Below are 72089 nucleotides of genomic sequence, written 5' to 3'. Positions count from 1 at the left end.
CTGAATGTAAATCATATTTTCAGATTTTATTTTAATATGTATCTAGAATTCCTATTGTACACCCTTAGGTCTTTCAGTTTATTCTTAGAAGTCACTGGAACTGTCTAAGAGGAGAAAATTAATTATCCATTCAGGTGATGATTCTTTGTTGCCCCACAGTTGTTAGATATTCCAGGATTGTTGACATATTAAATGTAAGAGCTTTGGATATACGAATGTACAAATGTACGAACTTATTTGGGAGTACAATACTCCTGTTACATTTCCTGAAGAAAAAAGCATATGATAGGTCAATAGGTTTCCTACTCTTCTTTTTGCCAAAAAAAAAAAATAATAATAATAATAATAATAATAACATCAAAAAAAAACCAAAAACTTGGATACATTTGTTTATTTTGAATAACATTTTTGCCAGGACTAGTGGAAGATGGATGAACTGAAACCAACTTTGGTTTGTAGTTAATGGCCTATATCAATCACTGCAAAAGGCCACTGCATTAGCTCAAGTATAGGCATGACCTGACCTTGTTAATTGAAAGTTTTACGTTTGCTAATGTGTTTATTTTCATCATAAATAAGCTTTAATAAATTATCTTGATGGTGGCTAGATTACCAATAAATTTTTATTAGTGCAGTGACATAGAAGCAATTCATTGTACAGGATAAGTAATTTTTAACCCCTTGAAAGTAAACCTACAAGCCATGAAATTGAAGGGGGTGTATATGGGAAACAAAGAGATGTAACAAACAAGGATTTATATTACTTGCCAGATTTTAAAAGAAGGCTGATTACTACCTCTTTGGATTCTAGTGAATATGCTGGAGGTAGAGTGAGGTAGTTGGAGCTGCTCCAAGAGAGTACATTCATAGCTCTGAAGGGATTCTGTGTGAAAAGATTTTCTTTTGCACTTCTCTGTGCTGAAAGTAGGTAAAAAAAAGCTCCCTTAGGATGGAATGAACAGAAATCGACTAAGTATTAGTTGTCTCCTTGGTCTTTGGGGCCTGAGGCCATTTTCTGACCAGATTACAGGGTCCCATTAGATATTGTGGTTGAAGTAGATCTTTGCTCTCAACTGAGATTAATAAAATATCTATTCTTTCATTTACAGATTATATGGAAGGGACATGTTGAGAAGATATTTTCTGACCTTGGGGAAAATTATCTCTCTGGGTCTTAAACAGTCTTATTCCCTAAGAAAAAATCAAGGAGATATTAAAAAGATTGCCACTAAGCACTTTAAAAGGAAAGTATTAGTCAATCAATTCCATGTCCTGTGGCATCCTGATTCCCTCATTCTGTAGTATTATTTTTCACTTGGGGTGATATTTTTCTTGTGTTGTTTTTGTTGTTGCTGTTGTTGCTGTTGTGGCTGTTGTTGTGTTATTTTTTTCCTAAAATGAATTCTGAAATGAAACTTCCTGAAAATGAAATAAATTCACACAAAAATTGGAACAAAGCTAGATTTCCTCCCTAAATAAGCAATGGAGCCTGGAAAAACTATGGGATTTATGTCATTTCAGACAAAATTGGTGTTACCTCAGATAATTTAGCACTAATATTCTCAAAACTACATATATGTGTCTATGTGTCTATGTATATGTGTTTATAAACATGCAACATAGAAATAGAAAAATATTCTAAAATTAGAAAGAGATTTTTCAAAAGATAAGAAAAGAAAAGAAATAGAAAAATAGCGTGAGAAAATGAAAATAATGTTGGACTTAAATCTGAATGCCTGTTCTTCTACTTACAAGCTGTGCAACTTGCATAATCATTTAATTTTCTGTGTCTTAGTTTCCACATCTGTAAAATTGAGGGTTTCAGAATCAATGACTTCCGTAATCCTATGAATTATTATCCTCCTATCTTTAAAATTAAAAAAAAAAAAGAATCAAATGTTAACTTCTGAAAATCCAGATCATTATTGTAATGCAAAAACTTCTCTAATTCATTAGTAACTCAGTTAATCTTGCATCCTCTTTACATTATCACTTTGTCATAATGGTGAGATTCAAAAAGAGACTCCAAAAGGTTTGGGTCACAGACCAGGGGCAAAGTTTATTGTAATCATAATGCCACATGAAGCAGGCTAAGTTCCAAAGAATTTAGTAAAGAACCAGGATCAAGGAGATTTATAGGAAAAAATAGAAAAATCAGATGCTTCAAGTCACTGATATGCTAATTTTATGGCTGAGAGTTAGAATGTAAGAGTGGTCTTAAAGGTGAAGTTGAAGAGTGGTTTGGTATGCACCTCACTAATGACAATGCTTTTAAAACAAACTTCACCCTATCCTACTTATATCCTGTAGTGGCTTTGAATTTTACTAGTTTCCACATTCTAGCTTTTGTTTCTCAAGATTAAAGAAGCCTGGACAAGTCTCAGCCATTTATTTTGTCCTATAGAAGAATCATTTTGACAAAAAATCGTCACAACTTTTTCAGTCTCAGAAATAGGAAGAAGCAATGTGCCAATCCAACAGTTCTATCTCAAAAGACTAAAGATTTACTGATAACTAGACCAATTCCACTTTTAAGCAAATCTTCAGAGAAAATCTAAAGGACACAATTCCCATTGTATTTTGTTGAAAGATGTGCTTGAAACTGAAGGGATGCTATATACACATAAGGATGTATCCATGAATGTAGGTATATTTTTTCCTTTAAAAATACCATTTACTCTCACAGTTCCAACAATTTAAAATAAATGACATGTATGTGTATATTTCCAAACTAGTCTTTGAAGATCCCCCGTCCATTTCTAACTGACTACAAGAAATGTCTTAATGAATGTCTTATCAATTCAGTATACCCCACCCTGAGCTTATGCTAAATATTCTGGATTCCCATTTTCCACCAGTGGCAGTATTACTGATCAATTAAAAAAAAAATGCTATGTTTGTTTTTACTCTCTCATTCAAATCTTTTCTCTAATATATCTAATAAATAATTGTTTACTATTTAATTTATTAATCAAGTTCCATTAATTCCTATTCCACATGATTTTGCCCATCCATTTTACCTTGCAATGTAATACAATACAAATCAGGACATGGTGGTGCATACCTATGATCCCTTCTACTGGGAGTAGTTGATGATGTTGAATCCCTGTAGTTCAGCAATTCTGAACTGCAACATAGCTCAAGTTGATGTGGTATCTTCACTAAATGTAGCACTAACTAGAAAAATCACAAAATTGCCTAAGGAAAGATAAACCCAGATGGGCTGAAAAAAATAAGTTCAAAATATCAATCTACAAAGGGATAAAAAGTCTTTGCGAGATTGCTGAATTTTTAACCCTGAAAGAAAAAAAAAAAAAAGAAGAAGAAGGAAGGGAGGGAGAAAAGGATAGAGTGAGGAAGAAAAGAATGAAGTAAGAAAAAAGGGAGAAAGGAAGGCAAGAAGGAAGGCAGGAAGGCAGGAAGGCAGGAAGGCAGAAAGGAAGGAAGGAAGGAAGGAAGGAAGGAAAAAAGGAAGGAAGGAAGGAAGGAAGGAAGGAAAAAAGGAAGAAAGGAAGAAAAGAATGAAGTAAGAAAAAAGGGAGAAAGGAAGGCAAGAAGGAAGGCAGGAAGGCAGAAAGGAAGGAAGAAAGGAAGAAAAGAAGGGAAACAAGTATAATGTGATAGGATGCTGAAGTAGGTCTGTTTCCAAATGCCACTCTAGATACCTATTACCTATGTTTTGGGGCAACTAACAACTTTTTTCTGAATTTGGGTTTCCTTGTATGTAAACCAGGGTAATAATAGCACCTATTTCACATCATAGTGATCACGAGGATCAAATGAATAATGTATGCTTTATAAATCTTAAAGCATAATATGAATGTCATTGTGACAGAGCTGATAAGGCTGAATGTACAGCCCAGAGGACCTATCTTCCCATCAAAGGGCTTTAGCCCTGAATTCAAACAGATTAAATTAATGTGCAGAAGAAGGTAAATCTTAAGGAGGCAAAACTAGGATGAGGATGAGAAAGAGAATTAGTATTTCTATAACTTTAAGATTTGTACAGCACTATACAAAATGATCTCATCTTGTCCTCACAACAACTTTGGAGGAGGTAGTGATGTAATGTGATTTGTGCTTCCCTAATTTTGGGAGGCTTCTGTTCTAATGGGTGTCCTGGGTCTTCTGTCTCAGGAAACTTGCTTACCCAATCTATCTGAATCTGACCACTCCTTAGCCAGATAGCTTCTGGCTTCAGGAAACTCCCATAAATCACACTTCTGAGACAATATGTGAATAAGACCACTCCAATTCATTGCTGACTGGTAATTTTGTTTGTAATAATCTAATCAATCGATAATCACTTCTTCTGGAGATCACTTCTTCCTACTATGAGCCATAGAATTAACACATCTGTGATTGAAAGCTATATAAAAATATCTCCTTTGCTTCTGTTTCTTTACTAGATTCCTTAGAATTCAGTCTACTTTGTAATGGTATACCACTACTTTCTTTCTTTCTTTCTTTCTTTTTTAATTGTAGTGAGCTTTTTCTTCTCAAAAAGCAGCCAGGTGATAAAAGTTCAGATCTTTTATTATCCCAATATAGCCCGGTTAGCTTAGAGGCCTATCTCTCTGCTTGGTTCCAAGAGCTCTCTCCAAATGTCTTTAAATCCAAAGGTCTGGTCCTTCAGCCTCTGCCTCTGCTTTCTTCAGCCTCCAGCCAGCTCCAGTCTTCATGTCATTCCGGTGAAATCTCGACTTGTAGCGTCTTCCTCTGAAGAACTCTCCGACTGGCCCATTGGCCTTCCATATGCTCCTTCCAGAGAGAGGGATTATGGGTAGTTCTACTTAGTACCTTGTTTCAGGTTCTGCCCAAAACATCTTCTTGTAAGATTAGATCAACTCTAATTAGTTAGCAGTTAGTAAGGATTCCAACATCTCCCCCTTTCTTTTGTTTTAAAACATAGGGGGTTTCTGAGGGGGTACACATAAATCCATCAATATGGGCCAGAACTTTGTAACAGATATACATGGTATACATAAATCCATCAATATGGGAGGCATTATACATAATTTACATAAGTACATAGCAATATAACACAGGTTAGTAGTAATGTAACAACATGAATCAACCTGAAAATTTACACATGTCCATAAGTCCTAGAAATAGTCCATAAGCAATCCATTGTCCATGAGTTCATGTGCCAGGAATCTAATCTCAGGGAACCCAATGATTTCTGAAGATTTTAAGAATCCTTTTGACAGTCTCATTGTCAGCTATCTGATTCTTTCTTCATCTGTGGAAATATAAGCAGATCCTCTTCCCCAAGCAGTTAATTCTATTTACCAAGTTTGGGATTTCTCCTCATCATCTGGTAATTACATTGGAGTTGTTTGCATTGGATATTGTCTTGTTGTCTTAAAAGGCCTGTATTCTTCCCAACTGTAATCCTGATTGCTTTTCTGTTGGTTGATGACATCAGAGTTCTGAATTTAAAGTCTCTCTGGGTGTAACCTCAGCTGCTATCATGCCCCACCTGTAATTCCTTTGCCAAGAAGGACCTTGTCCTTTGATTGATACTTTGGAGCTGGGCCTTGCCTCTCATTCTTCTGGGTCAATATACATTTAGAAGCCCAGTGAAAGCCTTGATTACATTTTGGACATGGGGTTTTGGGTTTTCTCTCACCCTGTCTTCTCTTTCCATGTTCATCCTTAGCCAAATGTCTAGTCATTATTTCTGTGGCTGTATTATTTCCAATGGTTCTTATTACAGCTGTTTGTAAACGTCCCACAAAATCTGCAAAAGGTTCATTGGGACCTTGCTCTATTTTTGTGAAAACATTATTTCCATCTTTCTGTCCAGGGAGAGAATTCCAAGCTTTTATTGCAGGCTTAGAAATTTGCTCATACACTGTTATGGGATAATAAATCTGTTCTGAACTCTCTGCATACTGACCTTCACCAGCTAGTTGGTCAAAAGCAACTTGTACAATAGCTCCTGTTTGCCTATTGTGTTGGGCTTGAATCCTACATAATTCATGAAACTCTGAAAGCCACAATAAATTTTGTCCCGGTTCAAGACATGTTTTAGTGATGGATTTCCAGTCATTCGGGGTTAAGATTTCATAAGACAAATTATCTAGTAACATCTTCACATAAGATGATGTAGCCCCATAAAGAGTGCAACCCTTTTTCAAATCTTTAATTTTTCCCAAATTAAAAGCAGTGTATTTTCTCTCTTTTTGACCTGAGGAGTTGAGCTCTTCAATCACAGGATATGCATTTATAAAATCAGATATATCTTCTCCTTCATTTTTTGCTTTAATTAATGCTTTTTCTAATCTTGTCAAATTCTGCTTTACAGGAGAAGCTGACTGTGTTTCTGTCTCTCTCCCTCCCCCTTGTTCCACCCATGAATGGTTAATTGCGGGGGGAGGGTCATGAGATGTGGAATCACTTAATTCCTCCTGCTGTGAAGTATCATACTCAGAATTGTAATTAACTCCATTCTCATCTGATTCGTCCTCCTTTTCACCTAGTAAAGTTGGCAATTCTTCCTCCTGTACTTTCCTTTTCATCATTCTATCACTTAAATAACTTCTTATAGCCAATTGTATTACATTATATGTATTAATTATTGAGTTAGGCCCATTTTTATCATAGAATTGACAAAGATCCTCTCCAACCAATTTCCATTCATTTAGATCTAATTCCTTATCAAGAGAGAAACAAGGACATATGTCCTTTACAGTTTGTAAAAATTCAGTGATTTGCTGTAAACTTATAATTAAACCTTGGCTTTTCATAATTTTGACAATGCTCTCTAAACATTTTCCTTGAACAGAAACAGGCTGTTTTCTAAATATCTGTCCCATCTTAGCTGAAATTCTACTTTAACTCTTTTAACAAAATTTCTTTGTTGTACTCACTCTAATTTCTGGGTTGAAGAGTCTTTTCCACTGGATCAGGATCAGAGGCTTTTCCACTTGAATCAGGATCGTAGCTTTTCCACTGAAATCCACTGAGGGGTCTGTTTGTCCCTGTTCGGGCGCCAAAATGTAGTGACCTTTTTCTTCTCAAAAAGCAGCCAGGTGATAAAAGTTCAGATCTTTTATTATCCCAATATAGCCCGGTTAGCTTAGAGGCCTATCTCTCTGCTTGGTTCCAAGAGCTCTCTCCAAATGTCTTTAAATCCAAAGGTCTGGTCCTTCAGCCTCTGCCTCTGCTTTCTTCAGCCTCCAGCCAGCTCCAGTCTTCATGTCATTCCGGTGAAATCTCGACTTGTAGCGTCTTCCTCTGAAGAACTCTCCGACTGGCCCATTGGCCTATTTATGCTCCTTCCAGAGAGAGGGATTATGGGTAGTTCTACTTAGTACCTTGTTTCAGGTTCTGCCCAAAACATCTTCTTGTAAGATTAGATCAACTCTAATTAGTTAGCAGTTAGTAAGGATTCCAACATTTAATTATAGCTTTTTATTGACAAAACATATGCATGGGTAATTTTTCAACATTGACCCTTGCAAAACCTTCTGTTCCAACTTTTCCCCTCCTTCCCTCCACCCTCTTCCCTGGATGGCAGGTAGTCCTATACATGTTAAATATGTTAAAGTATATGTTAAATACAATATATGTATACATATTTATTCAGTTGTCTTGCTACACAAGAAAAAATCAGATTTAGAAAGAAGATATGAAAAACAAAAATGCAAGCAAACAATAACAGAAAGAGTGTAAATGCTATATTGTGGTCCACACTCAGTTCTCATTGTTCTTTTGCTGGATGTAAGTGGTTCTGTTCATTACTGATCATTTGGAACTGATTTGGATTATCTCATTGTTGAAGACAGCCACTTCCATCAGAATTGATCCTCGTCTAGTATTGTTGTTGAAGGGTATAATGATCTCCTGGTTCTGCTCATTTCACTCAGCATTAGTTTAAGTCTCTCCAGGCCTTTCTGAAATCATCCTGCTGTCGTTTCTTACAGAACTATAGTATGCTATGGAAATAACATTTATATACCATAATTTATTCAGTTATTCTCCAATTGATGGTATGAAATTAGGGTCTTACCCCTAAAGCTACTCCAAATGACTACTCAGAGATCATTCAGTAGAAGGCAGAAAAGTTGTTTATTGAAAACCTCCAGAGGATGAGCCTTCCCATCACATATAAGAAAGAGAAAGCTCCGGGTAGGAGGGCTGAAGAAGTAGTAAAGATACATAGCTTTTATACAAGAAATTACATCACAAGTAAGAGAGCATTGAGAAGGGGAAGGGGAGGCATCTAATTGGTTGTTGCTATTTGGGGAAATTGGAATGGAAGGTTTCTGTTTCCCTGAAATCTCCTGATTTCTAGGAAACAGAAAGTCAGGCCGTCAGACTTAATCAAGCAGGCAGTGGTCCAGCTAATAGACTAAATATCAATAAATGTCAAATACTAATAAATGTCATCAGCCCAATTTAAGTAAATATGTTTCTAACTGGCCAAGCCTCAAGTAAATATGAGCCTGCACATATTATGCAGGTCATAGGGAAAACACAGAAATAATGAAAATAAGATACAGAAAAAGAATTCATACATTCCTGTAAGTTCTTCATCTTATCTCTCTCTATTCCATACAATGGGCATCCACTCAGTTTCCAGTTTCTGGCCACTACAAACAGGGCTACCACAAACATTTTGGCACATACAGGTCCCTTTCCCTTCTTTAGTATTTCTTCGGGATATAAGCCCAGTAGTAGCACTGCTGGATCAAAGGGTATGCACAGTTTGATAACTTTTGGGGCATAATTCCAAATTGTTCTCCAGAATGGTTGGATTTGTTCACAACTCCACCAATCATGCATCAGTGTCCCAGTTTTTCCACATCTATACCATTACTTTCAACAAAACTTTGTCCCTTGACTAGGAGATGGGTTTAAGCCTGAAAATTCTTCTTGTAGACCTTGTAACACTAATCACAGACTTTTGAGGTCCCCCCTTCCCAACCTTAACAGTAGGAACTTACTATCATGTATGTTATATGTCATATAATATATATACACACATATATATAACATAATATCCAGTCTAGATATTTTATTTACATGTTCTAATTACATGAGTACATATGTATATAATAGAGATTAAATATGCATATCTTCAGTTTACCTTTGACACGTCTACTATGAAGAGATGTCATTTCAACCTTGACTTAATTTTTAGCCTCTCCCAATTTTCTAGTAGACTAATAAGGAATTAATTAAATCTATGAAATTATGGAAATGTGTCAACAGTTTTCACAAATGTCCTAGAAGAATTATGTATTCATATGTACAGTTTGGGTCACTAAGATAGCTTTGAAGCAAGTATTAGTTTGAACTCAATGGACCCGATTCCATTCTTAAATACTGATGCAATTTCTATTGATGTCCATGACATTCAGATGTCAGATGACGGAGCTGATTTAACATAGGCAGAAAATCTAGATACATCAAATCTCTCCATATCTCCAAAATTAAATGATAGTTGCTTTTGTGAGGAAATAAGAAGGGATTTAGCAGTTGCTTAGATCTGCTTGAGGTCAATCCTTGTGCTGCAAGCAAATAACTGGGTGTGAGCATGTCAAGAAAATTCCATTTCAATAAGATGTTCATCTAAGGACAGAAGTTGACAAACATGGTCAGCAACTGGTCCCTATAGGCTCAGTCATACATTCTCTGCATTCTTTATTTACATTTGGCTGCATGTTGTAAATCAAGTCAAAACAATGTTCTAGACTGTCTTTCCAGCTTATGCTAGATGTCATAGGATTGTGAATGTTTAGGAATATGCTACAAAATACATAGTAGCCATCTGCTTTGCATGCTTTGTTTTTGCTTTGGAATGTCAAGCTGAAAATGAAATAAAACAGCTGTCATGAGAAATTTTGTACTGTCTTCATATTTTTTCATTCAGGCTACTCTACATTATCATACAGTACACACATTTTTTTTTTTTTTTCTTTTAGTGGATAGATTAGTCTATCCAATAAAGTGAATGACTTGTTTATTGTGGTCTTTTCAATTGATTTCCGAGCTCTTGATTTTATTATATAAACATAGCCAAAACTTTAATAATGGAAAAATAAATAACAGAAAATACCCAAATTTAAGACTATAGTTAGAAGTTGTATATGGGGTGAAACTCCAAAAAGGTATGCTTGAATCAGACAACTGAGCACTTAAAGCTAATTACCTATTCGATGTGAGATAATGACTCTATTAGCATATATTTGTATAATGGCTCTTCTCACCATTGGTGCTTGCTGAATGTTTGGTGTTAAGATAATCTTAAGTAAGGATTAGAGGGCAGGGAGAGAGGCCAGAGAGACTTGGTGGCAGGATGAGAAGGAGAGGGGTTGGTGACTCCAGACTCCAGAATCCAGGATTCTGCTTGCCTGCTTCCTTCACTTCTCCCCTAAAGACCAAGGACTTTAATTTATCCTGACTCTGGTTGACTCTGAGGCCCTCCAGGGAGCTAGCCCGTACTTTACATTTGGTACCCACCATGGACCAAAGACCCTAATTTCACTGAAGAAGTCCCTGTGACCAGGAAATAGGGTGAGTATTTTAACAGACAAACAAGGAACTTACTTTGTTAAGAGCTAAATTAATAACTTTCCTTTCCTAGCTGAAATGGGGCAGATATTAGGAAAAGATTCTCCCCCACCCCCATCCTTAGGGAGCCCTACAGAAAGCATACTTAGACTAATAAAGAGGCAAGGTTTGCTTGTAACTTGGGAGGAGACTGGTGGCCTCATGGATACATTAGAATGCCTATCCCCTTGATTCTTCAAGGAAGAAGAAATAGAGGTAGACAATTGGCCTTAAAGAATCCCAAAAGTTCTTGGGGAAAAAAAAACACAAAAGTTTTAAGAACAGCCAGATAAGCAAGTGTGAGGAGAAAAAGGAAGACAAGGGAGAGGTTAATGAAAATATTAACAAAAGGCACAGGGAACTTGAAGAGCTTGGTGATTCTCACTCTCACAGCTCAGCTTCAACTCCACTTTTGACCCTCTCCCATCAACTTCACCTTTCTGGATGGAGAGAGGAGGAGGAGTGGGAGGAGCAGTGATATCACTAGCACTTACACCCCAGCAATCACCCCCCTCCATAACTCCATTGCAAAAGGCACACAACTTAAAGCCAAAGAGGAAGGGCAGAATACAGCTGATTTGAGAATAGAAATGTATCCTGTGATTGAACAGCTTAACTCTTCAAGTTAAGAAAGGAGAAGAATACACTCCTTTTAATTTAGAAATTATCAAAGATCTGAAAAAGGCTTGCACTCTTTATGGCGCTTATGTTAAGATGTTATTTCAGAATTTTTCTTATGAAATGTTAACCCCTAGTGACTGGAAATCTATAGCAAGGACATGCTTAGAACCTGGACAAAACTTCACCTGTGACCAACTAACAGGTATAGGTTCTTATGCAGACACTTCAGCAGAGATTAATTATCCCATGGCAGCATATGATCAAATTGCTTCTGCTGCTATCAAAGCATGAGGCTTTATCCCAGGTAAACAAGACAGATGAGAAACCTTCATCAAAATAGCATAAGATTCAAAGGAACCCTTTGCTGATTTTGTGGGACTTCTGCAGACAGCTGTCATATGAACTATTGATGAAAAGGCAACACAAATTATGATAAGGCAACTTGCTAAAGAAAATGCTAATGAAGTGTGTAAAATAATTATACTAGGACTACACAAGAATGCTCCTTTAGAGAAGATCATAAGATGCTGTGCCACAGTGGGCACAAATAGCTTTTATATTCAAGCTATGATGCAGACTTTCCAGGATCTGAATGTGGGAAGATAGAGTCCCTTTTGGCAAGGGACTTCTAGAAGGAGACTCATCAATGCTTTCAATGTGGTAAAGTAGGGCATTTGAAAGCTCAATGTTGACATAGAGACAAAGTGAGAAAACAGAATGGGAGAAAAAGACCCAAAGCCCCATGTCCAAAATGCAACAGAGACTTCCAGTAGGCATCAGAATGTAGATTGATTCAGTGAAACGGGATGAAGGGCCCAGCCCCAGGGGCCAAAACAAAAAATACTTGGGGCATGCTGCTATACCCAGAGTATCTTTATAAGTTTAGTATTCAAACATGACCAATCAGCCAAGAAGTAATCTGATAGAAGAAAAGGATTACATAATCAATCAGAGAGGAAACAACCTGATGGGAGAAAGGGATTACATTGAGAAGAATAGAGTTGTATGCAGCTGGGACAACTGAGATACCTCCCTGGAGAAGTGAAATCTGTTCCTCTCAAGCCTATGGATCCCTTGCCTCCAGGCACAGTAGGTTTGACCATTTCACCTCCAGAGAGTACATACAAAACAGTGTCCATCCATACAGTGATGTTGGAAACTGGGGAATGTGTACAAGATATCCCAGTCACTAGTACAGGTAGACAATGTGTGACTTATCAACCAAGAGAAGTAGTAGCATCAAGTTTACTGATACAGACTCCTAATAGGCAATCTGATTGATAGTTGCTCAGATTCTGACTCCAAGCAACATAAACCAGAAATATTCTGGACTACAGCAATTACAGCTGACCAACCTGTGCTAATTATCTACATAAATGGCATACCATTAGAAGGACTGGTAGACACAGGTGCAGATCGTACAGTCATTAGAGGTACCAACTGGCCCAGTCACTGGCCAAAAATTAAGGCAGACACCTACATGTCTGGTGTAGGAGGATCAATAGCAGCTGAAGTTAGTGTTACCCCTTTGAAATGGACATTTGAAGGCGAAATAAGAGTTTTTACTTCCTTTTATAGTTGAAAAAATCCCCATCAATCTGTGGGAAGAGACATTTTACAACAGTTAGGATTACAAATGAGTACTTCAGTTTTTTAGCTGCTATTGAAAGCCTGCCAACACTCTCACCTGTTCCTTTTTAATGGAAAACTGATACACCAGTGTGGATAAAACAGTGGTCCTTAGCTAGCAATAAAATCCAGGCTTTATTCGATATAATATAGGAGCAACTTGACCAAGGACATTTATAACCTTCTCTAAGTCCTTAGAATTCTCCTGTATTTGTCATAAAAAAGAAATCTGGAAAATGGAGGATGATGATTGAGTTAAGAAAAGTAAATGAACAGATGGAAACTATGGGAACTCTTCAGCCTGGACTTCCATCTCCTACTCAATTGCCTAGAGAATGGCCTCTTTGGGTTATAGACATTAAGGATTGTTTCTATTTTATCCCTCTAGATAAGGAGGACATGAAAAAATGTGCCTTTTCAGTGTTCAGCATAACTTAGCTGAGCCTTATAAAAGATATAAATGGACAGTTTTGCCACAGGGAATGAAAAATATCCCTACTATATGTCAAATGTATGTTGCTGCTATTCTTACTGCTGTAAGAAAAGCATTTCCAAAACTAATCTTATTAGATTACATGGATGATATATTATTGGGATGTGCACCAAAGAGCAAATGTTAGAAGTATGTCTACAAAAGACCATAAAAACCCTAAGGAATTACAAGTTGCATGTAGCTCCAGAAAAAATTCAAAGATATGCTCCTTTTCCATATTTAGGATTTGAAGTATACCCTAAGGTGCTTACAGTACAAAAACTTTCCTTAAGAACAGAAAAGCTAAACACCTTAAATGACATTGATAGGAGATATCCCATGGATGCATCCAGTGTTAGGCTTGACTACCTATAAATTACAACCATTACATGACATTTTAAGGGGAGACAGTGCTTTAAACTCACCATGCCAGCTTACAAAAGAAGCTCAAGAGGCTTTAAGAGAGTTTGAACTGGCTTTATCCAATGTGGTTGAAAGAGTTACTCAAAAATACTTGGAAATATCAGTTTTTGCTACAAAAGAGGCACCCACAGCAGTCCATCAAGAAGACAGTGTGATAGAGTGGATGACCCTCCCAGCACAACCAGACCAAAGCCTTACTCCTTACCCAGTGCTTGTGGCTAGAATTTTATTAAAGGCCAATAAGCAAATACTAAAATTATCTGGGATAAAACCTGAGAATATATACACTTTTTATACCAATGCACAAATTAATGTATGCTGTGAAACCATCCCAGAGTGGCAAATTTTATTGGCCACAGCTCCAAATTTTACGCACAGGTCTCCATTAAGTATAACTCGACTATTATATAATTGGCAATGGATTCTTGAAGAAAAAGTTTCTAAAGTTCCTCTTACTTTACATTTGTGCTGTATACTCTCATAGCTTAATTATAAAGAAAGTAGTCATAACTCCTTTTCAGTCCACTCAGCAGAATGAATTGTATGCAATCATTCTAGCTCTTACTTATTATCCAGGAGAAATAAATATAATATCTGATTTGGCTTATTCAGTAGACGTGGTACAAAGAATTGCCACAGCCCAAATAAAATTTGTAGCTTCTAATATATATCAGGTCTTTAAGGAACTTCAGGAGCAAGTGAGAAAAGTATCTAGTTAAGATTTATATCTTGCATGTCCACTCAGTGGACTTCCAGGTCCTATTTTTGATGGTAATTCAAAGGCAACCATGTTGGCCAATACTCCTTTATTTCAAGAAACTCAAGAATCTCATTCTAAATATCATCAGGCTGCTCGAGCTTTACATTTGCAATTTAGGATAATAAAAAAGGAATCTAGGAGCATAGTAAAACCTATACAGCTTGCCTTCCTTTCCATGCTGCTATGCTCCCTCCAGGGAAAACCCTCATGGTTGGAGACCCAATGAAATTTGGCAAATGGATGTGACACATTATAAATCTTTTGGTCATCTGTCTGTCTTTTATCCATGTTGTATGTAGTAGACATCTTTTCAAGATTTACTTTCACAATATCAGCAGCAAAAGAGACAGCCCAAGTGATCACTGAGTTTCTTATACAAGCATTTGCAATTATGGGTGTGCCACAAGCAATAAAAACAGATAATGGACCTGCATCTACTTCTAAACATTTTTCACATTTTTGTGCACAGTATAAGATTTTACACACCGCTGGCATACCCTTTAATCCTCAAGAACAGGCAATAGTAGAGAAGAGAAACAGAGACATCAAGACACTCCTCAAAAACAAAAGAAAGGGGGAGCTACAGGTAACCATAGAGAACTTCTAAATTTAGCTCTTTATACAATTAACTTCTTGATTTTTGACAAAGATGCACTGGCTCCGGCAGATAGGTTTTATGACCCACCACAAGGGCAGTGTCCAGTGCAAGCAGCTCCACTATCTTTAGATAATCACCAGGTGATGTGGAAAGATCCAGAAAGTGGTGAATGGAAGGGACCAGATAGGTTAACTGCTTGGGGGAGAGGGTTTGCTTGTATCTCCACAGATGGAGAAGGAATCAGATGGGCGCCAATGAGCCATATTCACCTTGTCCTTCGGAGAGAGACAGAGGAGACCCTTGAAACGAAGAAGACCCAAGAAACATTGGGTGATTCCATTGCTGATTGTGCCCATCACTGAAAGAGCATGGAAGTTATGGTGTTTGACTCATGGACATCAAAAATTGTTAATCAAACTGATGCAGGACTTGAAAACTGTCAGGAATCATTGGAATCCCTGAGATGTGATAAGACTGTTGCACAACTTCAACATTTGCAGGAATCATTGGATTTCCTGACACACAATGAGACTGTTGCAGGACTTCAAACAATGCAGGGATCATTGGATTCCCTGACATGTGAAGTAATGGACAATAGACTGGTATTGGACTATCTCTTGGTTGCTGAAGGATGTGTATGTGTAATTGTTATTTACAATATCCTCCTTCTAGGACTTCTGGAAATCTTTTCAATACCATGTTGATTCATATTGTTTGTTATATCACTACTTGCATGTACAATTCATGTTTGTTACACCACATTGAGCCTGCATCAGCTGTGGGGAAAGTTATCACTGCTAGCCTGTGTTTTATTGCTATGTGCTTGTGTAACACCTTCCATGCTCATGGGTTGTATATACATGTTTCTAGGAAGACCCTTCAGCCCAGAAACCTGCTAACTATATCTGGCTTGACTCCCTACTTCCCTTTGGTGTTTTTCATCTCTCTTCCTGAGAAGTGAGGGGGAAGGTGGTCACCTCCTTTTTTGGGGTTCTCACCTCGCTGAGAAGTCAGGGAGGATGTGACCATTTGTGTTCTAAAACAAAAGAAAGCAGGCTATGTAGGGGGCTGAAATTCCAAAAATGTATGGTTGAATCAGATAATGGAACACAAGGCTAATTACTTATTAGATGTGAAATAATGACTCTATTAGCACATATTTGGATAATGGCTCTTCTCAACATTGGTGATTGCTGAATGTTTGGTGTTAAGATAAATTGTAGGCAAGGATTAGAGGATTAAGGGGCGATGAGCAGGGGAAGGGAAGAGGCCAGAGAGACTTGGCAGCAGGACAAGGAGGAGAGAGGTTGGTGACTCTGAACTCCATAATCCAGGATTCTGCTTGCCTGCCCCCTTCACTTCTCTCCTAAAGACCAAGTACTTTAATTTATCCTGACTCTGCCTGACCCTGAGGCCTCCAGAGAGCTAGCCCATACCTTACAAGAAGAAATTCAATTATAAATCAACAAACACTTATTAAGGACCTGCTATATGTCAGACACTTCACTAAGTATTGAAGATACAAAAAAAAAAAAAAAAAGGCAAAAGACAACTCCTGCCCTCAACAAACTTACAATATGATGGATAAGACAATGTGGAAACAAAACAAAGCAAGCAATGTACAAGATAAATAGGAAATAATTAAAAGAGAGAGGGCACTGGAATTAAGAGGTTATAGGAGATTCTTCCTGGAGAAAGTAAATTTTGGTTGGGAATTAATGAAAACCAGGGAGTTCAGCAGTCAGAGAAAGAGAGAAAGGTTTCAAGCATTGTGGACAGCTAGAGAAAATAGCTGGAGCCAACAGATATAGTGTCTTGTCCATAAAACAGCAAAGTATCAGTGTCACTGGATTGAATAGTATCCTTCTCGTCCAAATATTAATTCAAAAAGCTGTAATACATCTAGCAAGCAGTCCTTCAGTCTATGTTTAGCTTTTTGTGTTAGTCACCAATAAAATTTTCAAATGACATCAGGCACAAATCCTTGGCTTATTGTTAATCTTTGCTTCAGATCATTCAACCAGCTCTAAATCTATCTGACTGTTATTATTGTCCAGTTTATGACTCTTCATTTTCTTCACAAGAATACATAACATATTTTTTCTAAATGCTTTCTTAAAATCTAGATAAACATTTCTCAGGCACCTCCATCCCACTCCAACTCTTATTCCCTAAACCTACACACAGAAAATTTGGACCCAATCCTGGAACAGCCATAGTCTCAATATAGGCGAGTTTTCATCTTATCTTTCCTAGAACCAGATTCCCAAAACATTTCCCGTTTATCCCTTTACCTTCTTGATAGCTTTCATTCTCTACTCTTTTCTCTCTTTCAGGTTCTCCTTTATGTTTTGTTCTCTCCATTAGAATGTAAATTCCTTGAGATAAAGAACTGTCCTGCATACTTATAGAATATAGTAAGTACTAAATAAAATATTTTTTCTCTTTATATTATAAGCAAATTAGAAGAACATAGGATATTTTACCTCTCAGATCTGTGGAGAAGGAAGGAATCTATGACTAAAGAAGAACTGGAGCTCATAAGTGAATACAAAATTGATAATTGTGACTATGTTAAGTAAAAAAGTTTTTGTACAAACAAAACCAATGCAGGCAAAATTAGAAGGGAAGCAATAAGTGGAAAAACATTTTTACATTCAAGGGTTCTGATAAAGGCCTCACTTGCAAAATACATAGAGAACTGACTCAAATTTATAAGAATTCAAGCCATTCTCCAATTTATAAATGGTCAGAGGATGTAAAAGACAATTTTCAGAAAAATAAATTGAAACCATTTATAGTCATATGAAAAGATTCTCCAAATTACCATTGATGAGAGAAATACAAATCAACACAACTCTTTTATAGTAACAAGAAACTAGAAAGTGAGTGGATGTCCATCAGTTGGACAATGGCTGAATAGTTTTGGTATATGAATGTTATGGAATCTTATTATTCCATAAGAAATGATCAGCAGGATGATTTCAGAGAAGCCTGGAGAGTCTTATATGAATAAGTGAAATGAGTAGAACCACGAAATCATTATTGATCACAGAGATACCACTACACAACTGTCAGATTGGCTAAGATAGCAGGAAAAAATAATGATGAAGGTTGGAGGAGATGTAGGAAAACTGGGACACTGATGCATTGTTGGTGGAGTTGTGCACGAATCCAACCATTCTGGAGAGCAATCTGGTATCATGCCCAAAAAGTTATCAAACTGTGCATACCCTTTGACCCAGCAGTGCTACTTCTGGGCTTACATCCCAAAGAAATACTAAAGAAGGGAGAGGGACCTGTATGTGCCAAAATGTTTGTGGCAGCCCTGTTTGTAGTGGCTAGAAACTGGATATTGAATGGATGCCTATCAATTGGAGAATGGCTGGGTAAATTGTGGTAGATGAATGTTATGGAATAATATTGTTTTGTAAGAAATGCAGCAGGATGAATACAGAGAGGCTTGGAGAAACTTACATAAACTGATGCTAAGTGAAATGAGCAGAGCCAGGAGATGATTATATACTTCAACAACAATACTGTATGAGGATGTATTCTGATGGAAGTGGATTTCTTTGACAAAGAGAAGATCTAACTCAGTTCAAATTGATCAATGACAGACAGAAGCAGCTACACCCAAAGAAACAACACTGGGAAATGAATGTAAACTGTTTGCATTTTTGTTTTTCTTCCTGGGTTATTTTTACCCTCTGAATCCAATTCTTCCTGTGGCACAAGAAAATTGTTCCATTCTGCACACATATATTGTATCTAGGATATACTATAACATATTTAACATGTATAGGACTGCTTGCCATCTAGGGGAGGAGGTGGAGGGAGGGAAGGGAAAAGTCGGAACAAAAGTGAGTGCAAAGCATAATGTTGTAAAAAATTACCCATGCATATGTTCAGTCAGTTAAAAGGTATAATTTTAAAAAAAAGAATTATGTTCAAGAAATTTATTTAAAAATAAATTCATTGATTGAAAAGATAATAAAAACTAGGACATTTTAGTTCAACCATTTTTTACAGATGAGGTAATCAAGAAACTATGAATTAATTACTGAAGAACTTTAATTTTTTTAATTTTTTTTTATTTCATAATAAATTTTTATTGACAGAACCCATGCCAGGGTAATTTTTTTACAACATTATCCCTTGTACTCGCTTCTGTACTGATTTTTTCCCCTGCCCTCCCCTAGATGGCAAGCAGTCCTATATATGTTAAATATGTTGCAGTATATGCTAGATACAATATATGATTGCAGAACCGAACAGTTCTCTTGTTGCACAGGGAGAATTGGGTTCAGAAGGTAAAAATAACCCGGGAAGAAAAACAAAAATGCAAATAGTTTACATTCATTTCCCAGTGTTCTTTCTTTGGGTGTAGCTGCTTCTGTCCATCATTTACCAATTGAAACTGAGTTTCGTTGTCAAAGAAATCCACTTCCATCAGAATACATCCTCATACAATATCTTTGTTGAAGTGTATAATGATCTCCTGGTTCTGCTCATTTCACTTAGCATCAGTTCATGTAAGTCTCTCCAAACTTCTCTGTATTCACCCTGCTGGTCATTTCTTACAGAACAATAATATTCCATAACATTCATCTACCACAATTTACCCAGCCATTCTCCAATTGATGGGCAGCCATTCAATTTCCAGTTTCTAGCCACTACAAACAGGGCTGCCACAAACATTTTGGCACATACAGGTCCCTTTCCCTTCTTTAGTATTTCTTTGGGACATAAGCCCAGAAGTAACACTGCTGGATCAAAGGGTAAGCACAGTTTGATAACTTTTTGAGCATAATTCTAGATTGCTCTCCAGAACGGTTGGATTCATTCACAACTCCACCAACAATGCATCATTGTCCCAGTTTTCCCGCATCCCCTCCAACATTCATCATTATCTTTCCCTGTCACTCTAGCCAATCTGACAGGTGTATAGTGGTATCTCAGAGTTGTCTTGATTTGCATTTCTCTGATCAATAGTGATTTGGAACACTTTCATATGAGTGGTAATAATTTCAATTTCACCATCTGAAAATTGTCTGTTCATATCCTTTGACCATTTATCAATTGGAGAATGGCTTGATTTCTTATAAATTTGAGTCAATTCTCTATATATTTTGGAAATGAGACCTTTATCAGAACCTTTAACTGTGAAGATGTTTTCTCAGTTTGTTGCTTCCCTTCTAATCTTGTTTGCATTAATTTTGTTGGTCCAAAGGCTTTTTAATTTGATATAATCAAAATTTTCTATTTTGTGATCAATACTGGTCTCTAGTTCATCTTTGGTCACAAATTTCTTTCTCCTCCACAAGTCTGAGAGATAAACTATCCCTATGATTTATAATCTCATTCTTTATGCCTAGATCATGGACCCATTTTGATCTGATCTTGGTATATGGTGGTAAGTGTGTGTCCATGCTTAATTTCTGCCATACTAATTTCCAGTTATCCCAGCAGTTTTTATCAAATAATGAATTCTTATCCCAAAAGTTAGGATCTTTGGGTTTGTCAAACACTAGATTGCTATAGTTGACTATTCTGTCTTGTGAACCTAACCTTTTCCACTGATCAACTAATCTATTTCTTAGCCAATACCAAATGGTTTTGGTGACTGCTGCTTTATAATATAATTTTAGATCAGGTACAGCTAGGCCACCTTCATTTGATTTTTTTTTCATTAATTCCCTTGAGATTCTCGACTTTTTATTGTTCCATATGAATTTTGTTGTATTTTTTCTAGATCATTAAAATATTTTCTTGGAAGTCTGATTGGTATAGCACTAAATAAATAGATTAGTTTAGGGAGTATTGTCACCCTTATTATATTTGCTCGGCCTATCCAAGAGCACTTAATATTTTTCCAATTATTTAAGTCTGACTTTATTTGTGTGGAAACTTTTTTGTAATTTTGTTCATATAATTCCTGACTTTCCTTTGGTAGATAGATTCCCAAATATTTAATGCTGTCAACAGTTATTTTGAATGGAATTTCTCTTTGTATCTCTTTCTGTTGGATTTTGTTGGTGATGTATAAAAATGCTGAGGATTTATGGGGATTTATTATGTATCCTGCTACTTTGCTAAAGTTATGAATTATTTCTAATAGCTTTGTAGTAGAATCTCTGGGGTTCTCTAGGTATACCATCATATCAAATGCAAAGAGGGATAATTTGGTTTCCTCATTGCCTACTCTAATTCCTTTAATCTCTTGCTCAACTCTTATTGCCGAGGCTAGTGTTTCTAATACAATATTGAATAATAATGGTGATAGTGGGCAACCTTGCTTTACTTCAGATCTTACTGGGAAAGGTTCCAGTTTTTCCCCATTGCATATGATGCTTACTGACGGTTTTAAATATATGCTCCTGACTATTTTAAGGAAAAGTCCATTTATTCCTATGCTCTCAAGTGTTTTAATTGGGAATGGGTGTTGGATTTTATCAAATGCTTTTTCTGCATATATTGAGATGAACATATGGTTTTTGTTTGGTTGGTTATTGATATAGTCAATTATGCTAATAGTTTTCCTAATATTGAACCAGCCCTGCATTCCTGGTATAAATCCTACTTGGTCATAGTGCATTATCCTGGGGATGATTTTCTGTAATCTTTTTGCTAATATTTTATTTAAGATTTTAGCATCAATATTCATTAGGGAGATTGGTCTATAATTTTCTTTCTCTGTTTTCAACCTACCTGGTTTAGGTATCAGTACCATGTCTGTGTTGTAAAAGGACTTTGGTGGCACTCCTTCAATCCCTATTTTTTCAAATAGTTTATTTAGCATTGGAGTTAATTGTTCTTTAAATGTTTGGTAGAATGCACATGTAAATCCATCTGGTCCTGGGGATTTTTTCTTAGGGAGTTGGTTAATAGCTTGTTCTATTTCTTTTTCTGAGATGGGACTGTTTAGGATATTTACTTCTTCCTCTGTTAGTTTGGGCAAGCAATATTTTTGGAGGTATTCTTCTATTTCATTTGTCGAATTTATTGGCATAAAGTTGGGCAAAGTAACTCCTAATTATTGCTCTAATTTCCTCTTCGTTAGTGGAGAGTTCTCCCTTTTCATTTTTAAGACTAATAATTTGATTTTCCTCTTTCCTTTTTTTAATCAGATTTACTAAGGGTTTGTCTATTTTGTTGGTTTTTTCATAGAACCAACTCTTAGTTTATTAGTTAATTCAATAGTTTTTTTTTTTTAACTTTCAAATTTATTGATCTCTCCTTTTATTTTTAGAATTTCAAGTTTAGTATATGACTGGGGGTTTTTAATTTGTTCTTTTTCTAGTATTTTTAGTTGCAAGCCCAATACATTGACCTTCGCTTTCTCTATTTTATGCAAATAGGCCTCTAGAGATATGAAATTTCCCCTTATTACTGCTTTGGCTGCATCCCATACATTTTGGTATGATGTCTCATTATTATTGTTTTCTTGGGTGAAGTTATTAATTATGTCTATGATTTGCTATTTCACCTGATCATTCTTTAGCATGAGATTATTTAGTTTTCAATTATTTTTTGGTCTACTTTCCCTTGGCTTTTTGTTGAATGTAATTTTCATTGCATCATAGTCTGAAAAAGATCATTTACTATTTCTGCCTTACTGCATTTGAGTTTGAGGTTTTTATGTCCTAATATATGGTCAATTTTTGTATAGGTTCCATGAACTGCTGAAAAGAAAGTGTACTCCTTTCTGTCTCCATTTAGTTTTCTCCAGAGATCTAGCATATCCAATTTTTCTAGTATTCTATTTACCTCTTTGACTTCTTTCTTATTTATTTTGTGATTTGATTTATCTAATTCTGAGAGTGCAAGGTTGAGATCTCCCACTATTATAGTTTTGCTGTCTATTTCTTCTTGCAGCTCTCGTAATTTCTCTTTTAAGAATTTAGATGCTATACCACTTGGTGCATATATGTTTAATATTGACCTTCATTATCTATGAATTTCTTCATTATCTATGCTACCCTTTAGCAAGATATAGTGTCCTTCCTTATCTCTTTTAGTTAGATCAATTTTTGCTTTAGCTTGATCTGAGATCAGGATGGCTACCCCTGCTTTTTTGACTTCACCTGAAGCATAGTAGATTTTGCCTTTTACCTTTAACCTGCATGTATCTCCCTGCTTCAGATGTGTTTCCTGTAAACAACATATTGTAGGATTCTGGCTTTTAATCCATTCTGCTAACTGCTTCCTCTTTATGGGGGAGTTTACCCCGTTCACATTTATGGTTAAAATTACCAATTCTATATTACTTGCCATTTGTTAACCCCTGTTTATGCTTTTCTCCCTTCTTTCCCCCTTCTCCCCCTTCCCAGTATTAAGACTGTGAGCACCACTTGCTTCTCACAGCTCTTCCCTTTTTAGTATCCCTCCCTCGCCTTAGAGCTCCTCCCCCTATCTTACCCCTTTCCCTCACAGTTTCCATATTCCCTTCCACTTAGCTTATTCCTTCCCTTCTCACTTTTCAATGAGGTGGGAGAAGTTTCACCATAAATTGAATATGTCTAAAATTTTTCTCTTAAAGCCAATTCTGAAGGCAGTAACATACCTACTATATTCATCCCCCTCCATTCTTTCTCTCAGATATAATAGGTTTCCTTTGCCTCTTCATGAGATGTAGTACCCCCACTTTACCCTTTTTCTGGTACAATGTCCTTTCCACATCTACTTTTTAGAACAAGGTATACATGTATTCTTTATACATCTTTATAGCTGAAATATAGTTCCCAAGATTAATTTTTACCTTTTTAGATTTCTCTTGAGTTCTATATTTGTGGATCAAACTTTTTGTTAAGTTCGGGTTTTTTCATCAAAAATAGGTGAAATTCACTTATTTTGTTGAATGTCCATCTTCTTTCCCTGGAAAAAGATGCTCATTCTGGCTGGGTAAGTTATTTTTGGTTGCATATTGAGTTCCTTAGCCTTTCAGAATACCATATTCCAGGCCCTTCGATCTTTTAATGTAGATGCTGCTAGATCTTGGGTGATCCTTACTGTGGCTCTTCTATATTTGAATTGGATTTTTCTAGCCTCTTGCAGTATTTTTGCCTTCATCTGAGGGTTCTGGCATTTGGCCACTATATTTCTTGATGTTTTGATTTTAGCATCCCTTTCAGTAGGTGATCAATGAATTCTTTCAATGTCTATTTTATCCTCTGTTTCTATGACTTCTGGGCAGTTCTCTTTGATAATTTCCTGGAAAATAGTGTCCAGGCTCTTTTTTTCATCATGGTTTTTTGGGAGTCCAATGATTCTCAGATTGTCTCTCCTGGATCTATTTTTCAGGTCTGTTGTTTTCCCAAGAAGGTATTTCACATTCCTTTCCATTGTTTGATTTTTTTGGTTTTGTTTGACTGATTCTTCTTGTCTCCTCGAGTCATTCAATTCCATTTGTTCAATTCTGATTTTCAATGAAGTATTTTCTTCATTCACTTTTTAAATATCTTTTTCTAATTGTCCAATTGAGTTCTTTTGTTCTATGGAATTTTTTTCCATTTCGCCAATTTTATTTTTTAGAGAGCTATTTTCTGTTTCCAGTTCACTAATCCTATTTTTCAAGGATTTATTTTCTTTATCCACTCTGTCTTTAAATGAGTGGGATGACTTCTCCAGACTCTCTTGCCAAGCCTCCCTCTCCTTTTCCCATTTTGCTTCTAGCTCTCTTGTGAGAGCCTTTTTAATTTCTTCTATGAGATTCATCTGTGCTGAGGAACAGATGATCTCCTCCTTTGGGGATTCACCTGAAGACAGTCTGTTTTTAGTCTCCTCAGGGTTTAGAGTCTGCTCTCTATCCATATAGAAGCTGTCAAGGGTTAAGGTCCTTTTCAGTTTTTTGTTCATTTTGTCAGAGAAGAATCAAAGACAAACTAGCAAAGAAAAAAAACTCTAAATGGAGTCTGCTTTTGGGGGGGAAGGGGCTGGGCGGTGTTACTGAGCTTCCTCTACAGACTGCAGGGGCAGCAGCGAGGCAGTAGTAGGACTGTGCTGTGCCTGGGCTCTGAGACTCCAAGAGTGTGCTGAGACACTGTGGGGGAGGGATGGCCAGGTCCCGAGAGACTCCAGATGTTCTGGGTTATATTCTTCACTCCTTCCCCTCCCCCCACCCCTCCCACCAGTGTTTTTAGCTTCTTTGCTTGTCTGCTGGCTTGCTGCCCGGGCAAAGTATCCAATCCTGTAGCAAAGCTCTCCCTACAGAGATGGCTGAGATCACACCCCACCTCCTTCCAGTCTGCTTGACTGTGAGCTGCCTGCCCTCCCTTATTCTGTTGGAATTGCCCTGGAAGACTCAGTTTTGGGGATTATTTTTTTAGAAACAACCAGAAATCGGAATACCTGTCTTGGGACTGGCAGTCTCTCTGATCTGTTTCTCCACTCCTGCTACCCACATCCTTAATTAGTATTTCAGTATACTTAAAAGGACCTTGTAGTTTGACATTGGGCCTCTAAAAGTTTAGGGTTTGCCTGCCTTGGTCTAACTGTGCATAATCTGCTCAGAAATCTGATCCTTTTGGCAGCCCTGTCTGTTTCTCTGGGCAGGGACAGGTGGAGCTACTCCAAGCCTCACCCTTCTCCCCTGGAGAGAGTTGCCCCTCTGAATGGGCAGCACAATGTCTTGAGGCCTGCTGCTCTGTAAGCAGAGGCCAAGTCACGCACAAATGACCACAGACCTAACTCACAGTGAACTGTCCATATGCTCCCCAACTGCAGAGGACCTGACATGATTGCAATAAGGAACTTTGTGTATTGCTGATTAACTCTGGGGTTATCAGGGAGAGACTTGATCTTGCATTGTTCTAGCTTTATTTTGATTTTTATTTGGTCTATTTACTTCACATAGGGTTGATCAAAATTATGGTGCTAAGACCTTCTAGAGGAAGGTAATTCAAAGATTTGAATCATTAGAAGAGAGAGAGTGTGGAATGTTATGCCACAGTTCTCTTTTAATGTCCTGACCCAGTTTCTCTAATTGTCCTATTTAGTTACTCTGCCTCAGGTTATAACCTTTCCCTCTTAAAGTTGAGATAAAGGTTTTATATCTTTCGGCTATAATCATTCATTCTTAATATTTGACAGGATAAAGGTCTATCCATTTTAGACATCATTAAAATATCAGTAACCTCTCCAGTACCTCCCATTATGTCCTCCTAGGTACCACTCCCTGTTAGGTTAATCCCATCCAGGTCCCTCCCCCATTATGTCGTTGTTCTTGTTATCCTATAAAAAGTCTTGCTGTCCAACATTCAGGGCTGGATCCTTTGAGACGATAATCTTAATTCAGCCCTGGGACCAAACATGTATTATTTGGTCACAGTAAATCTCTCCATTTAATAAACTATTAAATTGTTCTCTAATCTCTGTCTTGCTCGGTTTCTCCAGCATTATGCAATAAAAAATTTTAAAACTAAATTTTCTTTCTGTAATTAGAAAAGAAAGAAATAAGGAAGGAAGGAAAGAAAAAAAAAAGAAAAAGGAAAAAGAAAGAAAGAATAAAAAAGAGAAAAAACCAATTTTCAAAGTATAAGCCAGTGAAATTTCCTTAGAGTCCCTGAGAAGAATGGCTCATTAAAGATATTATTAATGAATATCTTTGAACAGAAAAGAGTTTCATGGATTCATCAAGAATAATTCATATCATATTAATAATAATTCTTCTAATTGGAATATTTTACTAGCAGATTAAGGGCATTGTTTAGTTACAGAAAGACATTTTCTTTTTAATTTTTAAAAAATTTTTATTGAAGCTTCTTATTTTTAAAACAACACATAAGAAGAAACAAGAAAAGGAATTAGTATTAAAGGCAATCATAAAGACTCCTTGCAAAATGTGGGGCTTTATTTAAGCCATAAAGGAAGTCAGGAAAGCCCGAAGACAAAGATGGAGAAGAGAGAGATTTCCATAAAGGACAACAGTGAAAATCGTCTGATTCTTTTTTGTACAGCAAAATAACTGTATGGATGTGTATACATATATTGTACTTAACTTATACTTTAACATATTTAACATGTATTGGTCAACCTGCCATCTGGGGGAAAGGGCAGGGGGAAGGAGGGGAAAAGTTGGAATAAAAGGTTTTGCAACTGTCAATGCTTAAAAATTACCCATGTATGTATCTTGTAAATAAAAAGCTATAAAATAAAAAAATAAAATAAAATAAAACCATCCAAAAAAAACAAAAACAGCCAAGGTCTCCCATTGTAACTCCAACATCTTGTTCTATATCTTGTCACTAGAACCACATGGCTCTGGAAGAGAAAGTGAGACTGATGACTTTACATAACCCTCCCTCATTTAAATCTAATTTACTTGCATGTCTTAGCATCACTTCTCTGATGTCATGGTTCACTTTGAGACTAAAGGGAAAGCAACAATGTGACTTTAGACTAAATATTTAATCTTAGCATTTAACCTTAAGAATAAAGTGAGGGGGGTTGAACTAAATGGCCTCTAAGTTCCCTCCTATCTCTTAGTCTTTGATCTAATGGTCTCCTCCATTCTATTTTCCATGAAATGAGCTAAATTTTTCCTTTATGAATTCATTGGTTCTGCTGGCATTCTTGACTTATGAAGCTAACTTGGAAAATAAAAGTATTACACAAAGACTTATTCTACCATAACTTTACACCTATATGTCTTTTTTTTTTCACTTAAAATTAGAGCAAAATGCATTCTTATTTAACTATGTTAACATTTTGAAATGAAAGTAAAGTGGAAAAATCCCAAAACTAAGTAAACAAGTAATATATAATAAAGTCACAATCAAGTTGATGAGGCCCTGAAATATATTTTGGACTAAGAAGAACTAAGCAAGCAAGCAGAAGGTTCTAATAGAGATCAGGTTAGCAACATGGTTCCACCCTTTGAGGAAATGGTCCAGTCTGAAATCCAAGTTTTGTCAAGCTTCTGAGACCTACTCTTTGTAGAGTTCTCTGAACAGTCTCACCTTGCCATGCCCTGTAAGGATTCCCAGTCTTGACCCTGAGGTTAAATTTTTCTTATAAAATCTACTTGTGGGTCATCCCATGGTGTGGCTCTCTTTTGGGTCAGTCTGACATAGCACTCTGCCTTGTTGTGTTTTTCCCCTTCTCCCATGCTACGTAGTATCTCCCCTAACTCCATTATGCTTCCCAGCCCCATTTTTTTCTCCTTACAGCTAATTCTTTTTTTTTTTTTAATAACTTTTTATTGACAGAACCTATGCCTGGGTAATTTTTTTTACAACATTATCCCTTTCACTCACTTCTGTTCCAACTTTCCCTCTCCCTCCCTTCACCCCCTCCACCAGATGGCAAGCAGTATATCCTAGATACAATATATGTGTGCAGAACTCAACAGTTCTCTTGTTGCACAGGAAGAACTGGATTCAGAAGGTAAAAAATAATCTGGGAAGAAAAACAAACAGTTTACATTAATTTCCCAGTGTTCTTTCTTTGGGTGTAGTTGCTTCTGTCCATCCTTGATCAATTGAAACTGAGTTAGATCTCTTTGTCGAAGAAATCCACTTCCATCAGAATACATATTCATACAGTATCATTGTTGAGGTATATAATGATCTCCTGGTTCTGCTCATTTCACTTCAGCTAACTCTTTTAAGGTGCTGTCTTTCAGGATTTAGCCTGCCAGCTAAGAGCATACCGTAATCTAATGGGTATTCTTTACTGCTTCATTGTGTGCTCCACTGAGGAACTTGCCTTTCATATGCTTTCATTTCATATTTACCATTCCCCGTGCCTATTGGATCCCTTCAATTTGTCTGTAATCTCTTCCCTAAATAAATCTACCTTTTGACAAAGAGAATGGCTATTGTGAATTCTTCATATACCAAACCTCAATTTTGTTGCCTGCCATCATCTGATGTCTACATTATCTACATCATTTTGGTCCTCAAACCACATCAAAAGTAATTGTCTCACTATAATCCACCCTTGGTATAAATTCTAATAGGACTCATTCTTAACCAAGCATGGTTGGTTTCTTCAAAACACCTGCAGGATTTTCTTAACACTTACTTTATAAAGTATGTATTGACATCATCTATAAATAATATACATTTTACATGTTCTTCTGCCCATAATTGATGTTCATTTCCTTAGGATACTAATCATCCTTTTATAGTTATACAGTTCTATTACTAAACAGAGTTAAGGTGTCATACTTGATTGATTGTATACCTTAACAACTTCACAACATACTTTTCTCCCAATCAGTAATATTGTCAGGTCAATTCATGAGAATGATTGAAAAAAATATATAATAAAAAAGAAAACCAATATAAACCTGTACTGAATTGCTAACTAAAAATATAATAACCACTTGACTTGCTCATTTCTCTCTGTTCACCAACCTCTTACTACTTCTCCAAAGAGTTTCTAAGAATTATCCTCAACAAATTAATGTACTGAATTTTGATCCCTGGAAACCTGAGGCTGAATTATAGCTGCAGGCTTTTAAGTAACTGGTGTTTGAGCTCTCAGCTAAAAGGTGCAAAACCTAGAGATGCCTCAACTTGAATTTCTAAGAAAAAAGAAATTTTTACACAAGACTTTATAATGCTACCTTCTCCATGAAATCTTGCACAGAACTGCTTGCTGAATAGTAGGGTGTAGAGATGTGGGGGAAGGTAAAGAAGGGAAGCTTTGCATCTGGAATATAGTTTAGGTTCATTTCAATGGAAATTACTTCTTCTTCACATGTGGTTTCTTTTTTATTGAAGTTTTTTAATTTCAAAACATATACAAGGATAATTTTTCAACATTGATCCTCTTACCCCTCCCCTACCTGGCATGTAATCCAATATATGTTAAATATGGTCAAAATATATGTTAAATCCAATATAGGTACACATATTTATACAATCATCTTGCTGCACAAGAAAAACCTGATTAAAAATTTTTAAAAAATGAGAAAGTAAAATTCAAACAAACCACAACAAAAAGAGTGAAAATACTATGTTGTGATCCACTGTCAGTTCCTACAATCCTCTCTATCAGTGTAGATGACTCTCTCCATCACTAGTCTATTGGAACTGCCTCGACCATCTCATTGATCCTCGTATAATCCTGTTGCCATGTATAATGATCTCCTGGTTCTGCTAATTTCACTTAGCATCAGTTCATGTAAGTTTCTCCAGGTCTCTCTGAAATTATCCTGCTGATTGTTTCTTATAGAACAATAATATTCCATAACATTCATATACCATCACTTATTCAGCCATTCTCCAACTGATGGACATCCACTCAATTTCCAGTTTCTTGTCACTACGAAAAGGGCTGCCACAAACATTTTTGCACTCACCTGTGGTTTCTTAATTGTGGGTGGAGATAAGGGAAAGAATATAGAATTCAAAAAATTTTTAAATTATTTTTTGAATGTAACTGGGGGAAAATATTAAGTAAATAAATCAAATTACTTCTTAAAAAATCTTGCTATTACCTCTTATCCCAGGCAGGGCTGATCATAAGTCAAATCATAATTATAAGGCAAAAGGTAGGCAAAATATGTCTTTGGGCCTCTTGTACCTCTGGAAGTATTCAGAAAGGAAGTTCAAGCAGTAAAAGGATGGAAGAAAAAGTCCAGGCAAAGGATGATTGTTGGAATCCTTACAAACTGCTAACTCATTAGAGTTGATCTAATCTTACAAGAAGATGTTTTGGGCGGAACCTGAAACAAGGTACTAAGTAGAACTAATTAGTACAATGCTTGTGTTTGCACCTTTACTCATTGGAGTTCACAAGTATGCCAGCTTCATAAAGTAAACCTTGTACCTTTGGGAATTCACACCTCCCTTAAAGCTCTTAGGGCCAGAGAGCACTATGGGAGAAAACCCATAATCCCTCTCTCTCATATCCCACAATTCCTCCCTCTTGTATAAAAGAAACAGACAGAGGCTCTCGATCAGATTTCACTGGAATGACATGAAGAGTGGAGCTGGCTGGAGGCTGAAGAAAGCAGAGGCAAAATCTTTGATAAAGATGCACTGGCTCCGGCAGACAGGTTTTATAACCCACCAGAAGAGTAGTGTTCAGTGCGAGCAGCTCCACTATCTTTAGATAATTGCCAGGTGATGTGGAGAGATCCAGAAAGTGGTGAATGGAAGGGACCAGATAGGCTAACTGCTTGGGGGAGAGGGTTTGCTTACATCTCTACATGTGGAACCTTTGGATTTGGCGACATTCGGAGGGAGCTCTTGGAACCAAGCAGAGAGATAGACTTCTAAGCTAACCGGGCTACATTGGAGATAATAAAAGATCTGAACTTTTATCACCTGGCTGCGTTTTGAGAACAAGATCACCGCAGATGATAGTGGGAGGAGAAATATTAGGAAAGAAGAAAAACAAGAAGTGATGAGTAGGAATAAGAAAAAGGAATAGATGTAAAAGGGAGAAGGGGAAAAAAAAGAATGCTATGTTTGAAGAAATGAAAAGATCAAATAGGTATCTCCTAGACTTGTCTATCCCATAGGTAGATTTTTAAATTGCTTCCCCACCCATCATTCAAAGTATGTTTCCCAGTATTCCAATCTTACTAAGTATTTCTCATATAGATAAGAATTACTACCATTCACTGAGTTATTTATATTTTGAGACCTCTTAAAAAACAAAAGCCTTTACAGCCCAAATAAACAGACATTTAATAGAGAAACAAATACTAGATCTAATGAGATATTTGTAGAGAGTTTGGGCCTATTTGGAAATATGGTGTGGTGGAAATAGTGGGTTTGAATCTGCACCATTTTAATGTCTATGTGAGCTTGGGAAAGTCACTTGCTGGAATTAAATTTCCTTGCTTATAAGCTGGGGATGGGAGAAGGTAGAGAAAGGGAAAAGGGAAATTTGACTTTGGTTTCCATGAATGTATCTATGGAATTATAACATAGTGTTGCAATGCCAGGGAAACTGAGGCAAAATAGGGATTATAGAGTTTTTAATATTTTATTTGAAAGGGAGAGATTGTGCTGGGAGCATGCTGCCCATAGGGCTGATATCCAAAGTATCCAGCAGCTAATGTGTGCTTCCCATGAAGTATATATACACGTGGCTCCAAACTATCAGGGGATAGACCAAGGCAAGGACAGAGTCAGAGCACTGAAAGTGGGAATGGACTATTAATCCACTTCTGACAGGATGAGGGGAGGCACCAGACATTTTGATAAGTAGGTAAGGTCTGGGTCATGATGTCTAAGATAGAAGATCTTTCTCCTTATCAAACATTCTGATAATTAAGAGGAAAGAGTGGTGTTGCAACCTAGGCCTTGGGGCAAAATAACTGAGGTAGGACAATTCAAGGAGACTATGGTATAACATTTTACACTCTCTCTAGATACCTGGAAGGTCTTAGCATTATAATTTTGACCAACCCTATGTTAAGCAAATAAACCTAGAAAAATGCAAGGACTCATATAACAAAGGCCAGCCTCTCCCTGATAACCCCAGAGTTAACAGCAGTACTAAAGCTTCCTGTTGCAAGCATGTCAGGTCCTCTTCAATTGGCCCCATCTCAGCCAGAAAATCCAATTTGAGATGGACAGTTTACTGTGAGTTAGGTGGTCTGCAGTCATTTGTGCTCTTAATTAAGCTTCTACTTATAGAGCAGCAGGGCTCAAGACAGTCATGCTGCCAATTCAGAGGGACAACCCAGTCCAGGGGAGAAGGGTGAGGCTTGGAGCAGCACCATCTATCTCTTCCTAGAGGAACAGATAGGGCTGCTACTAGAATACAGAAAGGATCGAGACTTCTAAGTAGAGCTGTCAGAGAATGCAGTTAGACTATCAAGGTAGGCAAACCCCAAACTTTTAGAGGCCTTATATCAAACTGCAAGGTCCTTCAACAATGCTGAAATACTAATTAAGAAACTGGGGTTACAGTACTGGAGACTGCCAAGTCCCAAGGTGCCTGATTTCTGGTTGTGTCTAAAAAACAGGCAATCAGAAAATATTTTCCAGCGTAATTCCAACAGAATAAACTGTTCCAAAGCTAAAAAATAATAAAAATGAAAAAAGGACTGTTTAAAGGACTTCCAATTCAATCTGAACTAGTGAGATAGGGGGTGAGACAGAAGTGCATAAGGCAAAGTGAATAGGAACTAGGGGTTCCAATTCTTTTTAAAATTTTTTTTTTATTTTTATAACTTTTTATTTAAAAGATATATGCATGGGTAATTTTTCAGCATTGACAATTACAAAACCTTTTGAAAAATTGGAACAAAAGGTTTTGTTCCAATTTTTCCCCTCCTTTCCCCCATTCTCTCCCCCAGATGGCAGGTAGACATGTTAAGTATGTTAAAGTATATGTCAAATACAATATATGTATACATGTCCATACAGTTATTTTGAGGTACAAAAAGAATCAGACTTTGAAATAGTATGAAGGAAATCAAAAATGCAGGTGGACAAAAATAGAGGGATTGGGAATTCTATGTAGTGGTTCATACTCATTTCCCAGAGTTCTTTCACTAGGTGTAGCTGGTTCAATTCATTACTGCTCTATTGGAACTGATTTGGTTCATCTCATTGTTGAAGAAGGCCACGTCCATCAGAATTGATTGTCATATAGTATTGTTGTTGAAGTGTATAATGATCTTCTTATCCTGCACATTTCACTCAGCATCAGTTCATGTAAGTATCTCCAGGCCTTTCTGAAATCATCCTGTTGGTCATTTCTTACAGAACAATAATATTACATAACATTCATATACCACAATTTATTCAACCATTCTCCAATTGATGGATATCCACACAGTTTCCAGTTTCTGGCCACTACAAAGAGGGCTGCCACAAACATTCTTGCACATACAGGTTCCTTTCCCTTCTTTAATATCTCTTTGGGATATAAGCCCAGTAGTAGCACTGCTGGATCAAAGAGTATGCACAATCTGATAACTTTTTGAGCATAGTTCCAAATCGTTCTCCAGAATGGCTGGATATATTCATAATTCCACCAACAATGTATCAGTGTTAGAGGTTCCCATTCTTTCAAGTATTGAGAAAAATCCACCAGTTTCCTCAATTTCCTATCTCTTCCTCTTTTTTTTTTTTTCCCCTCATGGAAAGGAATTATCAAATAATCATCCCACATATAAATCCCAAGAGTAAATCAAAATTCATATAGATAACAGACTAGTACAGTAGGGTTTCCTTAAAATCCCACAAACATAACAAGAGTCACATAATTTTAACAATTTCCAGCCCAAGTCAGGGTTTAACAGTCATTCATCAATCATTCCCAAATTCCCCCATATCAGTCCAAAGTACACTAGGATCAGGGGCGATGGTCTCTCATTCAAAAACTGCTTTGTTTTGAGGACTCGCGAAGACTCTCAGTCCAGGAAGGGGGATGAGTGTGGTGGGGCATGTTCAAAGAAAAAACCTATTATTTTCAGAGGTCCTTTAAATAACCTCAGAATGACCAATACAATCAATTAAAACTTAGATAGAATATCCTAATACCACATAAAAGAATTCGAGATGTTCTTAAAAATATTAAACTTTTAGAAATAGCCCTACCAAATTACAGACCACATTTATGACCATATTCCTTAACCAAGGAAACCATTATGTACTTAAAGAAACAAATATTCAGTCAATTAACTTAAAAGCAGGCCTATCTCTTAAAAGAATCTGAGATGTTCTTAAAAATATTAAACTTTTAGAAATAGCCCTACCAAATTATAGACATTCATGACCATATTCTTTAACCAAGGACACCATTATGTATTTAAAGAAACAAATATTCAGTCAATTAACTTAAAAGCAGGCCTATCTCTTAAAAGAATCTGAGATGTTCTTAAAAATATTAAACTTATAGAAATAGCCCTACCAAATTATAGACATTTATGACCATATTCTTTAACCAAGGACACCATTATGTATTTAAAGAAACAAATATTCAGTCAATTAACTTAAAAGCAGGCCTATCTCTTAAAATCACTTGCAGAGGGTGGCTGGAACACACTTAGTGTGTGTTGGCAGGGAGGAATTCTACATGGCTGCCCTTCTATATCAGGCTGAATTGGGGGAAGGGGATTTCACATGGCCTCCCTTTTGACCTTCCTCTATTCTACATGGCATTTCTCCTAACTCCACCATGCTTCCCGACCCTCTACTCAACTTTCCTTTCCCTCTTGCTACATACTTTAAACAAATCCTAACAACCTTTCTAACTAGATGCTTCACTGCTAAAGTAGCAGAGAGGGGGAGGGGGAGGGAGGAGAGGTGATTTTAATCTTCACCTTTGAAGACAAAAGATTCTGTTTCTCCCTACCCCACCCAACTTCTTTTCCACCTGAACATTTTCCTTCTTGTTCTCCCCTTCAAAATTATTAAGATTCACAATACAGTGAATAGCTAAATGATTCCATAAAACCCCCATGTTCAGCAGAGCTGGATTTAAAACATAACTTATAATGTTAACAAATTACCCAATGTGTTTCAGAAGGTAACAAACTTTACCTAATTAGAGGCATGTGATTCCTTTCAGGCAAGTTAACAGAACTTCACTTTAACAAGTAAAATTATTTCCCACCATTTAAAAACTGCCCAAAAGGATACATTTTGTTTTGTTTTCACTTAGGTTTAAATTTGTTCTCCAAAATCTTTCCCCAAGTTTCAAAGCAATTGGCATAAACTCCTTTGTCTTTTACAAGCCTTATCTGTCCAGCCCAGCCTAGGCCAGGCTTGAATTTGTATCAGATAAGGTTTTATTGTTCTTTCCCTTAGAAATCCTTAACAGCAGGCTTTGAAAACTGCTTTTGCCAGTCTTAAAATAGCCCAGTTTTTTTCTTTTACTTACAGATCAGTGCAACAAGTTAAAAAGTTTAAAATCACCAGCAAATTTTATATTAAGCACAGTTGCAACATTGAAATAACCAATTGCCAAATTTCTTAATCATTGTTCTTAAAACTTAACAGAGTTCATAATTTAATAAAACAGACACCAGAACACAGAACACAAATCACACATAGACAGCACAATTACAACATTAAACAAAACATTTAACACATATAACCAGATACTGCTTCAAAAGGAACTCAGAATCTGATCAGACCAGATGTGTCTTAAAAGACACAGAAGACACACAAAACAGAGCCTATCATCCAGCATCCTGAAATAACATTCTCAGAATTTAATGCCCATCAGCATTTTATTATTCTGAGAATCCAGATGTTAGCACAGACAGACAGAAGAGATAAACAGATCAGATTATGTTCTAAGACATCCAGACTTACTCTCCTGTGGCCAAAATGAAGGTGTTCACCATTGGGCCTAGCTGCCTCTAAAAACTACTCGCTTTCCTGGAGACTGGAAAAAATCCAGAGGGCCAGCCTCTCCAAGGCAAGACCCAGATTCTCAACCACCCCAAGGCCCAAGGCAGAGACACAAAGGTCTCTAATCTCTGATCCTGTTCTCAGTTTCTAATATCTTGGTGGGCCTTCCAAAAATGTAATGTTGGAGAAACTGAGGCAAGATTCAGAGTTTTTAAAATTTTATTTAAAAGGGAGAGATTATGCTGGGGGCATGCTGCCTCCTGGGCTGATTCAGTCCAAAGCATCAATGGGTGCTTCCCATGAAATATATATATATATATATATATTCACGTGACTCCAAGCTACCTGGGGGTAGACCAAAGCAGGGGCGGAGTCAGAACACTGATAGGGAATCTAGTTCTCACAGGGTGGAGGGTGGTACTAGACATTCTAATAAGTTGGTATCAAAAAGAACAATGACAGAATGGCAGAATGAATATTTTGATAAATAGGGAGGGTCTGGGGTCATGATGTTTAAAATAGAAGATCTTTCTCCTTTTCAAACATCCTGATGATTAAGAGGGAAGGGTGATATTGCAACCTGGGGATTGGGGAAGAATAACTGAGGTAGGGACAATTCAAGGAGACTATGGCATAACAGTGTCAGTCACTTACATTTGCTTTTATCCTTTTGTAATCCTTCTCATTATTATTAATAATAATGCTATTATCAATAATAACTAGATGAATTTAAAAGCTAATTTGGGCTTCTATGGATATGAAAATGATAATACCAAACAGTATGGCAATGGTAAAAAAAAATCTATTTAGTATAATAAGGAAATAGCTTTTTAGGCCTATTATAAAGAGTCATAGATACCCCAGTGATGGGAGAATTCCAAAGACAAATTTGCCTATATAACTCTCTTGGACAAACCATTTGTCTTAATTTTTAAAGTCTCAGTTTCTTTTCTTTTTTTTTTTTTAGTAAGATAAATAATGAACTACTTATTCTTAGTTCTTTTTAACTTACAATCCTTTCATTCTGTGAAAGTCCTTTAAAAGTCTAATATGCAAGGTTTTTCTTACTTATAACCTTGAATATTATCTGAAAAGGCAAGTGTGGTGGGGAAAAAAAAACAAAAAACTTTGCTCAGTGTTGGAATCCTTACCACGTGTAAAGTCATTAGAGTTGATAGAGACAATAATTATCTAATTTAGCATGGTTCAGTATGATTGATCTGATCTTACAAAGAGATGTTATGGGCCAGAACTTGAAACAAGGTACTAAGTGAAACTGATAGAAACAATGCTTGTGTTCATATCTTTAGAGAGCTCATATAAGTAAGAAGCTCTTAGGGCCAGAGAGCACTCTGGGAGGAAACCCATAATCCCACTCTCTCAGAGGCAGAGTCAACCTTTGGGAGATCATATATATAGAAGCTCTTAGAGCTTTAGATTAGTTACTTCGGAACATTGCCAGGGGTCGAAGAGGAGCACTCTGGGAGGAAGCCCACAAGCCCACTCTTGGAAGTCGATTCAGATTCATTCCAATTTTTACGTTGGTGCTTGCTGGCTGGAGGCTGAAGAAAGCAGAGGCAAAGGACAACTACAAGAGCTCTTAAAACAAAGCAGAAAGATAGGCCTCAAAGAAAAATTAATGGGGCTATTTTGGGGGAAGCAATAAAAGATCTGAACTTTTATCACCTGGCTGCGTTTGGGGTGATTATTACTTTTAACTGAAACTAAGGCTGCCTCCAGAAAACCTCCCCAAGAAATCTGCTCCCAGAGAACCATTATTTTTAAAGAAGAGAACACCACAGCTCAGTTATTTCGATTAAACTATTACTTTAATGACATTTTGTAGAAGCCATGCTAACACTTGTTATAATTTACATTGATTATGTTAATACCCATTCCTTTAATTGAATATCATATTCCTTTTTCTTCTTCTTATGATTGAAGACTTGTTTGGAGCAAGAGAAAACATAAAAACAAAGAAATGCAAAAAACTTTTTTTTGGTAGAAAATGAAAAGAATATATATAATTTTTTTTATTTTCCCCAGATTTAGAACCTGGATGGCACTTTTGAGATTATCTAGTCCAACCATATCATTTTACAAATAAGGAACTGAAGCTCAGAAGCAGGCTAAGATCACACAGCAAGTAGCAGAGCTGTAATTCAAACCTGTATGAGTCCTCTTTCCACAGTGCTATGATGCAGTATTATTCAGAGTATCAGTACTTTCTCCAAACCTGTAAATAAAATAGCTTTCTTTATATTCCCTATTTACTTTACTATGATTTACTTCTACCTCTCCTGATTCCTATTAATTGGATGTTACTAAAGTTGTGGGAAGCAAATTTCCACCACTCATTACATAGTCAGTCCCTGCTGTCAAGGAGCTTACATTCTTGAAGGATGGAGATTAACAGTGGAGGGCTAGGTACAAAGAACAAAACATTCTGTTTTTTTGTTTAATTTATTTTAATACATATTGCTTCATAAATCATGTTGGGAAAGAAAAATCAGAACAAAAGGGCATAATGACAGGAGAGAAAAAAAGACAGAAAAAAGAAATGTACATAGCATTATTAATTTACATTTAATTTCCACAGTTCTTTTTCTAGATGCAGATGGCATTTTCTTTCCAAAGTCTATTGGGATTGCTTTGGATCACTGAATCAAGTTTTTCATAGTTGATCACCCTGATGTGATAAGGACTCTGTGGTCCCCTGATCTTTGTAGGACAGGGCCTATGTCAGAAAACCCTGAATTTCTTGACAGCCCCTCCCCACCCTTTCACCTGGCCTAGAGAAACTTCTAAAATAATCCCCACCTGAATCTCAACCCCTCCCTACTCTTTTTACTTGACCTCGGGAATAATCATCACCTATTATTGACCTGGAAATTACTTCCTCAATTCATCTGGAGATTGTTCCTTAGTCCCTAACCATAGAAAGCTAAATAAAATAAAATCTGTATTGCAAATCTTTCCTATTTTCTATCAGGGGCTCACTGAGAGAAAGAGTTACTCAGTGTCAACAAACACATTTTTGCCAAAACCTCACTTGGAGATTGGAATTGTGAATTCTTTTGCAAAATATCCTCCTTGAGACCTTCAAACACTGTTAGGGTGTCTCACCTTTCAACAACCCCATATTCTTGCTGTTATTACATATGATGTGCTGCTGGTTCTGCTTGCTTTGCTCAGCATCAGTTCATGTAGATCTTTCTATACCTTTCTAAAATGAGTTTGTTCATCACTTTATAGAACAATAATATTCCATTACTTTCATATACTACAGCTTATTCATCCATTCTCCAATTGATGGGCATCTACTAATTTTCCAATTTTTTGTTACCTCAAAAGGAGCTGCTACAAACATTTTTGCACATGTGGGTCTTTTCCCCTCCTTTATGATTTTCTTGTGGCACTGCTGGGTCAAATATGTATACACAGTTACATAGTGCTTTAGGAATAATTCCATATTGCTCTCCAGAATGCTTGGATCATTTCACAACCCCACCAACAACATATTAGTATTTTAGTTTTCCCACACCCCCTCCAATATTTATCATCTTTTCCTGTCTTCTTAACCAATCTGAAAGGCATAAGATGTTATTATTACCTCAGAGTTTTAATTTGCATTTCTCTAATCAATAGTGATTTAGAGTATTTTTATATGACTATAGATGGCTTTAATTTTGTCATCTGACAATTGTTCGTGTCTTTTGACATTTATCAATTGAGGAATTATTTGTAGTCTTATAAATTTAACATAGTTCTTTATATATTTAAGAAATGAGATCTTTATCTCTAACAGTAAAGATTTTTTCCCCCAGCTTTGTATTTCCCATTTAATCTTGTTTCTATTGGTTTTGTTTCTGCAAAAAACTTCTTAATTTAATATAATCAAAGTTGTTCATTTTGCCTTTCATAATCTCCTCTACTTCTTCTTTGGTCATAAATTCTTCCCTTCTCCAAAAATCTGATAGGTAAACTATCCCTTGCTCTCCTAATTTTTTATGGTATCATTTTTTATGCCCAAATAATGTATTCACTTTGACTTTTTTTTTTTTTTTTTGGTTTGGGATGTGAGATGTATATCCATGCTGAATTTCTGACATATTATTTTCCAGTTTTCCCAGAAATTTTTGTTAAATAGTGAGTTCTTATTCCAGACCCTGGAGTTTGGGGGTTTATCAAATACTAGATAACTATAGGCCTTGATTACTGTGTTGTGTGTATCTAACTTATTCCACTGATCCACCACTCTATTTCTTAGATAATACCAAATGATTTTTATGATCACTGCTTTATAATATAGTTTTAAGTTTGATACTGTTAAACTACCATCCTTCTTATTTTTTTTCATGAATTTCCTTGATATTCTTGACCTTTGGTTCTTCCAGATGAATTTTGTTATTATAAGAAACAAAATATCTTAACCAAGAACTTCACTGACTCACTAATAAATGTAGGAAAAAGTTATTTTAAATTTTTACAAGAATAGGTGTTTAGGCAAATACACATAAAACTCCAAAGGCAGCATTTTATTTCCTATTCTGAAGCACAAGTCCCTCCCTGATTCTACATTAATTAAATGTTATAGAAGTTACACTATGTAAATGTCCATCCCTCATTACACAGCCAGTCCCTGTCCCAACTTAGATTCTAGAAAGGGAAAGGTAACAGGAGGATTAAGGGCAAAGAATAAAAGATTCTTTTCAAATCTCAGGCCACCACTCCTAACCACAAAAGTCCCTGATCCCAAGACCTAACATTTTTTTGGGGAAAGATTACCTCCAGCCTTGATTATTTCTTGATGTCCTTGTGAGTCTCAGCCTTCCAATTTAAGATTCACTTCTACAATTTAATTTTCATAATTGTGGAAGCCAAATGCCCATCTATTTCTCACAGTTGTTATTTTTCCTAGTTCTATAAAATTTTTTTGACAGTTTAATTGGTATGGCACTGAACAAATAGGTCAATTTAGGCAGAATTGTCATTTTTTATTATGTTAGCTTGGCCTACCCATGAGAAACTGATAATTTTCCAATTGTTTAGATCTGACTTTATTTATATAAAAAGTGATTTGTAATTGTGTTCATATATTCTTGGGTGGGAAAGATCTTAAAGGCAAAAAGTTCCCAGATTTCCCCAAGCCACCTGGAGGTAATCATTGTCTAAACGAGAGAGCATGAGGAAGTATCGCCTAAGGAGAAGCTGAAAGAGCTACACTTTTCTATATACTTGGGGTCCACAGGAGATTTCCATCTAGAGAGAAACTGAGGCTGACTCCAGTGTATGGGCAGAGGTACGTACATCCAAGAGAGGCTTGACATAACTACAAGTGGCAGAGATCTTAACCAAGACAGCAATCTAATCTAAACTTTCTTGGACAATGAATCTCATCAAAGGAAAGAAGCTTAATTTAGGAAAAATTCAGGTTAGTTTGAATTGTAAAGACAGGGTAAACTATCACAAATGGGCAGAAACATAAGCACTGAGAAAAATGTGCTTTTGAAATCTTAGACAGATATTATACTAGTTCCCTCTGCAATACTAGGGGTGCAAACACTTTTAAAAACCTCAAATCCTGCCCTTCAGCATAGAAAAATGAGGATAAGCATATTATCCCCCTATTTTCAGGCCCATCACTCAATTCCAGTGAGCAAAGTGATTTCCAACTGTGACACCCTTGCTTTAGATAAGGAGTAGGAAAAATATTGGAGTTTGCATGTCTTAGCTTTGATCAAAAATTCAAGGGTTTCATGTATCAAGTGATGTGGCTTGACGATCAAAATGATGTGGGATGATGTAGATACCACGTGATAGTAGGCATCAAAAGTTGGGGATCGATCATGTGAACAATTCATAATGGTCATTCTCTTTGGCAAAAAGTAAGTAGGTTACAAGAAAGAAATGAAAGGATACAATAGACACCAAGAATGGTAAACATGAAATAGAGTTGGGAAAGCATAATAAGTGGTTTTAATGATTACTGATGGAAAGGACAAGTTCTGTAGTAAAACTTGTCGTTTACCAGGAGAAAGAAAACATCTCATGTGTTTAGGGCATGTCATTAGCTGGCAGGCTAAATCTTTAAAGGGACTTAGCATCCTAAAAGTATAGTTAGCTATATGGAGAAGTGGGGTTGGGAGGCATAGTGAAGTTAGGAGAGATACCTCTAGGCAGAGTGCCATGTGGACTGATCCAATGGAAGGCAGCAGCTATGTATGATGCATGATACATTTTATAGGGAAAAATTTAACCTCAGGGGGATGATTGGGATTTCTGACAGGGCATAATAAGGTGAGGCTACTCAAGACCTTTACAGAGATTGGGTCTTAGGGATTTGACATAACTTGAATTTCAGACTGGTCTACTTTCCATGAGACCATGAAGCTAAATTGATCTCTATCTGCCTTCTCCCTGCCTGCCTCAGAGACTAATTTTTATCAGTTCCTCTGTTAACCACCCTAATATTGAAGACATCATCACATATTTACCTCATCACATCTTTATAAAAATTAACAAGAGATGCACATTTTGGTCCACAAAGTTCTATACTAATACCTTCAATGATACCATTGTATCCCAGTTACCCTGGGTTCTCAAAAGCTATGTATAGTAATAGCTATGTATAGTATAGCTAATATAGTACAAATTTTGGCAGGTGTTACCAATATGATAGTGATGATAAAATATGCAGTGATGATAAAAAGAAAAGATATCAATAAAAATTAACAAGGGATGCACATTTTTGTCCACAAAGTTCTACTCCAAAACCTTCAATAGAATGGAGATACCCTAGGTTCTCAAAAGCTATATTAATATAGTACAAATTCTGGCATGTTTTACCAAGATGATAAGGCTTCAAAGATATGTTGTCTCACTGCTCTTCACCATACCTCACTCCAGAAATAGAACAGATCTATTAAATAGCAATTCATTTCACAGATAAGGATACTACAGCCACGAAAGGCTAACCAGCCAAAAGTCCTCAAGGATCTTTATATTGTTGGAATGCAAAATCTAAGTCATCAGACTGAAACCAGCACTCTTTCTGCTAGACCACCTCATTACACTTTTTTCCCCCAGAGTTATCTGGGTCCAGTAGCCAGATATAGATCAGGATGACTGAAGATGGCCCTGGATAAAATAAGAGAACCTGGCCTTTTTAAGCTAAAGCCTTCGCTCTGGGGGATGAGAAGATGGAGAGGGAGTAGGAGAAAGGGAGCCTCCGGGAAGCAGAGCTGGGGCTGGGGACTCGGGAAGGTGAATCATGGGAAGAGGGAATAAGAAAGAAGGAACCAACAGGTGAGCCTTCTCCTAAAAGGCCCAGAGGAAGACCTAAAGGAAGCAAAAACAAGAGTCCCTCAAAAGCTGCCCAAAAGAAAGCAGAAGCCACTGGAGAAAAACGACCAAGAGGCCGACCCAGGAAATGGCCACAACAAGTGATTCAAAAGAAGCCTGCTCAGGAAGAGACTGAAGAGACCTCCTCACAAGAATCTGCAGAGGATAATTAGGAGACTACACGATTCCATTTCTACCTCATCAGCAGTTGGGTCTTTCGAAGGGAGAAGACACTGCCGCGACCACTTTGTTTTCTTTTGCCATGGTCTTTTCCACTTTTGCCTGGGGGAAAAAATCACATAACCTTAAAAAGGACTTTATTAATCACCTTCTTTGTAATCCCTTCACAGTCCCAGGTTTAGTGAAAAACTGCTGTAACACAGGGGGACACAGATTAACGATGCAACTTTTAATTACTGTTTTCTATTTTCTTAACCTACTAATAGTTTGTTGAGCTGCTAAGAAAGGGTGAATGGGTCAGAAAAATCTTTGAATCAGGTTTAGTCATTCACTGCACTGCGTGTAAACAAGAAACTTGTAATATTAATTATAATGGGCATTCATACAGGAAAGGCTTGGTGTGAAACACGTTTTAGGCCTCAGACACCACCAACAACCCACTCTCTATCTTAGTCAACTCCCTGTTTAGAACACCAAAGATAAGGGATAGATGCTACTCTTTTTTTTTTTTAATTATCTTGTAGACTTTTACTTGATTTTTTCACTTACTATTATTTCAAGAAAGATTTAAGGCTGATTTGTCATTTCTCTCAACTCATAAACCAGAAGAGGTTGTACTCATTTTGCAGAAGGGAAGTAAGGCAAATCTGTGTTGCCAAAATGCATATTTACGGATATACTGAGCATATTGACAGGAGCAATGAACACCACTCAGTAGTACTCATCTTCAGGAAAACACTCATTTGGGTAGAACTGACTTTCTCCATAGGTAAACTCCATTTAGAAATCAGTAACAATTATCCTGAAAGCATCTGTAGATAGTTATCAAGTAAAATGACCATCTTTTAAAAAAAATTTTTTTTTTAAATAAAGGTACTTCTGGATTAATGACATCAATTTATATGAAGCATAGAAAAGGGGATAAATTAAAAATTTGTGGGAGTGATGCCACAGTCACCCTACTAGTGATGAAAAATTGAAAGGATTCATACCTTTTTTCATTATGTATCGATTTAAATGTAAAAACAAAAAAAGAATACTATGTACCTCAAAGTGGGGTTTTGTATTAATTCCAATGATGCCTTTTGACATAGGATGGTTGACTGGTATTTTACCTCAACTCAGTGCTCCCATCTTTTCATTCAAACTGCACTTTTAGCAACAGAGGCAATATATTCCCCACTACTCAATGCTACCTCTGATTTTTACAATTACTTTTACAGCCTGATAAATACTTGCTGCTATACACATAAAATGCAGGAAAAAAAAATCCTTTGGGTAAATGATTTTGGATCTCTTCATTTTCTCTTCATTTCTCCCTCACCACTTAATTACAGTTAAAGAAGCAATGTCTTTAGTGTTTCAGCATGACATGTATTTTTCTTTTCATTTTTCCCCAATTTTAAATGTACTTATTTCTATTCTCTGCTAGATTTCTATGTAATGTACTGTTAACTTGAATATATTTTTGTACTGAATTGCTCCTAGGTTTTGTAAGGATAATTTTCTTCAATGACACTACATGACAAAAACACAAAACAAAACAAAATTTTAACTGTACTGTTTGAACATTACTGTCCAAGTTTGTACCTCAAATGAATTGTTTAAAGAAATGGACTAATGGATTGACAAAGACCTACCTCCAGACATTAAATGGAATGAATATGTTAACTTTCAGCATTAGTTTTGCCATGTTTGAAACAGTTAAGACTGCAACTAATCCCTAATCAAAATTATTTTTGTAAAAGAATTTTGATAGAAAAGAACACATTTTAAATTACTTTTTCACTAAAAAAAAAAAAAAAAAAAAAAAAAAAAAAAAAAAAAAACCTTCAAAGAAACTTGAAGCTTTGTAGGTAGGAAGCAGTGAGCTTGGCTTTTGCATAATGCAATCATAAAAACATGTTTTAAAATTAATAGATTGTAAGAAAATGCTTGACAAGTATTTTCATATATTTTACACAAATGTGATTTTTTAAAAAATATGTTTCAACCAGATTATTTTAAATGCTTCCTATGTAGAGTTTTTAATGCCTCTTTCTCTTAGTCAGTATGTCTATTTTTTTTAACATTGTATTATGAACTGGGCCAGGAGGTAGTTTTTCATGAAGGCATATGTCAGTATGGCTTTTTTAGTGTTCAAGCCAAACTAAAAAAGAAAAAAACCACTCCTTTCTAGCTTCTTCATTGAGCTTATTTGAAGGCTCACATGCTTTTTGAAGCTGGCAAAGAGCTCATTGTTATAAAACATGCCCTCCCCCAAAAAAAGCCAATGGGAGAATTAAACCTAGGCATGTTAATGTTAACTGAGCATTAGACAAATGGAAATAACTAGTGGCTCTTTTAGAAGAAATTAAAAAGTCATTTTCCATAGAAGCCTTCAGTATAATACATTTTTAGAAACCTCAGTGGTCAATGCATGTTGGTCAGACTCTGAGCACCGAGGTATTTACAGCTCTGATGAAGTTTGTCTTTTATTTTCTATATATTGTACAATCAAAACACATTACTACCTCTTAGGGCCTACTATACCTCATTTTTTCAGACTGAAAAAAAATGCTTGTGGCCATTGGAACAGTGAGAACATCATAAAATTTTATATATATATATAGTTTATTTTTGTGGGAGATAAATTTTATAGGACTGTTCTTCATTGTCATTGGTCACTGCTAGGTAAGACTGGACATTTAGCTTTTCGACCATTTCTGCAACATAGGTATGTTTGCAGGAGAAAAGTATCAAGACGTTTAACTGCAGTTTACTTTTTCTCTATTTCTTGAGTGTCTTCTAACTTTTTTTTGCTTTGTTCTTCATATAGAGTTGCTGTCTATGATTGTACCTTGAACGGCTTGCTTGTTGAAAATGTTCCTTTAATGGATTATCACATTCTGTTCAGCACAATAAACATCATAGCCTCTGTGAAAAAAAAAAAAAAAAAGCTAAAGCCTTCAACAGGTCTCAGTTGACTGTGGCTGCACCAATTCAGCGATTCAGGTTAGGTAGCTATTGAGGCAAAGAATCTTCTCTTTCATCTAGTCCAAAAAAATCTAAATAAATGAATCTGGGAGGGGAAGACCCTAAGGTTTCTGGTCAAAGAAGAAATGACTACTATTTACATTCAATCTGCATTAAATAGAACTCAATGATCAAATGGACTTGACCTAGAACCTATTGATGACCAATTAGAGTCAGATTAGTTTTGGCATATAGTCTGGTTCTTAAGGACAAAATCTAGCCAATAAACCTCCTGATATCTTGAAAGAGTTCAGAGGTACAAAAGAGAAAAACAATGCTTTTAAGAACTGCTAAATATAAGCTAATTGATTAAATAATATGATCAAGGTAGACCTAAATAATAGTTTGATTATCAAGTTCAATAATTCTTTAAACAATTTAAGGAATCATTGACTTAAATCAATAAGGAATCCTATGCCTTCCCTGACCATTTATGTATTATCATTATAGCATATATATCTATATACCTATCAATTTTTAATATTAGGTCTGGCCACTTATTACAAGGAGTTCATTCACAATAGTAGGGGGAGTTTTTCTCTTGTTTTTCCTTCCCACATCTTCCTTTGGGTCTTAAAAACCCCTTCATTTAGCTTGAGCATAAGGGATGTCTTTTGAATCTTTTATTTACCCAAGTAGCTATGTGACTCTAGGCACTTAACCCTAATTGCCTCACACACACACCCCAAATTAGTAATAACTTGCCCAAGTAGTGGGTTCCTAAATGAAACATGAACCCTGAGAAAATAAATGAGAGGGGGGGAACCCAGATGAATTCCCTCCCTTTTAAACAAACAACAAAACCACAACTTTTTTCTTTATCCTTTTGAGGGAAAAGAAACTTTTATAGAACAAAGAATTTGTCTCATTTTCTAAGGAATAGTTTTCAGTCTTTGCTCTGTTTTGTCTTGCCAGAAGGTCATGCCAATTTTGGGGAAATCAGCATACCAAAAAATTCTACATATTGGACAATGTGTACTAGTTTTATTAAAAAAAAAAAAAAAAAAAAAAAAAAAGGCCTGTATGACTGCAGGAGTCAAATTAGAAGGAAAGAACAAAATCCTTTATTTAGGTCCCATGGCTAAAGTGAGGTTTGGAGAAATAGGGAATTAACTTTTCCTTGTCCCTCAATTTCCTTTAGTTGTATCTTTCTACTCCCTTTAATGTCTTTCATAATTTGACAGAGAGGAACAGTTGAGAAGTGGGATAAGAAGGGAAGAGAGAGAAGCTTTTGGATGTCCAGTAGACTCACCAATCTTGGAAGCATTTTGAACACCTTGCTGGGCTTACAAGGATTTATTCTAATTATTCTTTTTATAACACGTGCCTGAGAAATGAAAAATTTTGTGGATTGAAGTGGAATATATAGGAGCTCTTTATGCTACACAAGTTATCTAAGATTAGAATGAACTGACTTTTTTATTAAAGCTTTTTATTTTCAAAACATATGCATGAATAATTTTCAATATTTACCTTTGTAAAACCTTGTGTTCCAAATTTTTCCCCTCTCTTTCTCTCACCCTTTACCCTAGTTGGCCAGTAATTCAATATATGTTAAACACCTACAATCTATATTCATATTTCCACAATTATCATGCTGCACAAGAAATATTAGATCAAAAAGGGAAAAAAAAACTAGAAAGAAAACAAAATGCAAGCAAAACAACAACAAAACAGTGAAAATACTATGTTGTGATCCATATTCAGTTCCCATAGTCCTCTCTTCGGGTGCAAATGGCTCTCTTAAAAAATCATTGGAACTGCCCTGAATCATCTCAATGTTGAGAAGAGCCATGTCCATCAGAATTGATCATTGTATAATCTTGTTGTTGCCATGTACAATGATTTCCTGGTTCTGCTAATTTCACTTAGCATCAGTTCCTGTAAGTCTCTCTAGACCTCTCTCAAATCATCCTGCTGGTTGTTTCTTATAGAATAATAATATTCCATAACATTCATATACCATAACTTATTCAACCATTCTCTAACTGTTGGACATCTACTCAGTTTCCAGTTTTTTTACCATTATAAAAAGGGCTGCCACAAACATTTTTGTACATGTGGTCTCTTTTCCTCCTTTATGATTTCTTTGGGATATAAGCCCAATAGAAATACTACTGGATCAAAGGGTATGCACAGTTTGGGCATAGTTAAGATAGACTGACTTATAAGAAAGTATTCATAAGCAATAAGGAATAAAGAATCTTGGGAAGGTGTATGGATAAGAATAATTGAAGCTTTGGTTTAGGGCAGAAAGAAGAATTGGTTATAGGAAGAGGAAGAAGATGAATTTTTATTTTAATAAATCGACTAAAATATGAAGTGTTAAGATGAGATTATAATTATGGGGAGATGATTCATTAAACACCCAGAGACTTTTATTCCATTAAAAAAGGAATATATGGAATGTGAATGTGTAGAATTAACTGAAAGAAAACACTCTTCTGGGAATATAGCCTTAAAACTATACCTTAATTATGATTTGAGGCTTTATAATAACAAATAGAGTTAGAGATTTTTTTTAAAGTTGCAGGTGTTTGTCCCCTCCTGTTTCTTACTACATCTTAATCAGCATTTAACTACTTCTTTTAAAGGTGATGATGGCTTTGAATTCTCTTATCCCAGGATATCTGCTTGAATAGCAGTTCCCTAGGGAAATTTAAATTAATAATTTATTATTTTTGACTTGTATTCTTTTGTTTCCGGGATAGATTTCCAGGTTTAGAATATGTCTGGACACCCTCAAACAATGGGAGAAAAGGTCAAGGTGGGGGGCTTCTCTTCTATTTAATCTGGTGTTTTGCAGTTTATGCTTTGCAGTCTTCTTTTACTGACAAACACCTTGTCAGATGGAAGATGCCCTTTCTCGGGAGATCATAATAAACCTCTTTTTGCTTTTTCTTATTCTGAGAGTCTCTGATTGTTTTTGTGTTCAATATTGTCCCAAACATGAGAAACACAAAAAGTTTGGTTACAAATGCACTCAAAAGAACTCTGGGAATATATTGTACAGATAAGGAATAGATGATTGTGTGTTTTTTATGTTCACAAAGGAATAGCATCTCAAGTCCATACCAAGAAGAACTAGTTCTGACTAGAAGATAATTGAAACAAGGAAATAAATATGAAGGAGTGATGGGGACCAACAAGTTTTGAGGGTTGGAATCCAATGTACTAGAGGTCTTTGTAAAAACTGACATAGTAGATTTGGACTCAGAGTACAAACCAACTTACTCCCTTGGTGAGCCCAATATTTTTGCCTTATATATCTTGAGAACAAAACATAGTAAATGGAATATAGTAAATATTTAATAAGTACTAATTGACTGATTGGCTACATCAAATTTATGCATCATAAATTATTGAAACTACTGTTTTTCTAGAGTCATTTTTACAGCTAGAGGGAAAAGCTATCAAGTGCAAATATTTTGGATAAGCACCTCAGTCTGATGAGAGATAGCTAGTTGGCACATTGTATAGAGTGCTGTATTTGGAGTCAGAAAGATGAGTTTAAATCTAGATTTAGACACTTCCTATCTGCATGATCTTGTCTGCATTACTTAACCTCTTTAAGTTTCCCTCATCTGTAAAATGGGAAAAAGAATCAAATTACAGTGAGGATAAAATGTGATGATATTTGTAAAGTACTTTACATTTTGCCTGGTTCATGATAGGTGATTAACAAATGCTTGTTTCTTTTTCTTCCTTCCCCGTGAAGTGGGAATTTAATAAAATTTACCTCTCAGTATTGTTGTGATAAAAATGTTATATATATATATATATATATATATATATACATATATATACATATGTATATGTATATATGCTATTTATTATAATGATGATGATGAATGAAAATGATGTTAATGACCATCACCATCATTCTCACAACCGGTATATTATAAAATGATTGGCATCATTTTCATTAAGTTGTTCCTCTAACAAAGGCCACTCAATTATCAGTATCATGTTAAACAGAAATAGAATAGGGCAGAAAAATAATTATGAGCTTTGATAGACTGAGACCCCAAGTTCAGCAAAGATAAAAAGCCTTAATCGTTAGTGATAAGTGATCTGGACAATTAAACAGTGTCTATTCTCACAGAATGCAGGCTTTTTGAGATCTAGGACTATTCCCAATCCATAATAGGTATTTGATAACAAGATTTTCAATATACTTGCTCTCTCCTCCCTATACCAATAAGAAGATGTTAAATAGATTGGACAGACAAAATGCAGAATATCCCATTTCCCCCTATTTTTCTACATGTTCTTAGAATGCAATATTCAGCAATCCATAAAATCAAGAAAGAGCATCACAGTATTAAGTACTGTGAATGATGCTACAATGTTATTCTATTACTCATGATCACAGACTGGGTAATTCTTTGATAAATTTGAAAAAAAAAAATTACCTTTAATTAAGAGGGAAAAAAAAAGAAATTCAACTAGGAGAAACTGGATAATAGTAAATGGAACAGCTTGGTGGCTCAGTGAATGCTGGGCCTAAAATCAGGAACTCATCGTCTTGAGTTCAAATTTGACCTCAGTTACAAACAAGCTATGTGATCTTGAGTAAGTCTCTTAATCCTCATCTGTCAAATGAACTGGAGAAGGAGGAGATGGCAAACCATTGTAGTATCTTTGTCAACAAAAGAAAACAAAACAAACAAACAAATAAAAAACAAATGGAGTCATGACTAATGGAACATAACTGAAAAAACAAACTAACAACAACAAATGGAGAGGATAAGGAAAAAAAAAAAATAAAGAATTGATTAAGCATCTACTATGCCCCAGGCATCCTGATAAGCACCTAGAGATACCAAGAAAAAAATTTAATCAGCTCATGCTTAAACAGCTGATCTTCTGAGACAATATTTATACACATAATTTATACAAAACAAACATAAAGTAATTATAAGGGGGGAATTAGTAGATTGAGGGACCAGAAAATTTTTCATATAAATTTTTAGAATAATTATGGGAGTTGTAAAACAAAAACAAAAACAAAAACAACAACAACAACAACAACAACAAAAAAAAAAAAACCATGGGTTTACAATCTGTGTTAAAAAGGTATGTGAATCACTTTGCCATTATATGGCTAGATCAGCAAATATATAGAAGCATCATTTTATAGGACAGTTGGTCATCATATATTCCAGTGTTCATGAAAAGATTTGCAAAAAAGACTGAAAATAACTAGAATATCAGCATCAGTTGAAATAGTTGAACAACCAGAGAAATTTTATAAAGAACTTGACTAATACTCCCAATTAAAACTGATAGATCTTTTAATATTTGGTGACTTTAGAAGATAGATATAAAAAAAGAAAAAAAAAGATTATTAATTGGAAAATGTAGTCCAGTACTAAGGAATTAAATAAAAGAAAAAGCACTGAGTTGAATCATAGAATTAAGTTCAAATTCTTGCTCTGCCATTTGTGTGGCACCTGTGTGCCATCACCTGTGTGATCTTGAGCAAATAATTTTATATATCTAGACTCGAGTTTCCTCTATAAAATGACAAGATTGAACTAGATAGCCTCTGCGGTCTTTTTCTGCTCTGGATTTATAAAGCTATGAGGTAGGCAAAGGCTAATTATCTACAAAGAAATCTCATCTATATGTCATGACTTTTTTCTTCAAGAACTATACAAAATTATTATGTAAAATACATTTATTTAATACATTTAAAATATTTTTCAATTCAAAAGAAGACTTTTTAAATGTAGGTAAGGAAGAAAGGATGGCTAGGAAAGATAAGAGGTATACTTTCACAAAAAAAAAAAAATAGTCCTTTCTTTTCTATCACCTTCCATACCTATGACAAGGAGGGAGAGGTTAAAGGGTGGAGAAGTATAAAATATCATAAAACAATTGTTCAAAACTTGAATTTTACATTTATCCACTTGAATTACTGCTTTCTTTGCAATCCAAAGTATATTTAGCAATTGCCTTTTCATCAGTTTTGCAGCTTGGAATGTTTGTCTTTTGTCTCCAGTAAACAGGACTCTTAAAAAGCTGAACTCTTTATGTCTATGTACCTCCCTCTGGTGGACACTAAGAAAATCAGCACTCTCCAAATTTAAAATTGGGGAAAATAACAGCAAGCATTAAGAAGATAATACCCTGATTGTCGGGGTGAGGAGAGATATTACTTCTTTAAAATGAGTCTTTCTTATAATTTTTCTGTTCATTTTGCTATTGGTAGATAATTGCAAATCTGCCAGCATTTTTCTTCACTGTTTCAGAGATCACAATGGATTGCTCAGAAAGGCTTATTAAAATTCTAAAATCCTTAACATAATGATAAATACCCATATTCAGTCACAAAGCTGTCACAACTCTTCTCTCGATGCCTAGAAAATACTGAAATATAGGTCTACTCTGGGCTTATCCTTGGGCATCACTGTTTTTGGGTACAATTGACTGAAAGCAGCCAACCCATATTTCATTACTAAGCCATCCTTCTTAGTTGACTACCATGAATCTGATATGTGTCAAGTAATAAAAATAACATCTCACATTTACACATTATCATAAATTTAAAAGTAGAAGTGGCTTGATGATCCAATTAGATCTTTCCTTCATTTTATAGATGAAAAAACAGATAGCCAGAGGAATAAAGTAGTTTGACTGAAATGCAATTAGAAGTGATAGTGATGGAATTTTCTCCTAAGTCTTCTAAATCTATATCTATTGTTCTTTCACCGTAGTATCACAGCAATTACATGAGATAAATAGGATCTGTGATGTCATCATTGTTTTTCAATATACTCTACAAACTCTTCACACCTTAGTTAACCATCTCCATGAGGGTGGAGGAGTATAAAAAAAAATCGCATCCTTATGACCAACTTATCCTGATGAAACTCTCAGGGTTTGGCAAACCTATTAATCAAATGACAAATGTATTATCCATCCAGAGGATAGACCCATCTTTAAAACTTTTCTGGCATGATAAAACCTGTGATGTCTTGGAATCCTGTGTCTCAAGAATCCAGGAGGGCTAGTGTTCTATAATTAACATTCATATATCCAGTTCAAGCTAATTAATATTGATTAAGTGCTTATTATGTGCTAGGCTTTAAACTAAGTTCTAGAGGTACAATTAAGAGAAAGGAAAATAGCATTTGTTTTTAAGAAGTTCATAGTCAAATTAAAGTTGACAGTGTTTAAAAGAAGGCAGATAAGTGCAGGAAGAACATCATGGGATACCCAGCATGAGTAGCACAATCTTGTTCTTTGAAGTTAAGATCAGAAAGAGCAGAATAAAAGTGGGCTGAGATTCCAGTCTTTCTATAAAGAAAGGCATTGGGAGGAGCTTCACTTTCTAGCTGTCTAATCAGAAGGGAAAAGAGTCTGGGAGAGGGTATCAATTAAGATTTAAGTTAGCGGCATGGTGTTGGGTTCAGAAATAATGAGTTTATTCTGGGATAGGGATTTCCCCCATGAGAGTCATTAAATTTATTCTGAGAAGTTTAAAGAAGCCAGAGGAGCAAATGCAAAATGAAGTGTATATCTCAAAGTGATCAATGAAAGAAGAAAAGGATCCATTAGGACAGAATATTTATAACTCAGTAGTTTTTTAGTAAAAAAAAAAAAAGAAAGAAAGAAAGAAAGAAGAAAAGAAAATGAAACTAAGGTTCCCATCTATTGGGAATAGATATACAAATCATGATATATGAAAGTAATGGAATATTACTGTACAATAAGAAATTGTGAAATGAAAAGTTTAAATTGGAAAGGTCTCTCTGAACTGATGCAGTGAAGCAAGCAGAACAAGAACAATTTATAAAAACACAACTACATTATAAAAAAATAGCTTTGCAAAACTTCACTGCTGAACTTCAAATGCAGAATAAGAAAAAGTCTCTTGAGAAATGGCTAATGTAAGAATTTGTTTTCTTTGACGATGTATATTTAATATGTAGGGTTTTTTTTTTCTTTTTTTTTTTCTTAAACTGTTCAGTCAGGAGATAAGACGTAAGAGGGAGAAAAATATAAATGTTTGAACAATTTAAATATAAATTGAAAACAACTAAGGATCAAATTAGCGATTCAGTGAAAATAAGAGATCTAGTGGAAATAATATTTCTATTCTTTTTATTGATGAAGAAGTTGATGCCAAGAAAAGTTAAATGACCTAGTCATTCTGCTGGTTTAGAGTAGAGATTAAAATCCATGTCTCCTTATTCTAAGTCTAACACTCATTCCACTGCACCATGATCATAATAACAGTAATTGTGAAAACAAGTTGTAATAACAAGTAGCACTGTTTACTTGTTTGCAGGGGTGAGCCTTTTAAAATAAAATCCATCCTGACTGAATTTCCTGTCACTCTACTTCACTTTCCTTAACACCACCTTGAAGTCACTGGAACACTCTGAAAATATAGATGGCCCTATTTCCCAGCAAATGGTGTGGGAGGGAAACAGATGCTTGAATTTTATCACTTGACTGCTCTTCTGGCAGTTATTTTTCCTCATCTGAGAAAATTTTAGTAAACATAAATCACTGAGTAAGTCATATATACATATACATATATACATACATAAACACATATGCAGGCAATATTACCAGCTACATATGATATAAAATAAAAAAGAATTGTCTACCATCAATTAAATTTTCTTTAGAAAGGCAATTACTAAACCCAGCCCAATCTATTAATGCTTCTTTAAAAGGAAAAAAAAAAGTTCCCTCAAGAGAAATTTCTTCAATGATTTGGGATTTTATATCTTTGCTCATGTCTTTGTATCACATCTTTGTAGATTAAAAAATCAGCTTTCAAGAACAAATGACAATTAAGTTTAAATAATTGTATTTATAATATCCTTTCCACCCCAACAATATCTGAAGTGAAGCAGAAGAGGGGGAGTCCTGACTTTCCCTTGGGCCTCCTTCAAAAGTCAGTTCAAATCATATTCCCTGAAGAAGGACTTTTTTTTTAATCCTTCCTTTACTTTTAGTTTCTTCTATCTGTTAGTACCTTCCATCTACTTTGCAAATATCTTGTATATACATTTTTATATGCTGTCTCTGACATCAGAATGTGGCTGAGGGCAAGATGAGCATTTTCACATTCTTTTTCTTGTGCCTCCAGTCATTAATACAATCTGTTTTTCTGGCTGACAATAGTAAAAAGATTTCTTCAGGTAGTAATACTAAGGCTGGAGCTTCAGGGAGCTATCCAGCATTTCTTTATTTAGGGATGTCTAACTTAAGAGCAGGCCTATACAAGAAGCTGAATGTCACATATTAATTTGAAATTTATGTAGAAATCAAACTACTACCACCTTCTCTTCAAGTACCAAATTATTCTGCCTTATTCCTAGACCATGTCTCTTCACTTTCTTTCTTTTTTTATTATAACTTTTTATTTACAAGATATATGCATGGGTAATTTTTCAGCATTGACACTTGCAAAACCTTTTTCCAACTTTTCCCCTACCATCCCCCACCCACTCCCCTAGATAGCAGGCAGACCCATACATGGTTAATATGTTAAAGTATATGTTAAATACAATATCTGTATACATATCCATACAGTTATTTTGCTGCACAAGAAAAATCAGACTTAGACATAAGGTAAAAGTAACCTGCTGAGGAAATCAAAAATGCAAGCAGACAAAAACAGAGGGAGTGGAAATGCTATGTTGTTCATTTCTCATATTCATTTCCCATAGCTCTTTCTCTGGGTGTAGCTGGTTGATTGTTCATTGTTGAACTAATGGAATTGATTTGGTTCATTTCATTGTTGAAGAGAGCCATGTCCAACAGAATTGATCATTGTATAGTATTGTTGTTGAAGTATATAATGATCTCCTGATCCTGCTCATTTCGACTTAGCATCAGTTATGTAAGTCCCTCCAGGCTTTTCTGAAATCATCCTGCTGGTCATTTCTTATAGAACAATAATATTCCATAACATTCTTACACCACAACTTATTCAGCCATTCTCCAATTGATGGGCATCCGTTCAATTTCCAGTTTCTAGCCACTACAAAAAAGGTTGCCACAAACATTTTTGCACATACAGGTCCTTTTCCCTTCTTTAAGATCTCTTTGGGATATAAGCACAGTAGTAACACTGCTGGATCAAAGGGTGTGCACACTTTGACAATTTTTTGAGCATTGTTCCAAATTGCTCTCCAGAATGGTTAGATTCATTCACAATTCCATCAACAATGCATCAGTGTCCCAGTTTTCCCACATCCTTTCAACATTCAGCATTATCTTTTCCTGTCACCTTAGCCAATCTGACAGGTGTGTAGTACCTCAGAGTTGTCTTAATTTTCATTTCTCTGATTAATAATGATTTGGAGCATCTTTTCATATGGCTAGAAATAGTTTCCATTTCTTCATCCGAAAATTATTTGTTCATATCCTTTGACCATTGATCAACTGGGGAATGGCTTGATTAGTTATAAATTAGAGTCAATTCTCTATATATTTTGGAAATAAAGCCTTTATCAGAACCTTTGACTGTAAAAATATTTTCCCAATTTATTACTTCCCTTCATTAGTTTTGTTTGTACAAAAGCTTTTTAGTTTGATATAATCAAAATTTTCTCTAGTTCTTCTTTGGTCATAAATTCTTCCTCCTCCACAAATCTGAGAGGTATACTATCCTATGTTCTTCTAAATTATTTCCATTTTGACCTTATCTTGGTGTACAGTGTTAAGTGTGAGTCAGTGCGTAGTTTCTACCATACTAATTTCCAATTTTCCCAGCAGTTTTTGTCAAACAGTGAATTCTTATCCCAAAAGCTAGGGTCTTTGGGTTTGTCAAACACTAGATTATTAAAGTTATTGACTATTTTGTCCTGTGAACGTAACCTATTCCACTGATCAACTAGTCTATTTCTTAGCCAATACCAAATGGTTTTTGGTGACCACTGCTTTATAATATAGTTTTAGATTTGGTACAGTGAGGCCACCTTCATTTGATTTTTTTCTTTCATTAGTTCCCTTGAAAGTCTTGACCTTTTGTTCTTCCAGATGAATTTTGTTGTTATTTTTCCTAGGTCATTAAAATAGTTTTTTGGGAGTCTGATTGGTATAACACTAAATAAATAGATTAGTTTAGGTAGTATTATCATCTTTATTATATTCGCTCAACCTATCCAAGAGCACTTAATGTTTTTCTAATTGTTTAGATCTGACTTTATTTGTGCGGAAAGTGTTTTGTAGTTTTGCTCATATAGTTCCTGACTTTTCTAAAATGGGACTGTTTAGTCTATTTACTTCTTCCTCTGTTAATCTGGGCAAGCTATATTTTTGAAGGTAGTCATCCGTTTTATTTAAGTTATCGAATTTATTGGCATAAAGTTAGGCAAAGTAACTCCTAATTATTGCTCTAATTTCCTCTTTATTGGTGAAAAGTTTTCCCTTTTCATTTTAAGAATAACAATTTGATTTTCTTCTTTCCTTTTTCTAATCAAATTTACCAAAGGTTTATCTATTTTGTTGGTTTTTTTCATAAAACCAACTCTTAGTTTTATTTATTAATTCAATAGGTTTTTTTTTATTTTCAATTTTATTAATTTCTCCTTTTAATGTTAGAATTTCAAGTTTAATATTTGATTTTGGGGTTTTAATTTCCTTTTTTTTTTTAGCTTTTTAAGTTGCAAGCCCAATTCATTGATCTTCTCTTTCTCTATTTTATTCAAGTAAGCCTCTAGTGATATAAAATTTCTCCTTATTACCACTTTGGCTGCATCCCACAAATTTTGGTATATTGTCTTGGTGTTGTCATTAATTGTTTCTATGATTTGCTATTTCACTCATTCATTCTTTAGGATGAGATTATTTAGTTTCCAATTACTTTTTTGTCTTTTTACCCCTAGTTTTTTGTTGAATGTAATTTTTATTGCATTGTGATCTGAAAAGAATGTATTTCCTATTTCTGCCTTTCTGGGTTTACTTTTGAGATCTTTATGTCCTAATATACGGTCAATTTTTATATAGATTCTATGAACTATTGAGAAGAACGTGTACTCCTTTCTGCCTCCATTGAGTTTTCTCCAAAGATCTATCATACCTAACTTTTCTAATATTCTATTTATCTCTTTAAATTATTTCTTATTTGTTTTGTGCTTTGATTTATCTAATTCTAAGAGTGCAAGGTTGAGATCTCCCACTATTATAATTTTGCTATTTCTTCTTGCAACTCTCTTAACTTCTCCTTTAGGAAGTTAGATGCTATATCAATTGGTGCATAGATATTTAGTATTGATATTGTTTCACTGTCTATGCTACCCTTTAGCAACATATTTCCTTCCTTATCTCTTTTAATTAGATCAGTTTTTGCTTTTGCTTGATCTGAAATAAGTATGGCTACCCCCACTTTTTTTGACTTCACCTGAAGCATAATAGACTCTACTCGAGTCTTTTACCTTTACTTTGTATGTATCATCCTCCTTTAAATGTGTTTCCTGCAGATGACACATTCTAGGATTCTGACTTTTGATCCAGTCTGCTATCTGCCTCTGCTTTATGGGAGAATTCATCCCATTCACAATTATGGTTAAAATTACTAATTTTTGTTTTCTTATTATCCCCAGATTATAATTTTCTTTTCCTTTCCTCCCTTACCTCCCTCCCCAGTACTAAACTTATGGGCACCACTTGCCTCATGCAGCTCTTCCTCTTTAGAATCCTTCCCATCCACTTTGAGTTCCTCCCCCTTTTTTATATCTTTCCCTTATTTTTCTGTATTCCCTTCTATTTAGCATTCTCTTTTCCTTTTACTTTTTCCTCTTCCACTTTTTAATGAGGTGAGAGAAGTTTCTCTGTAAACCAAATATGTCTAAGATTTTCTCTTTGAGCCAAATCTGATGAGAGTAAGATTCACACAATGTTCCTTCTCCTCCCATAATTCCCTCATATATGATAGATTTCCTTTGCCTCTTCATGTGATGTAATTTACCTCTTTTTATCTCCCCTTTTCCCTTTTTCTAATACAAGCCCCTTTCCACTACTACTTCCCTTTTTTATATTATAACAGTAAAATCAAACTATACACATACTCTTTATGCATATTTGTAACGAAATACAGTTCTTAAGAGTTCTTTTTATCTTTAATGCTTCTCTTGAATCCTATATTTGTAGCTCAAATTTTTTTTTGTTTAGCTCTGTTATTTTTTTTTTCATTAGGAATAAATGGAATACACCTGTTTCATTGAATGTCCATCTTCTTCCCTGGAAGAAAATGCTCAGCTTCACTGGATAGTTTATTTTTGGTGCATTTCAAGTTCTTTTGCCTTTTGGAATATCATATTCCAGGCCCTTCAATCCTTTAATGTGGAAGCTGCTAGATCCTGAGTGATTCTTATTTTGGCTCCTTGGTATTTGAATTGTTTCTTTTCTGGCTGATTGTAATTTAGCAACAATATTCCTTGGAGTTTTTATTTTGGGGTCTCTTTCAGAAGGCATTCAGTGAATTCTTTCAATGCCTATTTTACCTTCTGATTCTATTACATCTGAGCAATTCTCTTTGATGATTTCCTGTAAAATAGCATCTAGGCTCTTTTTTCATCATAATTTTCAGAAAGTCAAATAATCCTCAGATTATCTCTCCTAGATCTATTTTCCAGGTCTGTTGTTTTTTCCAAGTAGATATTTAACATTTTAAAATATTTTTCTTTTTCTTTTCTTTTTCTTTTTCTTTTCTTTTTTTTTTTTTTTCTTTTCTTTCTTTTTTTTTTTTTTTTTTTTTTTTTTTTTTTTTTTTTTTTTTTGCTTTTGCTTGACTGATTCTTGATGTCTCAGTAAATTGGTCATTTCTATTTCTTCAGTTCTGATTTTTATTGAGTTATTTTCTTCATTAATTTTTTAAGTTCTTTTTGTATATGTCCAACTGAGTTTTTAAAAGAGTTGTTTTGCTCTTTGGAATTTTTTTTCCCATTTCACTAATTTTTTTTTTAATGAGTTATTTTCTTTTTTTAATTCACGAATCCTACTTTCCTGAGAGTTCTTTATCTTTTCCATTTCACATTTCAGGGAGTTGTTTTCTTTTTCAAATCTTTTTTTAATGAGTTATAAGCCTTTTCTGTACTCTCTTGCATAGCTTCTTTTTCCTTTCCCCATTTTTCTTCTAGCTCTCTTTTAAGATCTTTTATAATTTCTTCTAGGAGAGCCTTGTGTGATGGGAACCAAGTTACATCCCCCTTTGGTGTTTTGTCTGGAGACTGTCTGCTATTTATTTCCTCAGAGTTGGAAATCTGCTCTCTTTTTGTATAGAAGCTATCAATGGTTAGAGTTTACTTGGCTTTTTTACTCATGTTTTAAAAAGCCCTTGGGGTCTGCCTTCAGGGCAAGGAGGTTCTCAGTTTCCTCCTCTACAGACAGGGATAGAAGAACAGAAGCTGTCCTGCTAATGGGCTGCAAAGAGCAACCAACTGCTGCGGAAGTATTGCTGCCCTGGGCAGAATTCCCCCATTGCTGGAAGTACTACGACCCTGGGAAGAGCCCTACTGTGGGGATCAGCAGCTGTAGTGGGACTAGTGACTAAGCAGCAAAAATGTCACTGCCCCAAGTAGAACCCTGCTGTGCAGATCAGGGCAGCTAAGCTCTGGAAGTGCGACTGCCCTGGGCAGAGCCCTGCTTGTAGACTGCAGCTACACAGCTACACTGTGATTGTGCTGAGTCACATTCAATGCTGGGTGGGTGTAGCCAATTCCTCTTTAACTCTGGAGTTTTGGGGTATACTCTACCTTTGGCGTTTGTGTAACTTCTCTGCTGGATCTATTGCTTTGCAACCAAAGCAGAGCAGCCAACCTGTGGTTGAGTCCTCCCTGCAAATTTTCCACCCACAGAGATCCCACCTGTCCCTGGTCCACTCAGCATAGGCTAGCCTCCATGTTCTGCCTCCTTGCCTGTACTGGCTTCCTCCTGCCTGATTAACACAGACATTTTCTGATGAGCTTCCAAGTTATCTTCAGCTAGTAATTTGTTGTACTTTCAATATTAATGGATTTTACCAGTTAAGCGCTATTTCTGAGGCTGATTAGTGAGGGTAAAAGGGAACTCAGAATGAAGCATGTATCCCTGCTGCCATCTTCAGTCCGCCCTCTTGACTTTCTTTTTGCTTTCTGTTCATCTGTTTGCTGACTCATTGTTCTAGAGTAGAACTCCGTTTCATCCTGTGGCCCCTCAGTTCAGTAACACATATTTCCTGTTATCAACTCCTGTTGCAATAAAACCAATGTAGCTACTTCATTGAAAAGACTGGATAGAATGTAAAGATACAAACTTAGGAACAAAATCTTTTAGACAAGAATTGTTACTGTGGCCTTTTTCCATTGGTCAGAATCATCAGTACAATTCCCTCCTATCATCTACAAAGGAAAATAAGAGCATCATTAAAAGGTCATTTGGACTTCCCCAAAATGATGGAAGAATTTCTTCAAAATTCTCTTTTTAAAAAGACATAGTCTACTTCATTCATTTAGATGGTCATCAAATAATAAACATCTACTGAATGTTGAGTTGTTGGAGAAATACAAAGATAACACAAGATATGGTCCTTACTTTCATGGAGCATATAATCTATGATTAAGTGGATATGAAACAAACAGTTTCCATTTTTTTCTTTGTTTTATTTATTTAATATTATATTAAATATTAATGTTTAATATCAAAACAAAAAAATTTACACTTGTTTCTAAAATTTTTGAGTTCCAGGGTTTCTCCCTTATCCCACCCACAATTAAGAAAGCAATTGTGAAGTTATGCAAAACATTCCCATAAAAATCAAGTTGTGAGAAAAATAGATCTCCTACTTTAATGAAAATAAAAACCCTTGAAAATAATTTAGGAACAGAGACAGACAAGCAGACAGACATAGAGAGAGAAACAGAGACAGAGAGACAGATAGAGACAGAGACAGAGACAGAGAAAATGCTTTTGTATTCAGACACAATCAGTTCTTTCTCTGGATATGGATAGAATTTTTCATCCTAGATCCTTCAGAGCAGTCATGGATGATTGTACTATTGAGAATAGCAAAGTAATTTACAATTGGTCATCCCAAAACATTGCTATTACTTTGTATTCGGTACCTTTCACTTTGCCGGAGTTCATGGAGGACTTTCCAGGTTTTTTTCTTTTTGAGAGCATCCTACTCATCATTTCCCATAGAACAATAATATTCCATCATAAACACACACCATAGTTTATTGAGCAGTTCCTTGGTTGATGGGCATCCTCTCAATTTCCAATTTTTTCACCCCTAGAGCTGCTGTGAATATTTTTTGTCCGTATAGGTCATTTTCCTTTTTAAAAAATCTCTTGTATTCATGCAAAATAGTGGTGTTGTTGATCAAAAGATATACAAGGATTTATAGCCCTTTGGGCACAGATCTTTTGATCATTGATCAATTGAGACATGGCTCTTTTTTTTTTTTTTTTATGAAATTGACTCAATTCCCTCTATGTTTGAGAAATGAAGTCTTATCAGAGAAACTTGCTTTGAAATTCTTTTTATGGTTACTATTGCTAACTATTTTCCCCATTTATTCTCATCTTTTACCCTGCCTATCCTCAAAAGAGCAGGACTTCCATTGTAAGGAAAATTCCCACAAAAAAACAAACAAACAAACAAACAAACAAAACACACATTTTTATGCCTTTCCAGACTATACTTGACTCTCTGGATTACTCCCTAACTCTGTAAGTTCGTTTTACCCCAGTAACTCTCACACTGAAAATTCGTGTTGCTCTTGATATCTCTGCCCCTAATCCTCTCAAAATCTCCATTTTTTAAGGAAATTGCTCAACTCAGTCATGGGCTTCATGCTTTTCCTGGTGCCATTCTTGATTTTCTGAACTTTATCATGCCTGGCATAATTATTTTTTTCATCCCACTAGTATTAGTCAGTTCTAAAGAAATTCTTTAAGAAATATCAACATAAATTTTTTTTTGTTGCTTAAAAATTTCTTGAATTGGAAACAATCACAGGAAGTAGAGGTGTAATTTCATTGGAATAGGATGAGTCAATTCTCTCTACCAATGGAAATCAGCATCTCATAGTCTCAGAGAGCTGCTTAGAGCAGAAGGCCACACCAGATTAAAATATAATTAGGAAATATTTAACAAAGCAAAAATTGCAATAAAACTACATAAAATATGTAATTTTCTAAGTCAATTTTTTAGTCCAGGAATCCTTGTGTATGAGCCTCTTTTTCTATTTGAACTTGACATCACTGTTCTCCAGCTGAAAGAGGCCACTCTCAGAGTTTATGCGTTATTTTCTTCCATTAGAATGAATGTCCTTTGAGGTAAGAACTATCTTTTTTTTCTCTGCTTGCATTTGTATTTCTATGAATAAGTAGGATTATTCTGGAGCATTATTTATAGGATTTTTATTGCATTCAAGGATTTGCCAAGTACTTTATAATACATTATTTCATTTGATCTCCATAATAACTATATAGTATAAAGTAGGTACAATTATTATCCCCATTTTACAGATGAGGAAACTGTGGTTAAGTGACTTACTAAGTATTCTGAGCACTAGACATAGAATTAAAAAGTCCTGAATTCTAATCATACTGTAAATTATTACTACCTGATTCTGGGTGAGTCATTTGACTTCTCTGTCAGTTTTCTTACCTGAAAAATGGAGATAATAATTGAATTTACTTTTCAGGATGGTTGTGAAGATAAAATGACTATTTATAAATCTTAAAGCCCTATGTAAATAGGGCTTTATTTAACTACATTTATGTCTACTGAACTTACTTTGAGAAAGCTCTCATACAAAGGTATCAGGTTTTTATGATAACCATCTTATTTTTCTCTTCACATAAGTTTTCCTGAATTCTAAAAATTCATTAGACTTAAATGCCAGTAGCATTCAGATGATGTATTATATGAATATGGTACATAAAAATTTATTTTGTCAGGAAAAACAATAGTTAAAATTAAAAGTGAGCCAAAGGTAATAGTAATTGCTCAGTCATAGGGTGTCTAAGATTTTCTTGTGATTATGGTAGACCTTTGATTTCACCAAGAGGCTAGATGAGTTGTCTGTGGTCATACTATTAGCATATGTAAGAGGCATGGATTGAATGCAGATTTTCTTGTCTTTGAGATTGGCTCTTTAGGCACTATGCCACTAATCCTAGCAGGGTTATACAGAATTATTTTAAAAAAGAATATCAGAATGCTTAATTTCCCCTGTTCATGTATGGCCATGGACAGTGTGTTTCATTTTGTGTGTATTACTTTTATTTTTAATGCTTCACTAATTCTTTTTATTCTTCATTATGATGACTTAGTATTGTGATATGAGCATGACCCTGGACTCCTCTCTCCCAATTTAAAATGAATGTTTTCAAGCATTTCTCCCAGCTACTAATACCGTTCCCCACAATGACAATTTTTATATATTTTGTATCATATAGAATTTTATATTATTTATTATGTTATATAACAATTTTACAAAATTTAAGAACTCTAATTATTGAAATATGCTACCCACCTCCTACTAGAGAAGTGATCAACTCAGGATGCATATTGCAGCAAATTTTGAGGACATTATCAATATGGAACTTTATTTTGCTTGACTATGAATATATATTACAAAGATTTGTTGAGTTTTGCTGAGGCTTTTTTGTTTTTCTTGTTTTCAAGGATAGGCCCAGTAAAAAGTAATTTCCATAGTATAAAAGAATTGACTATTAAATAATACATTTCCTTAGCAACAGTTACCAAGATGATGATGGTCTACTGTGTCATAGATTGTCCATTGTCTACATCTTCCTCTGTAATCATAAATGCTTGGAATATTGAAGAATTTGTTTTCATCGGTGAAATATTTTGTTCTTTGAAATAACTATAGAATGAGGCATCATGGTATAGAAGAAAAAGAGCTGATCTTGAAATTGAAAAGATCTAGCTCCAATTTTTCCTTAGACACCTACTAGCTGTGTAACCTTCAACATGTCACTTACCTTCTTAGGGTTAGGCAAATATAAAATTATAATATGATGAAAAGGTGGCTACCTATATTAGTAGGCACCTGAGAGTTCCTAATGGCAAAGAAAACATAAATCAAGTTACTCTTTCTTTGTAAATTAGCTACTCTAAAATTTTGGAAATGCTGGGAGAGAAAGCATCTTGGTATAGTGAAAAGAGTACTGAATTTAGAGTCAAAGGATCTGGGGTCAAATCTTGGATCTTCCAAATTTTCCCATCTATAAAAATGAAGGTATTGTATACCTTAAAGATCCATTCTAACTCAAAATCCATCTTTGTTTCTTTTTTTAAGTTCATATTAATGAATTAGAAAAGTTATTCAATGCTAGTGTAAAATACAAATGTTCTTCCACAGTGAAAGATAAATGGCAGCATTTTAGTATTCTTATAATTACTTGAATGAACACCATTTCTATAAAGTTTTTCAAATTTTTTCCATTTGGATTTCATGTAGCAAATTTTGAAGACATTACCAACGTGTGATTTTATTTTGCTTGACTATGAATTTTTATTCAATTATATCAATTGAAATAAATTAATTTTTAAATTGTGTATGAAAGAATTTAGAAGGAAATATATAAAAGAAGTGCAATTTTGAAAGTAATGTATAGAATTTATTGTATATTTTGTTAAAAAAAAGCAAATGATGTGAAATGTTTTCATATAAAATTATTTTGTGTTCTGTTGTATGTATGGAAATGTTATTTTTAATGCGTAAGTTCAGCATAAATACACCAAAAATAATTTTGAGTCCCTTCTACTCTATGGCTGAGCATGTTGAATTTCTTGAGAATGTATTATTTTATTTTGAAATTGAAGCAAAACCACAAAAAGACAGGCTTGACTCAGATCTACCTATTCTATATCTGACTTAGGTAAGAAGAATGAAGCTGCCTTTGAATGCATTAATTGTGAGTACTACAGATAAAGACAAAACTTGGAGTTAGGTGGAAATGATCCTTCCTTCTCTGAATGCACTAACCAATAAATAAATTAATCAACAAGCATTTAAGAAGTTGTTTATCTAGTTTTTTTCTAAGTTTTGTAACTAATTCATTTTTTTCTTTTTCTCTTTTGTTAATGAAAGTTTTTGGATAAGTACATTTTTCTATAGGAAAGCTTTAGATATTTCTAGTAACTTGGTCTTTTATCTCTTTATTGTCGTATTCTTTGATGAAATATTCTATTGTTTTGATAATTTGTTCTTTGACCCCCTAGTTCTAAAGAAATGTTATTTATTTACTAAATTCCACATTACATTTTTTAAATAAAAATAGAAACCATGGAAACTTTTATAATCTTTTTTATGATTCAAACATGTTCTTTATAAACAAGAGAAAAACAAAGCACAGAAAGAAAACTAAAAACCAATATCTATATGAAAATTGATTCAAAAAAATTTAAATAGTAATATAATATAAATATTAAAAATTATGATCAAGTTTGTTTTATACCAGGAATTTAGGATTGGTTCAATAGAGGAAAGCTTACAAACATAATTAATCATACACAATAACAACAAGATTGTGTAATGATCAACTGGAATGGACTTACTTCTTCTCAAAAATATCATGATTCAAGGAAATTTCAATAGACTTAGGATGAAAGACTGAATATGGATCAAATCATAGTATTTTCACCGTGTTTGTTTTCCTTCTCATTTTTTTTTGTACAACATGAAAAATGTGGAAATATATTTCAGAGGATTTCACATATTCAATCTATATCAGAATGCTTGCTGTCTTGGGGAAGAAAGGGAGGGAAGGAGAAAAATTTAAACAAAGTCTTACAAAAATGAATGTTGAAAGTTATTTTAGATGTATTTAGGAAAAATGTATTTAAGGGAAAAAAACAAAAAAAATTATTCTAATGGCATAGGATGATATTCATGGATGTTAAAAAAGGTTACCCAATTTTGCTTTAAAAGATTAAATTCCAATAATAAATTGATCTTTATTTAATATAGTATATAAAATTTATCTAAAAAAAATTATCTAAAACAAACAAAAAAAAACCTCTAAATTCAGTACATTTTTCACTATACCCAAGGTGCTTTCTCTCCAAGCATTTCCAAAATTTTAGAGTAACTTATTTACAAATAAAGAATAACTTGATTTATGTTTTCTTTGCCATTAGGAACTCTCAGGTACTACTAATATAGGTAGGCACCTTTTCATCATATATGGTATATGTAAAGGAGAAAATTCAAATCACTAATAATTAGATAAATGAAAATTAAAGAAACTCTGTAGTTTTACCTTACTTTTATCAAGTGGAAAATGACAACTATTGGAAGGGCTATAGGAAAACAAGCACTCTCCACTATTTGTGGAGCTGTGAATTTATTCAGCCACTATGTTTATGCAATTTGAAACTATGTTCCACAAACTACTTTAGTCCTATGTCCTCAAAAAATTCAAAGAAAGATAAAAGAAATTATATGTAAAATATATTTTAGCAGCTCTTTTCATAGTAGCCACAAATTGAAAACTAAGGTCATATGTACATTTTGAGAAATGACTAAAACATGTCATGATATAAAAATATAATGCAATATTATGTCAAGTGGCATAATGTGTGGAATGCCATGCCAATAGTCAAGAATATTCATTTCGTTAGTTCAAAACTGTACTGAAACAGTTACAAGATGTATGATCCTTCTCTATCTTATACTTGAGAAGTTTAGTTCTTAAATCCATTTTAGTTTATTTTAATTTTCTCTATTAAGTAAAATGTTATTTGATTTTTTCCACTGAACCAATTTGGCAAGTTGTTTTTAGGTCCTCATTATCTTCATTATCTTACCTAGCTCCCTAACTTTGCACCCTCTAAAAATCTGATAAATATGGCATCCATACCTTTATTGATGTCATATTAAAATGTCAAATATTAAATTACTATTTACACATAAAACTGTTTCACACTATACTATCAATTTATTCAGTATCTGTGAAGGAAAGTGTTTGTATTCTTGCAAAGAACTGAAAAAGAATCCTACAGTTATGAAAACCCATGTGTTCAAGGTCACTTTCACCTTGAGACTTCTAGATTTAAAAAAAAAATAAATTTTTATTTGCTCCAGTTACATATAAAAGCAACATTTTTTTTTATTATACATGCACATTCTTTTTTTTTTTTTTTTTTTTTTTTTTTTTTTTGATATTTCCTTAATAATCATGTTGGGAGAGAAAAATCAGAATAAAGGGGAAAAGCTACAAAAGGAAAAAGAAAAAACAGAAGAAAAAGGAAAAACAGTGAATATAGCATGTGTTGATTCACATTCAGTCTCCATTGTTCTCTCTCTGAATGTAGGTGGTGTTTTCCATCTGAAGCTTATTGGATTGGATCACTAAACTGCTGGGAAGAACCAAGTTTCTGATAGTTGATCATCACACAGTCTTATTGTTACTATATTTATCTATCTATTCATTTTTATTTATTTATTCATTCATTTATCTATCCATTCATTCACTTATCTATCTATTTATTCATTCATCCATTTATTTATTTATTTAGGCTAATTGAAAGAGAAGATTCTTTGCTTCAATTGCTTCCTATCCTTTGTCACTGAATCGGTATGGCCTGAGTCAAACTGAGATCTCTCAAACAGCTTAGCTTAAAAAGGGTATGGGTATCCCATTTCATCTAGGGCCATCGCCAGTCATCTTGATCTGTAACTGACCACTGGACCCAGATAGCTCTGGAAGGAAAAGTGAGACATATGACCTTGCTTGTCCTGGTATCACCTCCCTGATGTTACGGTCCTCTTTGAAATCAAAGGACAAACAACATAACAACCTCTGTTATTATTTACAATCTATTCCTGGTTCTGCTTTTTTTGTTCAACATCATTTCATGTAAATCTTTCCAGGCCTTTCTATAATCTGCTTGTTCACCATTTTTATAGAACAATAATATTCCATTACTTTCATATAGCATAACTTATTCAGTCACTTCCCAATTGATGGACATCAATTCATTTTCTAATTCTTTGCCACCACAAAAAGAGTTTCTACAAAAATGTTTGTGGCAGCCCTTTTCGAAGTGGCTAGAAATTGGAAATTGAAGGGATGCCCCCTAATTGGAGAATGGCTGAATAAACAATGCATTATTGTCCCAGTTTTCTCACATCTCCTCCAATATTTATCATTACTTTTTACTGTCAGCCAATTTGAGAGGTGTGAGGTGGTACCCCAAAATTATTTTAATTTGTATTTCTCTAATCAATAGTGATTTAGAGCATTTTTTTCACTTAACTATAGATGGCTTTAATTTCTTCATCTGAAAATTGTTCATATCCTTTGATCATTTATCAATTGGGGGTTGACTTATATTTTTATAAATTTGACATAGATCCTTATATATTTAAAAATGAGGCCTTTATCAGAAACTGGCTACAAAAAGATTTGTGCTTTGATTATAATCTTGACTATGTTGGTTTTGTTTGTACAAAATCTTTTTAATTTAATGTAATGAAAGTTGTCCATTTTGCATTTTAAAATGTTCTCTAATTCTTCTTTGATCACTGTCGGAATACACAAGAGAGCTGTTGGAATACATGGGAGCCACCTGACAGTGGCTGCTGGAGATCCAACCCAGAATCGATCTCCTTCATGAGAGGATGATACAAGGAGACTGAAAGGCAGTTGCTATTCTCTGACCTTTCTGATTGAGAAGCCATTGCATTGTTTGACCTCTCTCTTCTTCCCTCTGCCTCCAATTTATCTCATTACCAGTCCGCAACACCTGTGTCAACAAAGGCTGCCTTCTTCAGATGTTATGATACACAGCTGTGGAGACTCTAGGAGAATTGACCTGACCCTTAACAGACCATAAATTGCTCCCTTCTCCAAAGATTTGATAAATAAACTATTGTTTTCCTTATTTACTTATATTATCACCTTTTATGCCTAAAGCATGTACCTATTTGGATTTTATTTTGGTATCAGGTGTAATGGACTTCAAACTTTGATGTCTGTTTAAGTTTGGTCTGTTTAAGGAGATCTTCACTACTAGAAACAACTTTTTTGTTAACTGCCTTTCTATGAATTCCAATTCAATGAATTCTTTTCTCATATATTCTCAGACCAAACAATATTCACAAGTTCTTTTAGCTTACAAGAATCCATATAAGGGTATAATACTTATTTTATAGGCTAAAAGACATATCTTCCTCATTATCACATAGCTCAAAAGTGTCAGTTATGAAATATATAATAACAAATATTGATATATTGATATATTGATAAATTACTTTTTAGCTATTCACTTTATGATTCACTCCTCATCTTGACTGTAAGCTCCATTTGGTCTTTTTATTTCCCACATTTAGTGCTATGCTGTGTCCTTAGAAGTAGTAAATAAAAACTTAATTGATTAGTTGATTGATTGATTCAATGGAGCAGGGAACTGTATGACATACTAACTTCTACTGACCAGGCTGGAGTAGAAATTAGGACTATATCTTGTTAAAAAAAGATATTCTTCTTCTTTCTCATTGTTTTTGTATAATCTTGACTTCTGATTTCATCACTCAGTAAAATCCTTTTCTGTGGTGTTTTTTTTTTCTTTAAAATATAATGGTTCTCTCTGGGAGCAGGTTTCTTGGGGAGGTTTGCTGGAGGCAGCCTTAGTTTCAGTTAAAAGTAATATTCACCCAAATGCAGCCAGGCGCTAAAAGTTCCGATCTTTTATTGTCTCCAGTATAGCCCAGTTAGTTTTCTTAGAGGCCTCTCTCTCTCTCCTTGGTTCTAAGAGCTCTTGCAGCTTTGTCCTTTGCTTCTGCCTCTGCTTTCTTCAGCCTCCAACCAGCACCAAGGTGAAAGTTGGAAATGAATCTGTCTTGCCTCTGAGAGAAAGCTTCCGGCTCTCAATCTCCCAGAGTGCTCCTCTCTGACCTCTGGCAATGTTACAAAGTAACTAACTAACCCAAAGCTAAGAGCCTCTTTATATATGATCTCCCAAAGGTTGACTCCTCCTTCTGGAGTCAGGGATTAAGGGAGATGTGAATTAGATTATCTCATACTAAACCCTGAAATCTCCCAAACGTGTGAACTCCAATGAGTACTTAAATACATTAGTGAGCTAGAGGATTTGCTAAGTACCATGCTAAATTAGCACTTTGTAAGGATTCCAACACAAGGATACTGAGAAACATGTTTTAATTTGGATATCAGTTCCTGCCAAAGCAGGGAAGTGCAAAGCTTAACATG

Source organism: Antechinus flavipes, chromosome 6 (genome assembly GCF_016432865.1).
Source record: "Antechinus flavipes isolate AdamAnt ecotype Samford, QLD, Australia chromosome 6, AdamAnt_v2, whole genome shotgun sequence".
Classification (NCBI taxonomy): Eukaryota; Metazoa; Chordata; class Mammalia; order Dasyuromorphia; family Dasyuridae; genus Antechinus; species Antechinus flavipes.
Note: the sequence above shows the minus strand (reverse complement) of the source record.